We start from the raw sequence: 54,717 nt of genomic DNA, 5'->3' as shown, positions 1-54,717 counted from the left end.
TTTTAGTGTATTTTATAGAATAATGTAAAAAAGTAGTAAATATTATATAAGTTAAATCTCAAATTTTAATTACCTAAGTAACTAAAATATGGTTGTAATTTATCTATAATTGGCTAAGAGGTCATCACCTAAAGAAAAGAAACAATGAATGCTACAGTGACCAGAACCAACCAACAATGCTTAACGCGTATAAGCGTAAACCATGTGCAAAATCAATTTATATACGGATAGGTGATAACCCAACCGAACCGATAATAATAAAATCATCATGGCCAATCAAATAATTAAGGTAGTACCTAATAACGTTAAGCCAATAATTCAATTTGAGAAATAATTATACTAAAGTATAATAATACCCCTAATAAGGAATTAAATGGAGGAGGAAAAACCGAAAAAGAGAGAAAAATGTCAGGGGTGAGAAGCAGCTTTATCTGCTTTTTTTTTGTTTTTCGTTTTTTTAGTTAAAATTTTGTTGGGTGGTTCTTGTATGGAGTTTGATAATAATGATTCTGCATAGGGAGTGGCAGCATAGAGAGTGTGTTCCTCGGTGTGTGTCTCTGTGATTTCGTCTTTCTCTCGCTCTCAATCTCTAACACGCAAATAAGAATGGAGGGGTTTTGAGTCTTAAATGCTTATGCTTGGTTCCTCTTTCTATGTGTATGTAAGATCTTTGTTCCCATCAGAAGTGGTGCAGAAAGTTGTGTGTCTCAGATCCCTATATTATACTAACACACACACCTCACCGAAAAACGATACCACCAACTCTCTCTCTTTCTCTTTCTCTCTGAGACACAGACACACACAGACACAGACTAAGACTACTTTCCTATATATCCATCCAGCCATCTCTGCCAAACTTCTCTCTCTTTCTCTTTCTCTTTCTCTTTCTCTCTCTCTCTCTCTCTCTTTCTCTTTCATACATATGATGATACGATACACATAGATATATAGCAGCAGCATATACATAGAGTGGTCCTCAACCTCAGAACACAATTACACAGCTTTTTTCCTTTCATATTTCTGAATCTCTTTTTCTTTCTCTTCAAACACCTTTTGCCTTTATTATCTTCAAAGAGTAATGATGCAAGAACCAAGCTTGGGTATGATGGGTGGAGGAGGAGGGTTGGGAGGAGAGATGTCTTCAGCAACAGGGTCCGGCGAGCAGCAACAGCGGCAGCTGAAGGCGGAGATAGCAACACACCCGCTGTACGAGCAGGTTCTGGCAGCACACGTGGCGTGCCTGAGAGTTGCAACGCCAATAGACCAGCTTCCACTTATAGACGCACAGCTATCACAATCACACCATGTTCTTCGCTCATATGTCTCTCAACACTCTCTCTCTCTCTCTCCTCACGACCGTCAAGACCTTGATAATTTCCTCGTAATTAATTAATATTCCCTTCTACTTCTTCTGCCTAATTAATTCTTCTTCTTGTTTAGTAATAATATTAACATCGCAGGCTCAGTACTTGATAGTGTTGTGTACTTTCAAAGAGCAGCTTCAGCAACATGTCAGAGTCCATGCCGTCGAGGCTGTCATGGCCTGCCGTGATATTGAAAATACCTTGCAAGCTCTCACCGGTACGCTCCCTCTATTCTTTCTAATTCACCCCATTTTTATAGGACAAGAGAAGCGGGTTTTAGTAACATAAAAAAACATATATTTATCAAATTTCTTACATAAGGACTACCTTGCTTTAATTAAGTTGGTTATTTAATTTATAAAATATATATATACATACGCACGCAAGTGATGAAGCACACACATAGATATAGCTAGTAATGAGACAAAGAAGAAGATAGAAGATGACAATCAATGATTAAAGGCTGATAGAAAACAGTAACGACTTAGAGTGGAACAGTGTGGGATGGGAATGGAACTACAACTACTGTTGATGAAGAGATAATCCCAAAAATGTAAAGGTATCATGTCAATAACAAATCATCAGCCTTTCTTTCTGATTTTTGTGTATGCATGTACCATGAATAGAATATTCCTATCTATCTTTCTATCTATCCACTGCAACCCTTTCCCATCCATATTCGGATTAAATCATATTAGTGCTACTTATTATCCAAATAATCCCATTTCCAAGTTTACAAAGGTAAGTAACCAGCGGGCTCTATAATGTACCTCCAAAGCAAAGCAGTCAAAGGCTTTTCAATCAAGAAAACTGCTATATATATAAAACTTTTGAAGAGCTTTCATGCTGTTAGGATCAATCTATCAGTTAGTTTCTTAGTTGGCTCTTTTAGTTAGCAATAGTTATAAGTTGTTTAAGTGGTTAGTTATTGTTGAGAAATGACAGCACCTAAACAAGTCTGTTACTTAACACATACAGTTGGAGCTATCACACATGCACATTGAACCATGTATATATAATCAACAAGGATGTTGTTTTACTCATTTTTTTTTTTTAATTTTAATAGCATTAGCTGTTAATTATATCTTAGTCATAAACGGGTATGTACTCGAAACTCACAAAAATCAGAAGGGTAAACCAAGGGGGGAAAGTTTTTACTCTTGACTTCCCGTGACTTGTCAGCAATACTTTATTATGTGGCCTTCTGGTTCCTTTTTATCCCCTTCATTCCCACTAGAAGAGCCTCTTCAAATTGATAAAACTTTACTTATCCACTAAAACGTGCATGTTAAATAGTATTAGTACCTTTAGTTCTAATGAATTTGTGATAGGGCCTGTATGTCTAGCTGAAAATGTCTATCTATAATGTCATTTATACCTAACGCCCATATCAACTTTTAGATTCTACACGTCTCAATTATCTTTTTAAATAAATCACATATTTTGCTTCAAATAATTTCTTAATTATTTTACTAGCCACATTATTAGGTATTGAGAAATATTTAGGATTATTGTTGTGTATTAGGTATCAGAGAATACATTTTAAATAATGCTTGGTTGTTTGATTGATTGAGCTAATAATTGTTTCTAAATTAGTTGGTATGTATTAAATTTGACATATTTAAGGATGTGTTTTGCTTGTGTTTTTCTTTTTATTTTTTATTTTTATAATTTTGTGAAAAAATAAAAAACAAAATTTATTTTTTTATAAATTTTTTAGAATAAAAAATACTAAAAATAAAAATAAAAACACAAACTAAATGTAACTAAAAAAAAAGAAATAGAAGCTATGAAACTATATATGCAGCTCATAATTATGGATGCAATATAATTACTATCTAATTAGCTAGGCATGAAGATGACGTTCAACTGTACTTTTAGGCGTGCAACCCACTTTAGGTGAAAATAAATGTTGTAGTTGGCTTAGTCAATGCCTAATGTGACCTAGAGTATGCTATTTATTATATGTAATTATGTATGATTGAGATGTGCAGACAAAAATTGTAAGGATGATAAAGTGCTTCAAAATATACTTTTATAAGCAGAAATTAGAGCAAAGTAATAAAGTGTATAAATAAAATTGATTTGGTGGAGCAATGATTTATCAGGAGTGAGCCTGGGAGAAGGAAGTGGGGCAACAATGTCAGATGATGAAGATGAATTTCAGATGGATTTCTGTTTGGATCAGTCGAGTGGTGGTGGTGGTGATGACATGATGGGATTTGGTCCCTTACTCCCTACGGAATCAGAAAGGTCACTGATGGAAAGAGTCCGTCAAGAACTCAAGATTGAGCTGAAGCAAGGATTCAAGTCAAGGATTGAAGATGTTAGGGAAGAAATCCTGAGGAAACGTAGAGCTGGCAAATTACCCGGTGACACCACTTCTGTCTTGAAGAACTGGTGGCAGCAGCATGCTAAGTGGCCTTATCCAACTGTATGTATATATGCATGCATCCATGCATCTCATTACATATCTTCATTGTTAATTACTCATTCATTCATTGTGCATGCAGGAAGATGACAAGGCAAAACTCGTGGAGGAGACAGGGTTGCAGCTGAAGCAAATCAACAACTGGTTCATCAACCAAAGGAAACGCAATTGGCACAGCAACTCTCAATCAGTTACCTCCCTCAAGTCCAAGCGCAAAAGGTAGATTTTATAATTAATAACTATATGTATGTGCAATGCATAATTAATAAGTATATGGATTTAACTATGTACTTATTGCTGATTGTTGGTGATATAGAATGTAAGGGATTGAAGACAGATTCAGGAGATGTACGTTTAATCTAAGAGATGCTCGCTCGCTAGCTATTTCTGGACTTTGAAGGATGCCATGCATCAAACCCTTAGCTTTTTGTTGTCTCCATTTCTTTCTTGTTAATTAATTAACTTGCCATTGTAAATTGTTTGCTAAGTTTCTGATGGATGATGAGATTGACCTGCTGATCAACAATTTTATTACTATTATTATGATAATTATACAGACTATCTATGCTTGATATAATCAAAGATAAAAGTGGCCTTTAAGACTTCAATTGGCGAATATTATATTAACAAGTAAATTAAAGCTTGTCATTTCAAGCTGATGAACTGATGAGTGTATGATCAATACCACTGACTTGAACAAATTCACTTATTTAGATTTTACAATTCCAGTTGAGGCTCATGGCCGAAGTAGCTAACATGCATATACATCAAGCGACTCCCACCAGCAATTTTTTTTTTCTTTGTTTCAAGATAGTGGACGGTTGAATCAAATAGTTTTGCTATTGTAATATAATACATTATTAGACATCTGAATTTTGACACGATTAATTTAATTATAAAGATCAATTATATCTATAATTAATCGTTAAAATGTTTATACATCAGAGAGTTAATTTAAATAATGCATCAACCTTACATACATAAGTCTTCTTAAATGAAAATCTTGCCGGAAAAAAAAAATCAACTATTCTCTCAAAACACCAACTATGCAAAAGATGGAGTTTGGGGTAGATGGAAGACATGGGTTATGGAGTGTGTGACCACAACATTTATGTCAATCTTACATTGGTAAATGGTTTGTCATCTAAGTCGTTCAAGGTAGAAAGGAGTTTGAGATAAGGTGACCCGCTTTCTCCTTTTTTGTTTATCCTAGTTGTGGATGTTCTGCATAGAATGGTTGGTGAAGACAGTCACAAACGGACGTATTTCACCGTTGGTAGTTGGGAGAGATAGTATAGAGTTGTCACATCTTCAATTTACGGATGACACTATCCTATTTTGCCCACCAGAAGAGGAGACTATTAAGAGCTTGTTTTGGTGAACTTTTAAAAAAAGATCTTTTTTCGAGTTATCTTTTTTTAAAAGATCTTATGGAAAAGTAAAAGTAATTTGATGTTTGGGTATCTCATGCAAAAAATATTTTTTTTATCTATTAATTATATTTGGGTATAACGATATAAAAGTACTTTTTTGTTTATTTATTACATAAAAAATATCTTTTTTTAAGGAAAAAAGATCTTTTAAAAAAAGATGTAAATTACAGCTTTTCAAAAAAAATATATTTTTATTTTTCTAGTGCTTTTACTTTTACTACTAGAAATTTGCCTTTGGGCTTGTTTGGGTGAGCTTCTAAGAAAAGATCTTTTTTGAGTTATCTTTTTTTAAAAGATCTTATGAAAAAGTAAAAGTAATTTTATATTTGGGTATCTCATGCAAAAAGATCTTTTTATCTATCAATTATGTTTGGATATAACAATATAAAAGTACTTTTTTGTTTATTTATTATATGAAAAACATCTTTTTTTAAGGAAAAAAGATCTTTTAAAAAAATATGTAAATTACAGCTTCTAAAAAAAAGATGTTTTTCTGATTTTTCTAGTGCTTTTACTTTTACTACTCGAAATTTGTCAAACACACTGAAAAATAAAAAAGATCTTTTTTAATTGAAAAAAGATCTTTTTTAATTGAAAAAAGATCTTTTTTTTATCAAAATAATGGCGCCCAAACAAGCACAAACACGTTAAAAAAAATGGCGCCCAAACAAGCACTAAGAACTACAAGCGGCTTCCGCGATGCTTTGAGTTAATGTCAGGGCTAAGTATTAATTTTGATAAGTCGAGTTTGATTCTAATCAATTGTGACGAGCAGTGGGTACATCGTATATGTAGCTTGTTGGGTTGTAAGGAAGATACCCTTCCAGTCAAATACCTTGAAATCCCCTTAGGAGCAAATTCGAGGTTGGTGAAGACTTAAAAGCCTATTATAGACAAAGTGGAGGAGAAACTGAGTCTTTGAAAAGCTAAGGTGCTAAACAAAGTTGAAAAGTTGGTGCTGATCAAATCAGTTTTAAATAGTTTACCTGTGTATTATTTGAACTTATATAAGATATCGAAGGCTGGTGCTGAGAAGTTGATTTCCTTGTAGAGAAGATTCATGTAGAGCAAGAAGGATGGTAGGAATGGTATGGCACTAGTGAAGTGGAAAGTGGTGCAGGTTCCGAAGAAGCTAGGTGGGTTGAGAGTTGGAGATGCTATGGTTCATAATATAGCACTATTGTTTAAGTGGTGGTGGCTGTTTGCAAAGGAAGAGTGCCCATTATGGAAGAAGGTGGTGTGCTCCTGTAATAATTTGAATCCGAATGAGCTACTGTCCACTCAAATACTACCTACAAGAGGAGGATCATGGAAGGATATATGCCAAATACAATTCAAAGAGCAACATATAAGGGATAAGATGGTTACTAGCTTGTCTATGGAGGTTGGAGATGGGCGAAGGATCCAGTTTTGGGAGGATGTATGGTTACTTTGTGGCTCTTTAAAAGATTGATTCCCCATGCTCTTCTCTGTTTCAAACCAATGTGGATTAATAATAGGGGATTGTGGGTTTTGGGATGAGTTAGAGTGGATTTGGAACTTCCATTGGAGGCGAGAGATGTTCCAATGGGAGTTAGATCTCCTGAGTCAATTACACGAGGTTTTGAGACCTGTGAGGCTAGTGAATAATAGAGAGGATAGAGTTGTGTGGAAATATGACAGACAGGGTATTTTTTCGACTAACTCATTTGAGCAGGTATTGTAGGAAGAAATGCTTCCAGAGGATATTATCAGTTACAGCTTCACCAAGACTGTCTAAAAAGGTTTAGTACCACCAAGAGTGGAGCTGTTTACTTGGTTTGTATTGATAGGCAAGGTGAATACGAAGGAAAGACTAAGTCGATTTAGGATTATTTGTCAGGAAGATAATTCATGTGTTTTATGTAACAAGGATGTTGAACAGGTCCACCACTTGTTTCTTGGCTGTGAATTTGCTTGGCAGGTGTGGAATACTTGGATGTCTGTGTTCGGCCGTCAGTGGTCTTTTCTAGGTTTAATGAAGGAACATTTCTTGAGCTGGACAGAAGAGTCGAGGAGAAAAGAGGTTCGAAAGCAGTGGTTGTTATGCTTTTGTGCAATCATTTAAAACATTTAGCTAGAAAGGAATCAAAAGATTTTTCAGAATAACAGCAATTGTGTAGAAGAAATTATCAACATGACCTTCCTTATCTACAACGAGTGAAGAGGTATGGATCCCCTTTGTTGTTGATAGATTGACCGGAGATGACATGGAGATATTTTCTTGTGTTGTTGTGTTTGTGCTTCATTATCTGTTTGCCGTGTTTGACTGATTCTGTATGCTCCACTCTAGTGTGTTGAGCTCTTTGTTTAAAAAAAAAACACCAAATACACATCCAAGTATTTTTGTGTCTAAGTCCAATCAAGAAGGCTCAATACTAAAAATATCCACTCTCATTAATGAGAGCGTGTTACACGCACCGGAAACTCCAAACGTTACCCGTTCAATTCGCGCTAAAATATGAAAAAACGTTCGTTCTTCAACTCAAAACTGCAACAAAAGAATTTCAAATCTCTCTCAAAATCTCTAAAAAATTGTTCAAATTCGATGCGGAAACTACTGCAAAATCTGATGGAGCATTTGAATTCATCAACAAAAAAATACACAAAAACAAGAACAAAGATTCCGCAAGGTAATGAGAAAACTATTGTTATTATGTTCAGTTAATTTCTCGCAAATCTCGCATTTCTTATAGTGAATCAAGTTCGTTCATTAAGTAGATCGAGTTTCTCTGATTCTATTTTTTCTTATTTTTCTCTGTAACTAGAGCATCGAATAAAACTGTGTTGTTAGTTTATTGGTTCTAATAAATAATATGGTTCATCTCTTAGTTTAATTGAGTTCATTTGCATACAAAAATGAACTAAAATGTACTTTCCTTACTGATTGAATGTTTATGATGTTTTGTTCAAAAATAAAACTATGCTATTTCAATGGATAAATACAAGAAAAGTCAATAAAATCCACCCAATTAGAGCAAATAAATACCATAAAATGTGGATTTATAATCATTTCTTAGTTTAATTGAGGTTCATTTGAATCCAAAAATGAATTTGATGTATTTTTGTTGATGATTAAGTCTTTATGACTGCTTGTTCAAATCTGAACTAATTTCGGTTTATTTTTTAGATTAATTGAGGTTCATTGAATTCAAAAATGAATTTGATGTGTTTTTATTGATGATTAAGTCTTCATGACTGCTTGTTCATGTGTGAACTAGTTTCAGTTTATTTCTTAGATTAATTGAGGTTCATTTGAGTCCAATTTACTATCCTATTCTAATCAATGTGCATCTTTCACTTAGTGCAAATTTTTAATTTACTTTCCTATTCTAATCATTCAACATTAACTCCTTTTTTGTTTACCTTCATCAGAGTTCCTATTGCAATTGCTCTTCCAAGTTCCCTTATGGAAGAGGTAAAATAACAAAAAATCTTTACTTCTGTCCCTTCAGAAACTCAAACAGAAGAAGATTCTTTTAATAAGTAAGTTCTACTTAAAATCTTTTTTATTAGTTTTGATGTTATATAATAATAATTTTGGTTCATTATTGAACACTTTTCTATTTAATCCAACTGCCCTCCGAAACCCCAACAGCAAACCTGTGAAGAAACTTCGGCAAGGCAATCGGAGCAAGAAGCTCCTCTTAATGTGTAAGTTTTACTTAAAAATCTTTTCATTAGTTTTGATAGTATATAATAATAATAATTTTGATTCATTATTGAACACTTTTCTGTTTAATTCAGCTGCCCTCCGGAACCCGAACACCAAACCTGCGAAGAAACTTTGGCAAGGCAATCTGAGCAAGAAACTCCATTGAATGTGTAAGTTTTATTTAAAATTCTTTTTATTAATTTTGATGTTATATCATAATGCTTTTGATTATTACTTAAAACTTTCCTCTGTCATCTTGCAGTTCTCTCCGTTCTCAGCATTGGAAAGATGTTGCACCTTCGTTTAGCCTTGGCATAAGTCCCGACCTCTCAACCAACAGTAATACAACTTGAAATATTGGTAGAGGCGGTAATGGATGCTGGGTGACATCAGCATTGCAATATACTGAGGAAACCAGTGCAATGTCGAATTTGAGCACCCCTGAATGGTACAAGACTCCAGTGAAAGAAAAAGAAATAACAGAGGAGCTGAGAGAGAAATATTATCAGTGGATGACACAATAAGTTTGAAACTATATTCATGTTGGACTACAAGTCTCATTTAGAGGGGTGTAGATGCCACTTTCTGTCTCTAACACCCGTATAAGACGTAGAAAATATGGTAAAATCTTCGGCTATTACATTAACATCAATGATTTTTCTAAAAAATTTTATTCCCATATATCTAATAAATTTTTGTCCTATAAGTGGTCTCTACAATGTGTATGGTTCTCAATAACAGAAAATATCGCAGATTTGATGAAGAAATATACTGCGTGCCGACAGATATTGTGGTAAGCCAAATTTATTATCCCTTAAGTAATTTCGGTTTATTTTTTAGTTTAATTGAGATTTATTTGGATCTATAAATAAATTGTATGTGATTTTGTTGATGATTGAGTATTTATGACTGCTTGTTGAAATGTGAAGTAATTTCGGTTCATTTTTTAGTTTAATTGAGATTCATTTGAATCCGAAAATGAATTCGATGAGTTCTTGTTGATGATTGAGTATTTATTACTGCTTGTTCAAATCTAAAGTAATTTCGGTTCATTTGAATCCAGAAATGAATTTGATTTATTTTTGTTGATGATTGAGTCTTTATGACTGCTTGTTCAAATCTGAACTAATTTCGGTTCATTTCTTAGATTAATTGAGGTTCATTTGAATCCAGAAATAAATTTGATGTGTTTTTGTTAATGATTGAGTCTTTATGATTGTTTGTTCAAGTCTGAACTAATTTCGGTTCATTTCTTAGATTAATTGAGGTTCATTTTAATCCAAAAATGAATTTGATGTATTTTTGTTTATGATTGAGTCTTAATGACTGCTTGTTCAAATTTAAACTAATTTTGGTTCATTTCTTAGTTTATTTGAGGTTCATTTGACACTACTGATAAGTATTGACTAAATTTGTTATTCCTTAAGTAATTTGGTTCGTTTATTAGTTTATTTCGGTTGTTCATTTTGCAGAATTTAATGTTGGGGAAGCACAAACATAAATACATTGATCCAAACACTAAAAAGGCCTACTGGATCAGTGAATTTGAGGACAACCTATCTTGTCTGAACAAAAAATGGCATCGCATCCATTTGTAAGTTGTGATTTCTAAAAATTTTTAATAATTTTGTCTTTTGCTATCATTTAGATTGAAATATTCTATCTTTTTTCTAAATTTCAGCTGTTTGCACCAATTTGCCATGGAGGCCATTGGTGGTTGTGGATTGGTAATGTTAAAAAGAAAGCCTTCCATATTCTTGACCCCGTAAAAAAAAATACCTAAAGAAAGAATAGCTATGAACAAATTTGTTGTAAGTTATTTACATAATACATATTTTTGTTGTAACTTATCTCTTATTTCTAGCCATTATCAATCACTCCTTGTGCCTGATTGAGCATTGTTTGTGGGCATAGTTTCGTTCAATTATTACTGAACATGGCTTAATAGTATCTCAAATGAGGGTTTATACTGGGGCAAAACTTTTGGTGGACAACGAAGAGGGCGTTGAAGCACCATATATTACGATATGCAGTCAATGAATATCGTAAACATCTTTTTTTGCTATAGTACTATTATTAATATGTTTTACTGTGTTTTTCTGTATCTCTCCTATTAATCATATTTTATTTTCTTATTTTTTTCTTAGTTATGATTGTGGGATATATGTGATGAAATGACTGAAAACAATTGATCTTGAAACGGTCAAAAAATGAGAAATATAAATGTAAAAACTAGAAATAGATAAGTAATTTCTAAATTAATAAATTTCGGTTCATTTCTTATTTCATTTGGGTTCAAATTAAGTACTTTCTTTCAATTGAATTGTAGGAAGAAATAGATGCTTTCAGGCGAGAATATGGTCCAACCATTCTCTTGGACAAGGTAAATAAATTAAGAGACAAAGTCATTGAAGCATCTGAAGCAATAAGAATCCCAAAGCCATCCGCTGTCTTCTCAAGTCCTTTTTGTATATTCTCATCTCGGATATACAAAAAGTAAATAGGTTCAATCTTTGACTCATTGTAAGAAATTGTAATTAACACTAATTTTTAAGGAATTGTATATATTTGACTCGTTGTATATATATATATATATATATATATATTTGAAAATCTTTTCAATGAATTCCTTTTGATTTATTTATTAGAAATGTCTGGACTGTATTGTGAGATCACATTAATTTCAATGAATCTAGGTTCACATTGAATAGGTATATATATATATTTGAAAATCTTTTCAATGAATTCCTTTTGATTTATTTATTAAAAATGTCTGGACTGTATTATGAGACCACATTAATTTCAATGAATCTAGGTTTACATTGAATAGGTTGAATGTATTTATCAAACCTCAAGGTTGGCAAAAACACAAATGAATCGAAAATGTTACACGAAATGAACCAAAAAATGAACCTCATTATATGACTATTCAATTTTAGAAACACCTAAACTGTTTTTCATAACACAATTGCAAAAGCTAATTTGAAAAAATAAAAAAGTGACTATTCAATAAAACATAACATCAATAAGAAATTAACTCTCATTATATGACTAGAACTCAAATGAACTGAAATTTAGTCATACATGAATCGAAATGTATTCTAATAAACACCTAATCCAAAAAGTGATAAATCAGAAATTGACCCTCGTATATGACTAGAACTTAAATGAACCAAAATTTAGTCATACATGAATCAAAATTTATATTAATAAAAATTGAAACTTCTATAATCCTCTTCAGGATAATTCATATCTTGTGCATGATGAAGGCTGAGACTTGACTGAATTATTGATCCACCATCTAAAAAGTTCAACTGCAAAAATAAAATAAATCATATATTAGCAAATTGAATAAACGCATTTTTCCCTAATCAAAAGCAAATCAATGTTACCTTGCTTAGAGCTGGCTTTTATTTTTTTTTTTTTGGTTGTATTTGCGATTTTTTTTCCAATATTTGATCCCAGTCTGTTCTTAGGACGTCCTCTTGTTCTAACACGTGGGGAGCTTTGAAGGTCGTTAACATAATTTAACGTAGCGTCTTCATGAGATAACGAATATTTATGTTTACTTTTTTGCTTGATATTTTTGCATCTCAGCCATGACATTATCAAAAGTTCGGTGCATAATTTTAGTCAACTCCTCAGATTCTGACGCAAATTCGCAGATATTATGTGACCGAAACCCCAAATCGTCAAACCTCTTGCTTCTTGGCTCAATAGAGGCTCGTCTTGGCTGCTCTTGATATGTGTGTGTCTCCTCGTTACGTTCTTATTCTAGCTTTTCAATATATATTTTGGTGCCACTTTATCGAATCGCTCAAAGCTTAAGGCACTCAGAGAATAACGACATAGTATACCCCTTGACTCAAACAACAAGCACTGGCACTTTACTTTGCGTGATATCACATCGTATGTAACAACAAACTTGTTGAATGTGGAGTTAAAAACTTGCTCTACAACTTCATATGCCGTAAAACCTAAAGTGAAATGTATTGATCTTGTTATGCAATTCACCTTTCCTCTGAATTGTACTTGAACTTTCCTGAACTTCTCGTGAGTATACACGTGTTGAAATTGAGCCTCTATTAATGATTTTGTTACACAAGGTATCACGGTATGAAAATCTGCAGCATCAATTTCTCTCTCTCTTTGCTTTCTGCTTCCTAGACAATTATCATATTGCTTCACAAATTGAATCAAGGAGCTATTGCATGTGATAAACTTGTCAAAAAATCATGCATACTCTCGCTCCTTTGTGTGCTTTTCATCCCGGCCCAAAAGTGGTGATCGAGATAAACTAGAATCTATAAATGACGATCTTCAAATAGCTCTGCAAATGAATCAAAATCAGACACACAAATGAACCGAAAGTTATACTCATTTTCACCGAAAAAATAATAACTTAATTTGAATTAAATCTCGGTTACCTGAAAGCCACTTATTGCCTCCAGCACCATACTTCGTGAGAAAATTATTCCATTTTCTGTCAAATTCATCTTTTGTAAACGAGTTCCAAATAACATGACTCATCTCTTGTTCAATTTCTTCGTGTCGCTTGTAGCCATTTAATTTGCTTGGGGATCTTCTTCATGATATGCCAAATGCACTACCGTTGAATTGTTATTGGCATACAAGTCTTAATAGCCCTTTGTATCGTCGCGCATTAATCGGTAAGATTCCCTTTTGGTGCCTTTCCTCCTATACAACGAAGACAACATTCGAATAACCATTTGAATGACTGAATGTCCTCATTTTTCATCAAAGCACATCCGAGAAGTGTCGACTGACCATGGTGATTCACACCCACAAAAGAACCAAAAACCAGATTATACCTGCAAAATAGAGACCAACAGTTATGAACCGAAATTTGTTAGTCATATGAACCGAATACTAAATCACAGTGAACCGAAAACCTATTTATGTTGTAAGTGGTATCAAATGAAATAGCATCTCCAAAATACTCATATGCAGCCCTACTCTTGCATCGGCCCAAAATGCATTTTTGATAGAGTGATCAGCTTCAAGGTTAAGCTTAAAAAAGAAATTTTGATTCTTCTCTTTCATTCTTAATAAGTACTTGCCAAATTTTTTGGCATTATATTGTTCAAAAACGTTCCGTACTTCCCTTGTAATGTAATTTCTCACATCTTTTTCACTAAAGCTTAGTTCGTGATGACCGCCCGCTGCTGCTACAAATGACTAATATATTTTACTCGGTATGATTTCGTTGTATTCAATGGTACGACGCACAAACATGCTTAGCTCCTGTGTTGTTTAAGCATCTCTGTTCGGTCTGGACAGCAAGGGCGTAATGATTCAGAACAACTTTAGAAATGATCTAAAGACCAATGTCCTTCAATATATGTACATAAATCCTGGCTGGACAGTTTATTATAGCTAAGGAGTTTGTCTTCAGAGTTGGAGATATCTTGGATTTCCACTTCCTCTCTCTACTATATGTAATTAGTTTATTCTTAATTTCATCTCCCTTCCGAATGGTGTTCCTTATTTTCGTAGAAAAACCAGCAAATTTGGAATAATTTTTGTAGAACTTTCCAGCTTCTTCAGGTGTCTTGAAAATCATCCCAACCTTTGGGACAAATTATTCATCAACAACACACTTGGACTGTAAAATGAATCAAAAATATTTTCATAACAAGACCATTGTGTAATAACCAATGAACTGAAACATGTGCATTCTGTAAATTCAGAAATTCCTGCATTCTATCCAAACTCTATTAAATTGCATTCCATTCCATTCTATTAAATTCAAAATTGTTGAAGAATGAATCGAAATACTATCATAATGAACAAAAAATTGTTCATTATATAAATTCGAATTCATAAACACATGCGTTCTAGAATGAACCGAAAATATTTCAAAACAAAACTATTATATAATACCAAATGAACCAAAAATTGTGTTTATCAACAACACTGGATTTAGCAATTGCATTCTATTTCATTCAATTCAAAATTAAATAATCCAAACCTCGTCTACTTGATTCAATTCAGAAGATAATCCAAATCGTTCTCATTCAACTGATTTGAACTTGAATCATTTATTATTTTGATACACTATTCAAATCCAACAGATCAAAATGTGAAAACAACAAAAACGAAGAAAACAACGAGATTTTACGTTGAAGAAAACAAAAAAGAAAATGAAAAAGAAAATGAAGAAGAAAATCAAAGAAATCAGAGAAGAAGAGAAGCTTTACGTTGAAGAAGAATGAAGAAAGAAGCTTTATGTTGAAGAGAAAGCTTTAGTTGAAGAGGTTTACGTTAAAAGCAGGTTATGAAAGCATGAAAGGTGGCGCGCGCGCGTAAAGAAAAATAACTTGGTTGGACTTAGTTAGTAAAATTACATGAATGCGAAGCATTATTGCTGTAAAAAATATAAAGTTTTGACCCCAAAAAGAAAACTTTAAGATGAATGATTCAGTGTTCCCATCATCTTTTTTTATCAATTGGTGATACGCCACGCAGATCTCATTTACTTATCGAAAAAAATGATTTTCTTGCACAATTTATGTAAATTTTAAGATGATCGAATATAATTGATAATTTTTTAATAAAAAATTCTAATTTTAATCATAATTTTTATCCTATACAAAATTGTTAATTGCAACTTGAGATTTGTTATAACATAACTAAATCAGTCACCATAATCATTCAATATGCAACTCTATTTTTCGAGTTAACTCTCAAAGTAGTCCCTAAAGTTACACTCGAATCTCAAAGTGGTCCCTAAAATTAATAATTACCCAATTTTATCCCCAAACTTGCACTTTAAAACTCATATATAATAGCCCCTAAACTACTTTCCGTTCATATGTTATAATTGAAAAGTTGAAGTGGACTAATTCTGTCGCGTTGGTGCTTCCAAAATGACGTTGTATATGATTAACACCTCTTGCATGGAATGATGTTGTATGATGTATTTGATGATATAAACTTCTCTCCATAACATTAAAACTTCAACTTTTGTCCCTCTTCTTCTCATACTCTTCAATGGCGCTGATATGCTTAGTTTTTTTTTTTCAATTCCTTAACAACATCTTTTTCTAGCAATTAAATTTGGCCAATATGATCTTTGACATTAACATCTCTCCCGTGCTACCAATCACAACAACAAATGATTGGTCATACTCAATTTCCATTTCCATCAAATTTCATTTACCATACAAATTCTAAAACCATCATCATTGATTTCTGTTATATAGCTCCAAGAACAAAAAAGCATAAGCTCCTACAATTCAAGAGTAAACACTGATACAATCAACGCTTTTCAAGAAATGTAGGACATAGCAATGAATCGAAAAAAAAAAAAAGCTTCAAGAGCTCGAGGTAGAGCTTAGAAAAATGTAAAAAGAATAAAAAATAAAAAAAAAATCAACAAACTGATGAAAAAAAAACCTCAATGATGTACTGAGTTATCACAATACAGTTGTTGAGAACCGCTTCGACAACCTCGATTTCGAACAACATAGGTATGTGGCTTGAAGAGTTGAATGAAAGAGATGAGGGGCATGGAGATCGATAATTTGAAATTGGATTGGGATGATTGACTTTGGAATTGTAGAATTTGTAGGAGAATATGAAAAAAAAAATTATTATTAATTTTTAAGGTTTTTCTAAGAATGTTAAGAGAGAAATGAAGAAAGAGAAAATGAGAGAGGGTTCAGGTGTTGGGCATCATTTTGGGAGTGCCATGTGTCCACCTTAGTTTTTCTATTGCAACACATGGACCAAAAGTAGATTATGGACTACTATGAGTTCCAAAGTGTAAATTTGAGAACAAAATTAGATAATTATTCATTTCAGGGATCACTTTGAGAATCGAGTATAACTTCAGAGACTACTTTAAAACTTAACTCATATTTTTCTCTATCAATTAGAGCAAGATCTCCATCTTTATTGAAAATAATCAATTAACTAGTTAATGTATCTCTGCAATATACAAGAAATATTTATTTCTTTATATTTATGTTTGAAATATGTTTTTAACGAAAATTATTTATAAATATATTTATTTTGTTTAACATATTTTCTATTTACACGATTATATATACTTGATGAATTATTTTGTAAAATTCTCATAAAATATAAATCTCAACTTAGGTCTATACCTATAACACATTAAAACAAATCTAAAAACAACTTTTTACATCAAATTTAAAAATATTTTTAAATTATTTTAATTTGTTACACTCATCAAGTTCAAGCACAATAAAAATACCACACTATTAAATTATTATAGATTTTTAAATTTTCTTTCCCAATTAGAAGTTCTATTATATTTGTAAATTAAAAATACAAAATTTTATTTCTAAAAAATCATCAAGATATATTTAAACTAACTAATTTATATATGAACGGTATAACTCTTTTCTCTTTAGAGTTTTTTTTTTTTTTGTTCCAAGCAAAAAATGATTTGCCATAATTTGAGAGTTTTCAAGTGATTACAAAATGATATTCATGATTAATTAGTATGAACCAATCTTATTTAATTTTGATCATATCATAAATTCTTTTTTAAGATATTTTTTTTCAAATAGAGATATATTTGAATTTTTAATCAGTGTTATCAGAACAGGACCGATCTGGCTGATCAGACCAGAAACCCGATGAACCGGTAATAAAGCCAGTTTGAGTGAACTAGCTGACCAGACAAGGAAGAGAGCCGAAAAGATCTGGTTTGAACAGGCCAGATTTGACAAAAACCGATGAACCGACGGGACGGGTTTGAAAAACTGGTCAAACTCAGACCGGTTTGGACTAATTTTTTTTCTTCAAGTGAAACAGCATCGTTTTGATTATTTAAAAAAAAATGAAAGGCTGAAAGCCTGAAACCCTAGCTCGATTCCCACTTCCTAGTTCCCACACCCAAAGTCCCAAACAGCTGAGACTGAGAGAGACCCATTTAGGTTCAGGCGTTCAGCCCTTCTCGTACCACCCGACGGTCCCGACCACAGCCAGCGCCACCTCCACCAAACGGTGTGACGTCGTCGGCTACTACTATTTAGAGTCGTCGTCTCGGTGGCCCCTGTGTAGCTCGGCTCATTACCTCCTGTCCTGGGCCGCTGTGTGTCCATCGTCGTCCTCCTTTTTTCCGGTCCGGTCGTCCAATCGTCCCTGTCGTCATTGTCAGTGCCGTGCTTCTTCTCTGGTCTCCCTCTTCTCTGCGGGCATTGCATCAGCCATAAGGTATGTATTTTTATTTTTTTTTAAGTTATTCAGTATTTCAAATTTTCAATAATTTAGTACTTCAGTTAGAATTAACTGATTAAGGATGTTGATTATCTATGTTGACTATATTTAGTTGATTATAAGTTTATAACTTGTTGATTTCTGTTAGATTGTTCGATTTTTTGTTTTATGTTGTTGTTGTAATATATTGTTGATTATAGTATAATATATTCTTGTTATATGTAATATATTGTTGTTATATTTGATTGTTGTTGTATATTATTCTTAGTAGTTATTATTGTATATTATTCTGGTAGATTAGTCATTTAGTCTTGGTTGATTAGAAATTTAGGATGGCTTCATCAAATATACCATCAGAAACACCAACTTTCTAAAAACAAGGATCAACTCCTGATGCAACCATTGGAACCCAAAAAAATAGCAATAGAGGAAAAACTGATCCTGCATGGGACCATTGTAAACAAGTTGTGGATAAAGAAAAAACTGTTCTGTTATGTATTTATTGCGAGAAGTTTATTAGGGATAGAGGAATTAACTGGGTTAAGCATCATTTGGTTGGAAAAGGTTGAGATATTGAGGCATGTCGAAAGGTGCCAGCTGTAGTGAGACACCAATTAAATCAAAACATTGAAGATCTTCGAACTAAGAAAAGAAAAACTCAAGAAGAATATACAGAAAGTTATAATGCTTGTGATGAAGTTGAAAAAGAATTTGATGAGATTGAACGTAATGAGATGCGACAACAACAAAAATCAAGGCTTCCAGCACCTAGCTCTAGAAAAGAAAAACAACTTAACGGATTACAATATTTTTTTCCATCGGCAACAACACCTAGAGCTCAACCAACTATCAAAAATGTTCTCCAAAGCAAAGAAATTATGGAGAAGTGTGATATTGCTCTTGCGAGATGGATGACGGATGCCTCTATGCCATTTGATACGGTTAATTCAGCTTATTATCTGCCAATGATCGATGCTATTGCAAACATGGGTGCAGGTTATAAAGGGCCAAATTATGGAAGAGTTCGTGGACATTTGTTGAGTAAATTGGTTGAAGATGTAAAGAAAATGAGTGAATATTATCATGAGATTTGGAAACAAACTGGATGTACTATCATGGCCGATGGATGGACTCATCATTGTAGGCATACTTTAATTAATTTCTTGGTTTATTGCCCTAAAGAAACTATTTTTCTAAAGTCAGTTGATGCTTCTCATGTCTCGAAAACTGCTAATGCTTTGTTTAAGTTGTTTAGGGATGTTGTATTATTTGTTGGTCCTGAGAATGTTGTATATGTAGTGACGGATAATGCTGCAAATTATGTTGCTGCTAGAAGGTTGTTGGAATCGGAGTTTCCTAGATTGTATTAGTCTCCTTGTGCAGCACATTGTGTTAATTTGATGTTTAAAGATGTTAGAAAGTTAGAGGAAGTGAGTGAAACTATGTCACAAGCTTCAATGATAACGAAGTATATCAATAATCATTGCCATACTTTATACTTGATGAAAAAGTTCACAGGTAAACGAGAAATACTTCGTCCAGCTCCAACTCGGTTTGCTACTAATTTCATTGCTTTGCAAAGTATTTTAGCTCAAAAGGATGTACTCAGAGCTATGGTGACATCTAGAAAATGGACAAGCTCAGCTTATTCTAAAGAATCCAAAACTAAAAATTTTGTGGATCAAGTCTTAGATTCTAAATTTTGGAATCAATGTATTGATATTGTTAAGCTTACTGAGCCACTTGTTCGTGTATTGGGTATTATAGATAGTAAAGATAGAGCTGCAATGAGTTTCCTTTATCAAGCTATTTATAAGGCTAGGGAAGAGATGGTGAAAAGGTTTCAAAAAAGAAAGAGGATTGTTGATCCTTATTTGAAGATTTTAGATACACGTTGGGATTCACAACTTCGAAAAAACCTTCATGCTGCTGGTTATTAGTTAAATCCAGCTTTTCGATTTAATGCTGGAAAATTTGAAAAGCACAAGCAAACAACTTCTGGCCTACTAGATGTCATTGAGAGATATGCTTACGGTGATGCAGATTTAAATTCTAAATTGACAAGTGAGATGAGAATCTTTAAGAATGTTGAACAAGACCTTGGAAGGCAGTTTGCAATACGTGAGCAAAGCACAGTGATGCCTGGTAAATTTCTTATTAAAAATAGTCTTCTATGATTGTGAGATATTATTTTCTTTTTATGTTAAGATCAATGGTGGGAATCTTATGGATGTGGAGCACCAAACTTGCAAAAGTTAGCGATTTGTGTTTTGAGTCAAACTTGTAGTTCTTTAGGTTGTGAGTGTATCTGGAGCATTTTTGAACACATTCACTCAAAGAAAAGGAATCTGTTAGAGTATAAAAAACTTAATGACCTTGTTTATGTTGATTATAACTTAAGGCTACAACAAAGGTAGAATCAAATATCGTTTGTACATTCACTTCTGGGATATAAATATAGGAGTATATTTGATGTAATTCGAAAACTTTTGGGACAAAATTGAAACAAAATAAAACTTAGGAATATTTTTGAAACTTTTAATAAACTTCAAGGACAAAAAATATACTTTATCCTAAAAATATTATAACTTATACCTTAAAAGGATAAACTTTGATGAAAAAAGAAGGATACATTCTTATTCTATGAAGCACTCAAAGAAGAATAATAAATTAAGAAATTAAACAAAATACGTCGACTCTAAAACTTAGACTCATGTGAACGATAAAAAAAATACTATATATAACATTTAGTCACATGAAATTAATTATGGGAATGTTCAATAATATATGTGTTATTAATAAACACGTGCATAACAAAGTTATAAATTTAAATATCATATAAATATTAATTATATATAATTGACAATAAAAATGTTGACAACGAGTATAATTAGAATTAGAATGATTTATAATTGAAATGATTGACCATTAGTATAATTATTCATTAAATACTAATTTTTATATAATTACAAAGAAGAGATACTTTTCTAAATAAGTCGAGAAGAGAGAATTATGCATACTGACAACAAAATATGTCATGTTAGCATTTTTATAATGATTAAACTCGAATCTGTGTTAATTTTGTTAAATAAAATTTGAATCTTCTTCATTATAGGTGTGTTCAACAAATAATCAAGTGTGATTTTTTATCACCTAAATGAAATTCATTTAATTATTTTGTCAAATGCGATCTTTTATCATTTAATATATATATATATATATATATATATATATATATATATATATATATATTAATCTCATTAAAAAAGTATATAATTAAAAAGATTATACTTAATAAAATAATTAAAAATTGTTGAGAAAATCCGTTCCAATTCATTAAAATTTTCTAACGCTATTGATGAGAAAATCCATCCTTGGAGGTGCCGTCATCGTCAAAGTAGTGGGCTACTAAGTGGGTGGAGGTGGTGGAGGAGTCTACTCTGCTGAAGCAATTGAAAGTGCAAAACTGTTGGTAGGAAATTTTCTTCTCGATTAGAGGAAATAACTTCGTTGCAAGTATAGTTTCAAACCGACAAGTAATACTCAATCAAAGTTTAATTTTTGGTTGTCACAAGTCCAACCCAATAAAAATAACCGAGAGTATTAGGCTTTCTATCATAGTCATTAATAATCATACAATGATTAACAAGAGCTAATCCTATTTAGTCATCTCCAACATTGAAAGAAGGTATAATGTTATCTTTACATGAGAGAAAGTCAAATAAGACTAGTTAATCTCAATCCAAAAGTCCTAATCAACTTACTAATTGAATTAGCAAGGGATTAGAGTCAATAGAAATAATATTAACTAACAACTCTAGATCACCAACATAAGTTGGGTATTAATGACTCAAGAGCATCTAATTCCTTTTTCCAAGCCTAGAATGCTCAAAAACTACTCTAATATCTAACCAAGCATTTTGTCAAACACTTGAAAGGCATAAAAGGAAAACATTATAAAATTACAAGAATAATAAAATCTACAACTACCCAATGCAAGGAATCAACAATAAACAAAGCAATTAACCATAAGAACATAAAATAAACATAAAACATCAATTTGCATTAAAGAAAAATCAAAGTAACAAGAGTTCATCAACATAAAAGAAATAAAATAAAGAAAATGACAAGTAAAACTAGAAAAGCTAGGATGAAAGAACAATAAATTGCAAGAAAAAGTAAATGAAAGCAAGAATTAAACCCTAGATCTAAGATGCAATTAACCTAAAACCCTAATTCTAGAGAGAAGAGTGAGCTTCTCTCTCTAGAAAACTAACTTACATGGTCTTAAGCTAATCTAATTGCTCCCCCTTGACCCATCTTGAATTCTGCATGAAATAGTCTCAGAAATGAGTTGGATTTGGGCCTAGAAAGCTCAGAAATCGCCCCCAACGAATTCACTTTACTGAGGTCACATGATCAATGTCACGCGTGCGCGTGGCCTTGAATTCTCCAAATGCTCATTTCTTCATAAATTCTCCACTTTGCATGTTTTTCTCTTCACTTGTTCCATCCAATACTTGTCTTATGAATTTGAAATCACTCAACAAACATATCAAGGCGTCGAATGGAATTAAAGTGAATTAAATTTAGCTATTTTAAGGACTAAAAAACATGTTTTCACTCTTAAGCACGAATTTAGGGAGAATTGCAAAACCATGCTATTTCATTGAATAAATATGAGATAAGTTGATAAAATTCCCTAAATTAAGCATAAGATAAACCACAAAATTGGGGTTTATCAGCAGCCGGATAACTTTCTGGTAGCGGGGGTGGCGCAGCAGAAGGAGCTACATAGTTGGGGTCAAGGACCATGATGAACGGCTGATCTTGTAGCACCCATTGCCTGTGAAGTTCCAGGAGTAGTCGGAGTAGAGAGCGACGACTGAGAAGTCCCATGGGTATCAGTAGACACCCTCCCTTTACTACAGTCACGAGGCCAATTCGTGACACCTTTGTTTGTCATCATGTTTGCAAAGAGAATACCAGCAAACATACACATAGGTCACAAAAACAATATAAAGACAAACAAAGGATATTCGCAAGTTAAAACAAAAAAAAATATGAATGCTATATAACTTAGTAAGAGAAACACATTAATTGAAATCAAGTACATAGCAATCATGATTCAATATAACTTGAAAAGTTTTTAAAAAGATGTTAATAGGCGAGCTCACAATCCAACTTTACAATTTCAACACAATATGCCAAATGAATAAGTGCATAAAGATGTTAAAGGCAAGTTCAAACAATTTAGGTTCTAGTATGACCACAAGGCTAAAGTGCACAAACTTGATAATTAAAGCAATAATCAATATGAACAAGCATCACCAAGTAACAAAATGCATCATGCTTAATCAATTGTCTAAATATATATATAATTAATTCAAACCATATGATAAAAATAAAAAAGGGTAAAGTATATTTTTTATCCTTGAAGTTTGATAAAAGTTTCAAAAATACGCCTAAGTTTTATTTTGTTTCAATTTTGTCCCAAAAGTTTTCGATTTGCATCAAATATATCCTTGACGGGTAATTTTTCAAAAAATTTAAGATCAATTCAATAACAATCTCATAAGAACAACTCTCAACATAAGCAAATCAAATATCATTTTCATGCATTATTGTTAGATTGGTCTTAAATTTTTGAAAATTTAGCCGTCGGGGGTATATTTGATGCAAATCGAAAACTTCTAGGACAAAATTAAAACAAAATAAAACTTAAGGATATTTTTGAAACTTTTGCCAAATTTTAGGAACAAAAAGTATACTTTACCCAAATAAAAAATGCTTATAAAGGCAATTTCACAAACACTTAGTGTGCATGAATATCAAATATGCAAGATCAAACCAACCAAATAGTAATTTACAACTCAGTAAATTCAACACCATTCAACCCATTTTACAACAAATTTTCAGCAAAACAGGCATTAGTAAGGGAAGTCATTAACACAATCAAGCATTTAACTAAATAGTTCCAGTAACATATTCATTAAAAATAAGAAAATTCCAAACACTTCCAGCAGTCTCAAAACCTAGTAACTTATTCTAATCATATCTTAACCACTTAAATCTATTAAAATATAAAATAACTCTAACTAAGCTAACTAACTAAAAATCAAACTAATGAAACTAAAATTAACCAAAATAGAATTAATAAAGAGATTTGATTAAGAACCTGGATTGAAAAAACAAAAAGAAAATGAAGAAAGGAAAAGGAGTTGCAGTGACACTATGTTGTTGCCAAAACTAGAGATGGCGGACATCGATCGTCGAAGTTGCGTCAAAGCTCGCTTGAAAGAGAGACGGACAACGAGAGAGGGCTATTGGAGGAGGGGGTTGTCGGAGATGGGAGAGACGAAAAGGTTAGGGAAAGAGTGAGAGACGAAAGGGTGAGAAGAGAGAGTGTAATTTGAAATGAGGGGGGAGGGGCTGCCGGAGATGGAAGAGACAAGAGGGTTAGAGAGAGAGTGAGAGGCGAGAAGGTGAGGAGAGAGACAGAGAAAGTGTGTGTAATTTGAAATGAAGGGGGAAAGGGTTTTCAGTTCTAATTTAGGGCAAAATTACTGGTGGATATATCTAACGTTAATGAATCAGCGACTGACCAAAACGTAGCGTTACACTAATTCGATTTACCATAAAAAAATTCGATCCTAAATCTGACGGTAATTATCGTGTCAATTTTTCATTTTCCCTCTAATTTTTACCGACAAATTTTTTGTCAGAAAACCGAATCCTGCCAGTCATTATATTTTTACATAGGAATGATATGCCACTAAATGGACACAACAAATTAAAACTTTAATTTTCTTAATCAATTAAATTTAATACATATCATTATTCAATTAAATTAAAAAATAACGGCTAAATACAATGAACATGTATATTAAAATTGCGATAATAACGATTTCAGTTACAAATATTCAAAATATATATTAGTTGATCTATTTAAATTATTCAATAATATTTTTTTAATTACTTTATCTCATAATCTCTCAAATGAATTATCTAAAATATCTCCAAACACGCTCAAATTTGGCACAACAACATCCTGTCACGGAAAATTTTAGAAGGTTAGATTTAACAGTGTTTGAATAGTTTTCTGGAGTGTTTGAGAATACTCTAGATGGTTCCGGAACGTTCTAGAATGTCCTAGAAGGTCCCGGAATACCCTAGAAGGTTCTAGAAGACTCTGGAAGGTCATAGAGTATTCTAGAAGAGTGTAAATGTATATAGAAGTATAAAGAGTGATATGGAATAATCTAGAAACATTTAGAGAGTTGTGGTAGGATAGATATTTGTAAAGAAGGTTCTGGATGATTAATCTGGACCGTTGATTAGATTTAATCCTAACCATCCATTGAGGAGGTGGATGGCTATAAATAGGGATGAGAGTTAGAGTTTGGGTGTGTGAATCATTTGTAACCACACTTGAGCAATAAAGTGTTCTTCCACCAAAGCTTCCTTTCTCTTGTGTTCTCTTGTATTCTTAGCTTTCTTGCTAAGTATTGAGGGTTAGGCTGACTTGGTCTTAGCTCAAGAGGTTGAGTAAGTCCGAGTGCCATCACGGTAGCGTTGGAGTGTGTCCAAGGCCGTGACAATTTGGTATCCGAGCAAGGTTCGAGAGGGAGCACAAGTCGCTTGTGGGAATGGCTTCTAGTATCACCATGGAGCATGTTGAGTCTCAAAGGGGAAGGGATACTATTCTTTCTCAATGGGGAGGCAAGAAGGTCCGTTCTTCAAGTGAGCCTAGAGGTAAAGACTCTAACTTCTTAGAAGAAAGAGTTTCTATGTTGGAAAATGTTCTATCCTCTATGGATGAGCGCTTCCAAAGGATAGAACATGACAAGGAGACCCTCGAGGCTCACGTATTAGGAGAACTAGATGCTTTCAAAGAAAGCATGCTCCAAATTGAAGAGAAGCTTGAGAATTCCTTAAAGCTATTTGAGGAAGTTCGAGTTTGGTTCGAGGAGGCGAAATCTCGACCAACCATTATAAGGGAGACGACAAAGATTGATCTCCCCAAGCCAAAGGAGTTCAAGGGCGTAAGGGACGCTCGCGAGGTGGAGAACTTCCTATGGCAAATGGAGAGGTACTTCGAAGGCCAAGGGGTGGTCGAAGAAGCAATAAAGGTACGCACTGCAGCTCTCTACCTTTCTGATAATGCTACTTTGTGGTGGAGGAGAAAGTGCGTAGATATGGAAAAGGGCACTTGCAACATAGCCACATGGGAAGATTTCAAAAGGGAATTGAAAAGACAATTCTTCCCTGAGAATGTGGTTTATGAAGCAAGGAAGAAGTTGAGGGAGTTGAAGCACAAGAGTACGATTAGCGACTACGTAAAGGAGTTTACTACTCTCACGCTTCAAATCCCCAACTTAGCATCAGAGGATGCATTGTTCTTCTTCATTGATGGACTCCAACCTTGGGCAAAGCAAGAACTACAAAGAAGGAATGTTAAGGATGTTGATGAGGCCATCGTGGTGGCCGAATCACTCACTGAGTATCATAGGGGAGACTCTAAACCTAAGTCTTCCTCCAAGCCTAGTTCTGCTAAAGGTGGGGGAGACAAGGGGAAGAGCTTCTCAACCAAGAAAGAAGGAAAATACTCTTCAAAGAAAGAGTACGAAGAAAAAAAGAAGGCTTTCGTGCCCAAAGGAGGATGCTTCGTGTGCAAGGGACCGCACCAAATGAAGGATTGTCCCAAGCTAGGGACTTTGGCATCTATTGCTGAGGAACGAGAAGCTCAAACTCAAGTAACTGAGTGTGTTGGATCTATCCAACACATAAATGCTGTGAAGACCAAAGAGGCAAGTACTGCAGAAAAGAAAGGCTTGATGTATGTCAAAGCCTTTGTCAATGAAAAACCTGTCATGGCTATGATCGACACTGGTGCTACACACAACTTCATCACGCCTGATGAAGCAAAGAGGCTTGGGTTGAAGATCACCGAAAAGAATGGCTGGTTCAAACCCGTGAATACCAAGGGTGAACCCCTTAAGGGAGTAGCAAAAAGGGTTGAGATGACTCTTGGTTCTTGGAAGGGCCTTGTGGATTTCTCAGTAGCACCCATGGACGATTTTAAAATAGTCATCGGGCTCGATTTGCAAAGGAAGGCAAATATAATACCTATGCCATACTACAATATAGTATGCGTCATGGAGAAAGGGTCTCCATGCATGGTCCCTACAGTCTCAAAGGCTGGAGGAATTCCGATGCTCTCGACCATGCAACTCAAGAAAGGTTTCAAGAAGGGAGAGACTACATATTTGGCTCTATTACAAGAGGAGTCAATATCCAAAAGAGAAGACGTTCCTCCCAAAATCAAGGAAGTCATTGAAGAAAATAAGGATGTGATGCCTCCCGAGTTGCCAAAGCAGTCACCACCTAGAAGAAAGATGGATGACAACATTGAATTGGAGTTAGGAACGAAACCGCCTATCTCAAAACCATACAGGATGTCGGCCATTTCTATGGTTGAAGGAGATATTATGCATACCATCAAGGAAGGGTTGCATCACGACCCACTAGCCAAGAAATTGGTGGAGTTGGCTAGAGAAGGTAAGACCAAAAGATTTTGGTTAGAAAACGACCTTCTCTACACAAAAGGGAGAAGACTATACGTTCCTAAATGGGACAATCTGAGAAGGAAGTTGGTAAGAGAATGCCACGACACCAAGTGGGCTGGTCACCAAGGTCAGCGAAGGACCTTAGCACTCATTGAATCTTCTTATTATTGGCCTCAAATGAGAGCTGAAGTGGAGAGCTATGTGAAGACTTGTCTTGTGTGCCAACAAGATAAGATTGAAAACAAGACACCAAGTGGGTTGTTGGAACCTCTGCCTCCATCAGAGCGACCGTGGGAAAGTGTCTCTCTAGATTTCATCTCTGCCTTACCGAAGTCCGAGGGGTTTGGATCTATTCTCGTGGTAGTGGATCGATTTTCGAAGTATGCTACCTTTATACCTTCCCCTACTGACTGCATTGCAGAGGAAGCAGCACGACTATTCTTCAAGAATGTGGTGAAGTACTGGGGATTGCCTAAGAGCATCATTAGTGATCGAGATCCACGCTTCACAGGACGACTATGGACAGAGTTGTTCAAACTCCTTGGGTTGGAGCTTCATTTCTCAACAAGCTTCCATCCTCAAACCGATGGGCAGACTGAGAGAGTGAATGCCTTACTCGAGTGTTACTTAAGGCATTTTGTGAGCGCTAATCAGAAGGATTGGACAAAACTCCTCGACATTGCTCAGTTCTCATACAATTTGCAAAGGAGTGAGTCTACAGGGAAGAGTCCGTTCGAGATTGTGACTGGACAACAGCCGCTTACGCCTCACTCTCTTTCTTCCTCTTACTCAGGGAAGAGCCCTGGAGCTTATCATATGATTAAGTCATGGGAAGAACAAGCAGATGTCACTCGTTCTTACCTCGACAAAGCTGCCAAGAGGATGAAGAAATGGGCAGATAAGAAGAGGAGGCATGCAAGCTATCAAGTGGGAGACAAGGTAATGATCAAACTTCTTCCACAACAATTCAAAGCCTTTCGCAAGGTTCATAAGGGTTTAATCCGCAAATACGAAGGACCATTTGAGATCATTGGACGTGTTGGGGAGGTTGCTTATAAAGTACAACTCCCTCCCTCTATGAAGATCCACCCAGTCTTCCATGTGAGTATGCTTAAACCATATCATGCGGACCAAGACGAACCGAGTAGAGGTAACTCGAGTCGTGCTCCGCCTGTGGTGATTAGATCTTTTGACAAAGAAATCGAAGAGATCCTAGCTAATCGCGTCGTGTGACAAAGAGGAGTACCACCAAGTATCCAATACTTGATCAAGTGGAAAGGGCTCCCGATAACTGAAGCTAGCTGGGAAACTCGCGAAAATCTGTGGCAATTTCAAGAACACCTAGAGCGCTATCATGAACAGAACGCGACGAGGACGTCTGCGCATTAGGTGTGGGAGAATGTCATGGAAAATTTTAGAAGGTTAGATTTAACAGTGTTTGAATAGTTTTCTGGAGTGTTTGAGAATACTCTAGATGGTTCCGGAACGTTCTAGAATGTCCTAGAAGGTCCCGGAATACCCTAGAAGGTTCTAGAAGACTCTGGAAGGTCATAGAGTATTCTAGAAGAGTGTAAATGTATATAGAAGTATAAAGAGTGATATGGAATAATCTAGAAACATTTAGAGAGTTGTGGTAGGATAGATATTTGTAAAGAAGGTTCTGGATGATTAATCTGGACCGTTGATTAGATTTAATCCTAACCATCCATTGAGGAGGTGGATGGCTATAAATAGGGATGAGAGTTAGAGTTTGGGTGTGTGAATCATTTGTAACCACACTTGAGCAATAAAGTGTTCTTCCACCAAAGCTTCCTTTCTCTTGTGTTCTCTTGTATTCTTAGCTTTCTTGCTAAGTATTGAGGGTTAGGCTGACTTGGTCTTAGCTCAAGAGGTTGAGTAAGTCCGAGTGCCATCACGGTAGCGTTGGAGTGTGTCCAAGGCCGTGACAATCCGCTTACTAAATATACATTTTAATATATTATAATTAATAAAGTTCATTTATAATTTTATACTAGAATAGCTTTTTTGTGTTTTCTTTCTCAATTATTTTTTCCTTAAAGAAGACTTTAAAATTACATTATAGAATACTATCTTCTAAGCAAACAAATAAAGAATATATTTTCACGTAATTCGTTTATAGAAAATATTCACATCAATAAATAAATATAAACTTATCTGCTTAGAATTGATTATATCAAATGATAAAGTATACAAAAATATTTATGTTATATAAAAATACTAGAAAACATGCACAAGCTAATATTAAAAAAAATGTCAATTTTACAAAATGTTGTCGTTGTATATTTATCTTTATATTTTTTGTTGAATAATTTATGTGCAAATTGTTAAATGAATATTTTGAAAACAAATATTTAATTTTAATATTAATTTATATATTATCTGATTAATCCTTAAATAATATAGCACTTTTAAATTTATGTTATATATAATATATTTAATTTAGGTCCTTGAACATCGTTCTTATTCTAGTTAAAATAATTAAGCATTTCATCAAGAATTGATGTTACACTTTTTCGAGAAACTTGAGCCAATGAGTAATAGCTCAAATGGCATAAACTCCTCATACTCAATTAAGAGGTTGCGAGTTTGAGTCTCCTATCTTTTTAAATTTTAGCCAATGAGTTATAACTCAAATGGCATAGACTCCTCATACTCAATTAAGAGGTCGCGGATTCGAAATTTTAGCCAATGAGTAATAGTTCAAATGGCATAGTCTCCTCATACTCATATAAGAGATTGCGAGTTCGAGTCTCATATCTTTGGTTAAAAAAAAAAAAAAATGAAACTTGAACAGATTTGAAACTAGCCGTTTTTATCAAGGGCTCGAGGAATTTACAATTAAGAGAAATGTAATAAAGGATGTTAAATTTTATAAAGAGAAATATTAGAGATCCATGTTTTGTTTATAGAAAATACTATTTGTATAATAAAATTTAGTCTTTGATCAATTTTTAATATTATTTAATTATTTTTAATTAAAATATATTCTTATTTTTTAGATATACATTTATAATTAAAATTAATTTAAATTTTAAAACTAAAATTTCTCTAACTTCGTACCACTTCATAGTTAGTTATTGTTTTCTTCTTTTACGTTTCTTTTTTCTGTAACACGATTTTCTTTTTTTTTTTCTATTCTTCTATCTTGTTCTCCATTTCTTTCTTATAGTGGCCATAATTTCTTTTTCAATTGTAATATGTCTAAAATTATTAACTCATATAGAAAATATTTTTGAAACACATCCAAAATAATAAATCTAAAATTTAAATTTAAACATTAAAAATTAATTATAACACATCTAAAATTGTGAAGTAATACACAAAATATTTCTAAAACACATTCAAAATCATAAATAAAAAATTTAAACTCTTGTCGTGACCGTAATTGCAGATATAACAGTGTTGGCAGCAATTTGAGGATTGTGATTCTTTATGTTGTTCTTCTACCTAAACCATTCTCCAATGCAAATTAGGATGTTGTATATGGCATGCAAAATCTATGTGATTGAATAACTAAACAGATACATACGGTTAACTACGAATCATTTTCTCTTAAACACATCTAAAAATACCTGAGGTCCACTTCCGACGACAAAGAAGGATTAGCGACGCTGATGAGGACTAATGCGACGAGGAGTAGGATGAAGCGAGGCTGCGGACTGAGCGGCGAGGAGGAAGGCAATGCCAAGGACGAGCGAGGCGGACGACGGCGTTGCAGAGGAACGGCGAAGCGGAAGAATGGCGCTGGAGATGACGCGGCAGCATCGAGAAGGACGGCGGTGCGGACGAATAATCACACGGACGAATTAAAATCTTCAATTTTATTGAATTTATATTTTTTGAAGTGTATTTAAATGATAATTTGCTAATAATTAAAAATAATAAAACTGAAATAGAAAATTTAAATTTTAAATTTTAAATTTTAAATTTTAGTTTTATTTAGTTTGTATTTTAGATGTGTATTTAATTTTAAAAAGACACTAAATCTATTTAAATGTGTTTGTTTTATTTTTTTTAAATTATTATAATAAAATGTTGAATATTGTACAATTTTTAAAGGATACTTAGTTGAATTATTTTTTTTTATCAATATTAACTAATAGGATTAAGTATGATTTTAGTCACTAACGTAGAGGCCGAAAATTTTTTTTGTCTCTGGCCTTTTTTTGCTACAAAATGGTCTCCAAGATTTCGGTTTGTTTTAAAACCATTCTTCAGACCAAAATTTCCCTTCTCTTTCTTCTCCAAAATCATGCAGAAGCACCAGCAGAAGCACAAGCAAAAATAGAACCAGAAGCAACAACAACAATTAATCAAACAGAAGCAGCAACAGGACCACAACAACAACAATGAATCACTAATGAATCAACAATGGAATCAAATAGAAACAGAAGAAGCAGGAGCAGAAACAGAAACAGAACAACAACAACAACAATAACAATGAAACAATATAATCAATCAGAAGCATAATCAACCAGAAACAACAATAATAAAAAATCAACAATATAATAGAAGCAGCGCCACAAACCTTTTCTTCTTCTCTCTTCGCGTTACCCTAACGCCACCGTCACAGCGCGACCTCTTCTCCCTCAGCTCACCACCGAAGCCTTTCCCCTGTTCTTGCCTCGAACCAGAATCCACCGCTATCGAGCACCTCCGCCGAGCCCAGAGGAGCAGCGGCGAGATCCAACCACCGAACGACGACGAGCAACGACGGCCCTGACATTTGAAGGCGGAACTGCGACTGATTCTGGTGCTGTTGAACGGCGGCGGCAACAAAGAGCAGCGGCGGCAAAGAACGGCGACAGCGGCGGCGACGAGGATCCTTCCCTCTCTTCTTCCCGAACCCCCTCCCTCCCCCTTTCTCCCTTCACATAACCCCTTCCCCCTTTCCCCTTTACTTTATGCGTTTTCTTTTTTTTTTTTCTTAGTTTTTTTTAATTTTTTATTAAAGATAATTTGGTAATAAAAATAAAAATTTTGAAAAAGATGACGATTTTAAAACAAACTGAAATATTGGTGACCATTTTATAGCAAAAAAAAAAGGTTAAGAACAAAATAAGTTTTCGACCTCTACGTTAGGGACCAAAATCGTACTTAACCCTTAACTAATACTTTTAGACCAACATTTTAATTTTATATTATTAAAATTTAAATTTTAAAATTTAAAATTTAAGTATTTTGTACAAACAAAACTTTAATTTTGATATTAATTTATATATTATTTAATTAATCTCTAAATAATATAATATTTTTAAATTTATATTATATAATATAATTAATTTAGATTTCTGAGCATCGCTCTTATTCTAGTTAGAATAATTAACCTTTTCAAGAACTGATGTTATACCTTCTCCAGAAACTTCAACACAGATTTAAGATTAGCCATTTTTATCAATGACTCAAGGAATTTAAAATTAAGAGAAATGTAAAAAAAGGATATTATATGTTATAAAGAGAAATATTAGGATCAATATTTTTTTATCAATATTAATTAATATTTTAGGTTAATATTTTAATTTAATATTATTATAATTTATAATTTAATTTTAATATTTAAAATTTAAAAAAAATCATAAATTTTGTCGGTAATGCGACGTTTCCCTTTTATAAATATGATAAAGTGAGTTGTTTCATATTTGTGAAAAAACCCTTTTATAAATATGATAAAGTGAGTTGTTTCATATTTGTGAAAAAATTCCGTTAGGAAGCGAATGAAATATTTTTACAATGTGTACAATGAATTATTTATTTGGCTTAATATGAGTTAAAAAAATAAATATTTAGGATAAAATACTACTAATTTCTCAAACACAATATACTCATATTATCTAGAATAACCATCTGAGTACCAGAGATAATAAACATCTGATATCCTACTGAATGGAACATCCTTATATTTCCATTATACACATTATATAGATACTTCATTGACTCCTTATACTTCATTTTTTGTGAAAATAAAATATTTCACAATGATTAAATAATAAAAAAAATAAGGCGTGAGATCAGACTTGTTCTCATTCGTCTAGAAATTAAACGAACAAATAACGTTGAAATCCGTTGTAATGAAAGACTAGACTTTTTCTCAATCATGTTGGTTTCTCCTCCCGTTCCGATCCCAATTCGCATTTTCATTTGGTGTTTCCACTTGCCTCTAGTTGACTTTCTTTTACTCGATGATCAAAGTCAAACACTCATATATATATGCATCGATCTTGCATTGCAATATCTGTATCCTCTTCATTCTTCGTTCTTTCGAATTCCAGCCATTTTAGCAACTCCAAATCATGGCTCATTTGGTGTACGGTGAAACTCCATCCTTTGGAGGCTCACATCACGGACAACCCCACCAATTTCTTCCATTTCCAACTTCTTCAAGCTCTTTACCCATTTTCCTCTTACATGGCAACTTGGAAATATGGATCCACGAGGCCAAGAACCTTCCCAACATGGACACCTTCAGCAACAAGCTAGGAGGCATGCTTTCCAAGCTCCCTATGAATCTTGGAGGCAAAATAGAAGGCCACGTGTCCCAAAACTTATCCACCAGTGATCCCTATGTCACAGTGTCTGTGTCAGGTGCTGTAATAGCCAGAACCTTTGTCATCAGAAATTCTGAGAACCCTGTTTGGATGCAGCACTTCAATGTCCCTGTTGCTCATCATGCTGCAGAGGTTCACTTCGTTGTCAAGGACAGTGATTTCGTGGGGTCACAGATTATAGGTGCAGTTGGGATCCCAGTGGAAAGGTTAATCGATGGTACAAAAGTTGAAGGCGTTTTCCCTATCCTTAATGCTAGCGGAAAACCTTGTAAGCATGGAGCAGTGTTGAATTTGTCAGTTCAGTACACACATGTTGATAAGGTTGCCCTTTATGGTAATGGTGTAGGTGCTGGTCCTAATTATGAAGGGGTCCCAGACACTTACTTTCCTCTTAGAAAGGGTGGAAGAGTTACACTCTATCAGGATGCTCATGTTCATGAAGGTTTCCTTAACAATTTGGATGCCAATTATAAGCATAAAAGTTGTTGGGATGACATATTTGATGCAATAAGTGAGGCACGTAGATTGGTATATATTGTTGGTTGGTCTGTTTACTACAATGTCAGTTTGATTCGAGGTACTAGAGGTGATGGAAAGGATTGCACTTTAGGTGAACTTCTCAAAGCCAAATCACAGGAAGGTGTGAGAGTTTTGCTCCTTGTGTGGGATGATCCTACTTCCAATAGCTTCCTTGGTCAGAAAACGGTAACAAATTAAACTTCAATTAAGCTTTGTATTGGTGATTCTGTTTGCTGCTGCTTATGCTGTTGTTTAGTTTAAGCTTTTTGTCATGCCTAGCTGTTTTTGACAGTTATTCAATTTATAGTTTAGGCCTTTTGATTAAGATAATGGTAGTAATATAAACCAATATGGTTAGTTTTTTGGATATGGATCAAACAATTATGATCAACAATGTTGCTGTTTCAATTTTAATATATGAAAATATCTAATTTATCTATATATCATTAGAATCTTGTGCAATTTATTAAAATTGGGTGATGTGTTAACTGATTTCATATAGTATTAATTTTAACACTTATTTTTAAGTTCAATTAAGCATGTTACAATATTTAAAGAATAATCTTATTAAAAGTAAATTTAATAAAGGATTTAGTTAATATGTGTCCTAAAGACATATGATAAGCTTACTACTAGTAAAAAATTTTAAACGTTTTTAAATGCATTGAAAATTTAAATTTTTTTATATTTTTAATAAAAACTTTTTATTTTGTAATCTTAATATATGCCCTTATAGCACATGATAGATAAACTTTTTAATAAAATAAGTTACTCAATTCATTGTTAAATTGAATAGAATAAGACATATCAATTCGTTCTTGTTCATAATACATTACATGCCTGATTAAAGTTAAATTTTTTATAGCACTATTACTTGAAAATACAAAATATACAAACTAATCCTACAATTAAAACCACAATTATCAACCCCATAAATATAAAAGTCATTAGCATTTTTATAAATCTAACTTTTGCTTCTAGACTACTCATTCTCCATACAATATTTACTTTCCTCTCATCATGATTGTTCTCAATTTGTGCATTAGTTTCTGTATCTCTATTTCTTCCGTCATATTCATCTTCATCAACCCACTTCAAAAAGTTACAATGACACTTTTTTTGCAAAACTTTAAAAACTATTATGATTGAAAACCCCTACAACTAGTAAGGATATTAAAGAAGAAAGAATTCATAAGAACAACTCACTCGGTATCTTGGACATGTATAGAACAATCTATCAAGATTCTATAAACTCTCAAATTTCTTGATCAATGTCTTCGGCCCACAATGACATATTAGGTCTTCATTCTTCCTCTTTCTTCGCATAAACGAGTTGGACCCATACCTACCAAGTGAGTGAAAAGACACCCCACCACAACGACCTCTGTTTCCACCACTCATCATGCCGGCGACCTCCAATCTTAATCTTTAAACCACTGCAACTTCACTCCAACAACGTAAGGGCAGCTTTGTGCTGTCATAGATCTTAACGGGTCAGATCAGCTTCTGTTAACGGTGTTAGTGAGGGATGACTAACGTAACTAACTTAAAATCTTTTACAAATGAATTTGATTAAAAGAATGTTTAGAGTCTAATTTGAACATTTACTCTGAAAATATTAATAGTATCATAGGAGCATAAGCCATTTTGATTTTTGTGCTGTCTTGAGTTTCATCAATCCCACATTGAAATACACGATTTGAGAGCTTCCATACTAGTTGCAAACATATTTGATAACTTTGTAAGATTTATAAAATAAATTAGTTTATGTTTGGATGTGAATAATGTAATTGATTACCTTGTCCATCAGATGATACCTTGTACTGTAACTAGTTTCTTTAACACTATCTTCAAATTATTCTGATATGTAGGTTGGACTAATGGACACTCATGATGAGGACACTCGCCATTTCTTCAAGCACTCTTCCGTACGAGTGCTTCTCTGCCCAAGAGCTGGTGGAAAAGGACATAGTTTGCTTAAAACACAGGTGAGCCAGAAATGACATATGTTCATCAGTTCATATATATCCAACTACATACTAATATTTATAGTTTTGTATTCCGGATTTATATTTTTTCTTTACATCTTCTTGTGTACAAAGTAATATGACGAATACATTTATGAGAAGTGGTAGCTTTTTGCTTGCCTTATTCTTAATTACTATTTTTTTAGGAAGCTGGGACTATCTATACCCATCACCAAAAGACTGTCATTGTGGATGCTGATGCAGGGCATCACAAAAGAAAGATTGTAGCTTTCATAGGAGGACTTGATTTATGTGTTGGAAGATATGATACACCAGAACATTCTCTCTTTAGGACTTTGCAGACAACTCACAAAGATGACTTTCATAATCCTAACTTTAAGGTATATCATATCATCCCTTTCTATTTTTATTGGTTTTCAATTCCAGTTAATGATATTTAATGTTCATTAGCATTATCCATCTTTCAATTTGTGTACTATATACTAAGCAGGGGCCTGTTACTGGGTGTCCAAGAGAACCATGGCATGATTTGCACTCGAGAATTGATGGTCCAGCAGCATATGACATCCTGACCAATTTTGAGGAGCGTTGGTTAAGGGCAATAAAAATGAGCAAACTCCAGAAGATGAAAAGTTCATATGATGATTCATTACTGAAAGTTGATAGAATTGCAGACATTGTTGGGATTGATCAAGTTACTAGCCTTAATGGTGAAGATAACCGTGAGACTTGGCATGTTCAGGTATTAATAATTGATCGAAAAAGAATTCTTCCATTACATCCTTTGAGAAACATCTCCGTTATCAGTGTACATGCTACTGACTGTAACCACATTCTTCTAACTTAAGGTCTTCCGTTCAATTGATTCGAATTCTGTCAAAGGATTTCCAAAGGAACCTAAAGATGCTATAAGAAGGGTGAGAAATAATATTATTATTTGGCATGTGACTTTCTTTATATGCTGAAAAATTTAGCTTTAACTTGAGGCTGCCTGAGCTGATTATGATTATTATTTCATTGCACAGAACTTGGTGTGTGGAAAGAATGTAATGATAGACATGAGCATACATTCTGCATATGTCAAGGCAATCAGATCTGCCCAAAAATTCATATATATTGAGAACCAGTATTTTCTTGGATCATCATATAATTGGGATTCTCACAAAGACCTTGGTGAGTAATGAGCAAAGATCTGTTCCCTAGAATTATACTATTAGCAGGGGATTTAAAAAAGTCCTTTTAGTTTTTACAAATTACTCACCATATTTCTTTGCAGGTGCAAACAACTTAATTCCAATGGAACTTGCACTAAAGATAGCCAACAAAATCAAACACCATGAGAGATTTTGTGTGTATATTGTGATTCCTATGTGGCCTGAAGGTATACCGACAGGTACAACTACTCAGCGGATTCTGTTTTGGCAGGTAAGCTTCCTTCACGACTTCAAAAAAGTGTCAATTGCAATATGTTAAGGTAATACCCTTACTGCTACTAATTGAGTTTCTTGTTCATATACATGTTGACTTTTGGCAGTTCAAAACAATGCAAATGATGTATGAAACGATTTACAAGGCCTTACAAGAAGCCGGGCTTGACAATGAGTATGAACCACAAGACTATTTGAATTTCTTTTGCCTTGGTAATCGTGAGATCCCTGAAAATGAAAATATTGGAAATCCTAGCGGTGAAAACACTCCTCAGGTACGTTAGTAATTAGTTCTTTTTCCCTACTCCAACTGTCTCATTAGTCATGTCTTGTTGATCAAATGTCATAGCATAACATTGTTATTGTGTAATCCAGGCACTCACCAAAAAGAACAGGAGATTCATGATTTATGTTCATTCAAAAGGAATGATCGTGGATGATGAGTATGTGTTGCTGGGTTCTGCAAACATAAACCAGCGATCAATGGAAGGCACCAGAGACACCGAGATAGCAATGGGAGCATATCAGCCTCATCATACCTGCACAACTAACAGGTCTAAACCCCGAGGCCAGGTCCATGGCTACAGAATGTCATTGTGGAAGGAGCATATTGGAGGAGTGGAAACATGTTTCGAGCATCCGGAGAGCCTTGAATGTGTGAGACGGATTAGGTCGTTGAGTGAGCATAACTGGAGACAGTATGCAGCTGATGAAGTAACCGAATTGAAGAGCCATCTGTTGAAGTACCCTGTTCATGTTGATTCAAAGGGCAATGTGGGATCCCTTCCTGGCTGGGAAACATTCCCTGATCTTGGTGGCAACATTACCGGCACCTTCACACTATTGCAAGAAAATCTCACCATCTGATCTTATCAACCAATGAAAATCAAAAGTGTGAGATTTACAAAAAAAGATAGAGAATGGTAACAATACAAGCAAAGTTTCACCATTATACAGGACAATGATTGTAACTAACGTGGATCCAATTCTTAAAGGTGATCCATTTCTTCCTTGCATTCTATACTATGGAAAAGTTAACTTGAGAACCATGTTACTTTGCTTCCATGTCAGAATACTTGCATTATTACTTGATTCTTCTAATATATTTTTACTCAGAGAGGATAATTTTGGCAGGTATATTTATTATTGGGATAAACCCATTGCCTCTAAATGATAACTTAATGGGTGAAAATTTCAAACCGAACTTTTGGTCTTTTTAGATCTCTACTAAACAGTTAATTTCAGTTAAGAGTTAATATAATACATTATCACTTGGATCTTGATGTCCTGGCTCCTCAGCGCGCTAAATTGTTTTTTCAGACATGAACATGTGAATAATCTATAATCCCTACCTAACATCAGACTGTAATTTATGAGAATATTTATGTACGAAAGCCAAAGCGAAAGAATAACCAAAATGCACGTGGTTTAGATAACTTTTACTTTCTGAAATTGACAAACGGTTTTCCAGGTTTGTTGAGAGTGTTTTTTTTCCCCTGAAATAAAAGAAAGGCAAAAAGTATGATGATACACTTAAAAAAATTATATAGTAAGATTAAAAAAGTCATTAAGTTTTTAAGTAAAAAAAATCATAAATGATCTGATCGTATATAATTTGACCCCGGAACAACATATATAAGCAGAAGGTCAATACGTCAATGTAAATATCGAAAGCCTTTTACTATTTTTCTATTTATTTATTTTATTTGCACATATGACATGTACATTCTTTCGAAGTTGCGATGAGAAATAGAGACCTTTTGAAAATGAACTCGCATTGATATTATTGAACAAGAATAGGCACGGCATATACAGGTTACAGAAACATACCATCTACCATAATAATCTCGCTTGCATGTGAGCATGACTGGTTTCCCTTTCCTTGATTCACCATGAAAGACTTTTGGAGCAGTGACAGGAAATATGAACCATCAAACACCAGCTTCACGTTTCACGGAACGTATTTTCAGAATTTTGAAGTTCGACAGCTAAATTACTGTATAATTATCGCAAGCCAAGAAATACAGAATGGTCTTTATCTATCACTACACTTGATGGAATTAAATTGTTGATGGATTCAGAATGAAGATCAATCGTTTATTTCTATCAAAATAATTTTTTAGTTTCTATAAAATAGTTGTCTATTTGTTTGTTCTCAATGTGGTAGAAACTAAAGAGACAAAATATCACAATGTGTACATGACATTTATGTATTAGTAATCTTTAAAAAATTATGGATAAATTAATTTAATTTTTGAAACATTTAAATATGAGTTAACTTCATACTAATGCGATCAGTGTTATGTACTAGCAATGAGATCCAAATTACCTTTTTTTTTTCCTTTTAAAATTAGGAGTGAGATTTAAACTCAAGACTTCTAAATGAGAAGAAGAGATTATATCATTTAAGACCATGTTCTTTCACTTAATTTTTCTCCAAACTACCTTATTATGTATGTTAGTATAATAAGTACCAACTTGATTCATATTTATATTTTTAAATGATTAAAGATGTTAACTTTTTTTTAGAGACTAAATTACATGCTTCTCTTTTTGAGGAGTGCTAGGGCCAATAGATCTTGTGATTTGTAACTATCAATTAGTCATCAATAGTATTTTTAATAGTGTGAGATTACTCATTTTTCTTTTACTAGTTAAATAAATTTTAATAAAAATGTTTTTTTAAAGGAATATCTCAACACAATAAGTGGAGCAAACGAGACAACAAACAGAAAACCATAGTCAAAGGAAGTAAGCTACTTAAGGAACAGTAATAGATATCTCCTGTTGTCTTTGGCATTACCATCAATAACAAAAGAAATCCACACCTAACCACTCCTTACAGATGGATAACATCATCAACCCATTTTCCTGTATTCTGAAAGATCCTTCTATTCCTTTTTAGCCAAATATTCCAAATAATTGCATAGAAATATACCATCCACCGCTTGCGCTCCTGCTTACTAATTGATAGCTCAGTCCAACTTTGAAAATGTTCCTTTAGCGACCCTGGGCACGACCATTGCCTTCCAACAAAAAACAGCCAAGAACACCAAACCTGCCAAGAAACATTAGTCTCTCCTTCGTATTGACCCTTCCAATCAAAACAAACCAAACAAACAATTTAACTCTTGGTAGGATTAGGCCTTTTCAAACTGTCTTAGTAAGGCTGTAACTTGTTATATCTTCCGAAAGCATTTCCACCTGCAGTGCATGCACAAAGAAGTTAGTAGAAAATACACATTGTTTATCAAATTTCCACACAACTTTATCCTCTCTATTATATGCAAGATTAACCACTCTTAAAGTTTCATGCATCTGGTTCACTAAGTCCAACTTCCGTTGGAATAGCTCTTGCCTCCATTGGAAGTTCCATCTCCACTCTAACCCGTCCCAAAATCCACAATCCCCTATAATGGATCCTGTTTGATTTGAAACTGAGAAGAGCCTTGGAAAATGATTTTCAGGGGCCCTCCACGCAATCATACATCTTCCCAGAAACGAGTTCCTCTTCCATCACCAATCTCCATAGACAACACATTGATCATCTTCTATCTTACTTGTTGATCCTTGAACTGTATTTGACAGATATCCTTCCATAGACCCCTTAAATAGGTAACACCTGAGTTGACAGCATCATATTAGGATTCAGATTGTTACAAGAGCATACCACCTTTTTTCATAAGAGACAATCCTTCTTCAAAAATGTCACCACCACTTAAAAAAAAGGCTGTATTACGCACCATAGCATCCCTGACGCTTAATCCACCAAACTGTTTAGGAGCTTGCACAACCTCCCACCTGATCATTGCTATATCATTCCTACCATTTTTCTTACTCCAAAAAAATTTCTTCTCTAAAAAAATTAATTTTTCTACAATAATTTTTAATATTTTATACAAATTCAAATAATAAACAAAAAATTGTTCAATACAGATATAATAAAAACCAGTTTCAAGGCTCTATTGAGGCCTTGGCTTTATTAAAAGTGCTGGCCTATTTTGAGCATTGACCCTAACATTTTAACTATAGAATTATTTGTTTTTTCACCTTTACTACACAGAAGAAAAAAAAAAGGCATAAAACTTTAAAAATGAGGATAACTTTTTTATTTTATATTAAATTTAATTTTCATGTAAGTCACCAAATTGTGTACTGCACTAAACGAATTTCCAAACTCTTATAAGATTACTTGAGTTGTATAAAATAAAACTCTTTTTATTGCATTAAAATTAATTTTTTTATATAAAAAAGGAAAATAGTAATGTTTTTTAGTTTTTATAATCACCGTCGCAGCTGTCCTCGACTCCTTGTCCTAGAAAGAAAATAACAGGAATTGTCCACTCCAACTCCAAGTGTCATATAAATATCCACAGAAATAGAGCAAGAGAAGAAGCAGCCAACCACATTAATACATTATTATTCACCCATTCTTTCATTCCGACACAATGGGCTTACCAGCTAACGGCTGCGCCGGTGACAAGCAACTCAAGTTCTTGATCTACGGGCGCACCGGCTGGATTGGTGGCCTCCTGGGCAAGCTCTGTGAAGCCCAAAGCATCCCCTTCGTCTACGGCTCTGGCCGCCTAGAGAACCGTTCCTCCCTCGAGGCGGACATTGCCGCTGTCAACCCCAGCCACGTCTTCAATGCTGCCGGCGTGACCGGCAGGCCCAACGTCGACTGGTGCGAGTCTCACAAGGTGGAGACCATCCGCACGAACGTGGTCGGCACCCTCACCCTGGCTGACGTGTGCCGCGAGAAGGGCCTCATTCTGATCAACTACGCCACCGGCTGCATCTTCGAGTACGACTCCATCCACACCCTCGGATCCGGCGTCGGCTTCAAGGAGGAGGACACTCCCAACTTCATCGGATCCTACTACTCCAAGACCAAAGCCATGGTATACATTTAGATCCCTCCAATCCAAAGTCGCATGGCATGTTGAAATGTGTTGGACTCTGTCTTGTGGTTTCAGTTTTCAATTTCAGATCAGATCGACACGTCAATGTTGGAGATGTGTTTTTCAAAATTAATATATAACAAAATAAAATAATATTCTGAGTTTCCTTTGTGGTGTGCGTGGTAGGTGGAAGATCTGCTGCGGAACTACGAGAATGTGTGCACGTTGAGAGTGAGGATGCCAATCTCATCCGATCTGAGTAACCCACGGAACTTCATAACGAAGATAACACGTTACGAGAAGGTAGTTGACATCCCGAATTCGATGACGATACTTGACGAGCTGCTTCCGATCTCGATAGAGATGGCGAAGAGGAATCTGACTGGGATATGGAACTTCACGAACCCAGGAGTGGTGAGCCACAACGAGATTCTTGAGATGTACAGGGACTATGTGGATCCGAGCTTCACTTGGAAGAACTTCACATTGGAGGAGCAGGCCAAGGTCATTGTTGCCCCAAGGAGCAACAACGAGCTTGATGCCTCCAAGTTGAAAAAAGAGTTCCCTCAACTCTTGTCCATTAAGGACTCACTTGTTAAGTATGTTTTCCAGCCTAACGCAAAGCTTGCTGCACCTTGATTCATCAATTCGGTTTTTGCATTGTGTGCATTAATATGGCTGCTTGTCTTCTTTTTTTGTATTCTGTATTCGCAATGATTCATCATCAATAAATTAGTCGCCAGTTACTTTATACTTGATACAATGGATCAGTTAGCGTGCTCTGTTTCTCTGAAGCGGGGTTTAGTTGATACTTGATACGTTCAATAATAGATCTCTTTTCTTTCTCATCAAGATTCACTAAGAGTCAATTAAATTGTTCCTGCCAAGATTCAAAAAGGAGCCCCAAAGTCTCTTGCGTCACCAGGTGCGTATGGCATCCAGAAGGAAAAGAGGCCCAACAATAGCCCAAAAGATGCTCCAACCAACCTAGGCTCGGATAGCCGGCATAGCCCTAGCAGTAGAGAATCCCACACAAACTCCCCTCGCGACCTGGCCCTCGGATAGGGGTGTCATTCTACTTAACCACCAGCCTTGCAGCCGAGGCTTGGAGCTAGTGGCAGTATCTACTGCCTTACAAGAAGTTGCATCCGGGTTCAAGTCCTATGAAAGGAAAAATGAACCTTTAAATGTATTTATGTAGTGTGTGAGAGTGTGTTGTGTGGGTGTGTAATAATGATACATGAGTAATATCTAGGATTAAGGGCTGTCTAATCTGACCAAAAAAAAAAAAAAACACCAGCCTTAGGTTTAACTATAAATACCCATAGGTGAAGTCTAAAATCAAGTTACACATTTTAGTTATACACCATTACACCTATTGACTTTTGTATTTGAGTCCTTGCATGGCTATTTCCGTACATTGCTCAAGGACTTCAAGTCACTCCCGTTTCAGACCCAATTACCTTCACACTAGCCCAAGATAAAACTTAAAAACAACGACTAAACCATAATTAACGGCAAGTTTAAGCTATATACTATAGAGGAACAATTCTTTTGCTCTTGGAATATAATAGAGTTAAGAATATATATACAAATAGGTCCCTAAAAAATTGTGTCAGACTGTTTTCGTTCCAAAATTTTTTTTATTACATTAAGATCTTTAAAATTTATAAAATTAAGACATATAAGTCATTTTATCACACTTTTGAGGATTTATTTGTGCAAATGAAACCAACATATTTGACTAAAGTAGAAATTTATATGTCTTATTTTTATAAAGTTAAAATAAAGTTCAAGGAATGTCCTATTTCGTATTCATTCGACCGAGAAGTCATACAAAGAAAGGTTCTTTCATGCAATGCATAACGGGCGGGCCTCCTATGGATTCCTCCAACTCAATCTTTCTTATGTAATTTTCCAACCTTCACTTCCTCTGCTTACTTATTTTAAATAAGAGAGATAGGAGCGAGCAAGGAGAGCTAGAGTAAAGAGCCTTGCCGCCCAATCCTTCCCAACTCTGGCCGCCTGTAGCTAATTCCGAATCTCAATGCAATAAAAAATTTTTGTAGGCGAAAACATCCGACCTATTTGAGTATATACTCTAGAATTAGTTATTCACATCGTTACTCGTTTCCGCACCTCTCTTGATGCTGTTCTTTCTCACTGGTTCTTGCTATTCTCTTTGATTTTTGCTCTTGTTTAAGCCCTCTTAATCTGCCACATGATCAGCTCTATCGTTAACATTGCCTCCTTATAAGAACATGCACCAGAGACATTAATCACTGCTGCAAATAGCTTCTTTGGTTCTCACACATTTCCTGCTTTCAATTGAGATGCACAACTGGATTTCGTTTTTTCTTTTTCTTTCTTCCCGTGTTTCAGCTTTCAATATATATCAATGTATTAATCAGTTTATATTCAGGAGTACCTTCATAACTAATTAATTATAGGAATACAATAACGACGAAGAGTTTTGTTAACTTACATATATGTTCATTATTTTGAATTCATAAAAATCAGAATACTCTGTCTCACTAAACTTTAAATAACCAAAGAGAGGGAGGAAAAAAATATGGAAACAGATAGAATTATTAAACTTTATGGTAACTACACATCTAAAACGGATACAACGATTGAACTGACAAGACTCAACGTTTGTCACGACAGGAACCATTTACCTTACAAAAGTAATGCAAACAATGACAATACCCCTTCTTTTGTTCTAACCGATGTTAGCTTTCTCCATTTAGTGCAAAGGCCTTTTTATGTGTTCAATATCAATGACCATTGGCAATGACGCCGTTCGATGCGGGAGCAAAACCATTTTCAATAGCTTTCTTTGCATAGAATCTGCGATACATGGAATCCACTTCAGTGAGATAGAATGTCCCTGGAGATAATAGGCTTGTGTCCTTGCTTGTGACATACTCCTTAGCACCATATCTATGTTCATTTAGCTTCAGAGTTTCCACGAATTTCTCTGGAAGAAACTGCGTAAAAAGAAACAATAAATAAATAACAAACATGTACTCCTTGGTTGTAAATTCAATTGCATAGCATAGCGTGACAAGCAAGAGAAGAAAGTAGAACTGTTTTAACTTCAACCCCACTAAATGTTTCTGGGTCCTTACCTCATGCCTTGACTTCAATTTTCCAGCAACATCCATTACTTCAGCAATGTTTGATAAGCTAAATGGATGCTGAGCATCACGTAATTGCAAAGAAAACATTGTGGCGGTTAGGCCACTCCCATAGGAAAATAATATCACCCTCTTACCAGCCTGAAAATTATGAAGTTTAATTGGTCAGTAAGTTTTGAGCAATGTTAGTATCTATCTCTTTCTCTAAACCATTTTCTTTTATTTATAACCGATCTCCCCATTCATGAAATTCTTTGACTTTTTAAGAAGGTAATGGTGGCTTAGACTACAATCATTCTACTCTTAATTATTTTTATTATTTACAAAACAATTTTTCAGCTTTATTCGCCCTGCGGATCTTCAACTAGTTTATTAGAGAGCATAAGACATTGTAGTAAGGAAGTATATATTTGACTGAGAGAGGTTAGAATATTCGCTCACCAACACGCTATATCTGTTATGAATAAGGGATGCAAATGCTGCATATATAGATGCGGTGTACATGTTGCCAACTTCCTTTGGTATCAAAGTAGTTGGTTGCACCTTGGCATCAAATAGAGGCTTTGCAACTTGCTGGGAAGCCTGCAAGTTAATGATAAATGCTCTCATCAGCGAAAATTTTCGATTCGATAAATGTAATTCACATATTGGCTATCCTATATATTCAAACACAAGGCAAAATCTACCAGGAAAAGTAATTATGAATTGATTGAAACTTAAAATGAGACTACTGTTTCTTAGAAATAGACTCGTACCTTTTCGAGATCCCGGCTTTGGTAGCTCTCATCACCGGATAAATTTGCAAAAGGTTCCAGTTTTTGCTGGGCAGCTTCATCCACAGAACTGCAGTCATATTCAAATTCAAATTCAGAACACTCGTAGATTAAGGGAAAGGAAATGAAATAAGCCTTTTTAGGGGACAGAGAAAGGAAACCTTGGATCCTTTATGAAGTCATCAAACAACAAACGAGCAAAACTTTTCTGTACAAGCTGCAAAAGAGCAAAGTTTTAATAAGGAAAAGTGTCAAGGACAGGTATCAAATAGATTGCGCAGATATACCAATGCAATACAGAAAGAAAGCCAACATAAGAAACAAATGGTTGGATGTCTAAGCTACCTTGTTATAAGGTGAGTGAAATACAAAGTATTCAGCATCGGAAAGAGAAAATGGCTTCCCATTGAGCTTCTCATATCTGAAGATAAATAGAGTTAGGTGATTGCTAGTTACTAATATTTTGATAACAGAATTGCAAATACTGTGCATAGAAAATCAAGAGACCACTAGAAATAGAATTAGTTAGACACTTACTTGTGACTGAGTTGTTTATAGCATGAATCAAGAGCCATAAGGTAGCAAGTTTGAGAAAGTTTTCCATCAACAACCTACAAGAGAAATTATTAAGAGTATTATTGCAATGGATATCCTTAGATGCTCAGTCAAATGACATATCTAGACACTAATGAGTTTTTAAGGATAATCTAATTATCACAATAATAAGAAACAAAGTGAAATTATCTATCAAGTTACATGATCCCAAAGGTAAAATCTTGTGACAGAAAATGAAAAAGAGTACAGTCAAAAAGCTTACTGGATATTCACTAGCAAGATTAGGCTTGTAAAAATCATAAGCATGAGACATGTGGCTTGCCCTCAATTTGCTTTCAAATGCAATGGGAGCATCAGGACCAACAAGCATGGCAATAGCAGCAGCTCCTCCAGTAGGCCGAGCAGGTCCTTCGGCATAGACCTGAAAAACAGAAACAACCATTTCAGATGTCAGAGAAAAACCCCCAACAATATAACATGTATGTTTGACTAGGAAATGATCTTACAGCACTGTCAGTGCAGACAACAAGTCCATAGCGTCCATCCCACGAATTGCTCTCCACCCAGTTGACACAATTGAACAAGGCAGCAGTTCCTCCATAGCATGCGTTACTTGAATCAACCCCTTCTATGTCAGTATTTCCATGTTTCTATTCATTTCAAACAATTAATTGATTATTGCACAGGATGAGAATAAATAAGATATTGATGTGGTTAGAGAGTGAAAGAATACCTCAAAAATCTGCATAAGAAAAGTCTTGATGGATTTGCTCTTGTCTATGACGGTCTCACTGCCAACTTCGAGGCGCCCAATTTGTTTAGGATCAATCCCATACTTGTCAAGAAGAGAAGTAACAACTGTCAAACTGAACGAAGATGCAATAGTTAGAGAGAGTGAGAGTTGTTGAGCATCTAAAATCTGAAATAGTACCTCATGGAGATGACATCTTCAACCTCGGTGCAGAATGCCATGCAATCTTGACCAAGTCCAATGGTGTATTTGCCTTTACTGGCACCATCATGAGCCTCCAACGCTTCCTGTTGAACGCAGGTGGGAGGGAAGTAGATGTCCATGGCGAGAATGCCCACATTCTTAGCCATCTCTGCTCAACGGATCCAAAGAGAGAGAGAGAGAGAGAGAGAGAGAGTGAGAGAGTGATGAGGTGTGAAGAGTGTTGGATGTCACATGTGAGTAAATGCTGCTGACTCATATATTTATAGAGGGAATCAGGAACACAACCAACCACCAACTCACAAACTCAAACTCCAACTCCACCTCCAATTGCTTACTTTTCTGAAAATGAAAAAATAAAAATAAAAAATGCATATTTCGTGTGCTCAACTGTGCGACAAATACAAAGCACGCCCTCTCTTTCCCTTCTCCATTTTTCACCAACACTAGTCACCTCCCTTTTACCCCCCTCCTCTCCTCTTTAACGCAACACAAATCTCTCTCTTTAATTCTTTCTAGTTTTATCAATCCTAACATGTACGTATCTCACATCATCATTATTAATTAAATACAAAAAAATATGACAAACTAACTTTTTTCTAACAAATAATCAGCTATTTTTTTTTTACAATCATGATTAAAGTATTTAATTTTTATTTACTTACTATTTTATTCGTTAATTGTTGATTTCAAAAATGTGTTTTTATTTTTTATGTTGGGTTAACAATGATAATTTTTGAATTATTACCTGATAAGAGTGTTAATTTCAGATGTGGTACTGTTTAGTGTTTAATTTGGCATTAATAATTGTAGACGGAACTGGCGGAAGAAACCCTACAAAAAACAGGCACTTGGCGTGTTAAAGCTTTAACTGCAATAATTTTGGGTCCATTAAATTTGAAAGGATAAGACAAAAAAAATGGATTATTTGATGAAGTGAGAAAATATCAAATTAGTAACAAAAATGAAATTATTTTTATTATTAAAAGAAACATAGTGATTTTTTAACGAAAAAATGATAGTTTATATATCATTCTTAAAAAGGATATCATAATTCGGGAATGGATTATCCCCATTTTTTTTAACATTTAAGAGAATAAAGTGTGATCTCTCACCTTTAATTCTATAATTCTATAAGTGGAACCAAAATTAAATAGGAGAGAGCAATGAAAGGTGAGATCCTACACTAAATACCATCCAATTTTTTTTTCACCGGAGAGAATCCACTCTCTCATAATTCTAATACCATAATAAAACAATAAAAGCATAAAAAAAAATAAAAAAATATATTTTATTTTTTGATATAAAAAATAATACTACCTATTTATACTAATACAAAAATCGGATTTTCAAATTTATATATCTTTCATCATTTTAAAAATTATCAAAAATTATAATATTAAATTATATCACTCATTTTACTTTCATAAAATAAAAATTATTAGCCTTAAAAAAATAACTCCCTAACAAAAACCTCTCATTAATTTGACGTACGAAAATTCCTTCACTTGTTGTATAGGTTAAAATTTGTTTGTTGGTAGCAATTTCTGCCACCAAACCTATTAAATTTTAATAAATGAATGGCTGTATGATGTGATGGAAAATACACATAATCTTTCTGGAATATAGATATTTTAACACTTCCCATAAAGTAAGAAATACAAATTTTCTATTATATTTATCACCGCCCCCTTCCTTATTAATATAGTACCTCGAAAATACGACTCTACCCAAAAGAAAAGAAATGTGATATATGTTGCTGGTTAACGCAATTCACCCAATTATTGATTAATTAGAATCGTAAGATAAATTACATTAAACCTGCGCGGACATATATATGAGGTATATACAGGTAGGCAACACGTGAATTTTTGTAAGCATATAGCACTCATCGGTCTGTGCTAGTATATATATATATATAGTTTAAAACTTTGAATATGAATCTCAATGAATTTAGTAACTTCAAGCTCTGTTGAAAGGCCGTGTATATGGTAATATATAGTAATAGTTATAAGCATAACTAGCTAGGACAGAAAAGAAAGAGAGAAGCGATGGTATGCTTAATTATTCAACTTTATTAACCATGTGCTGTTGCTATGCGGGCCATCATGCATCTTCCACTTTTCATCAATCTCATGTGCCATGCTTCCGAATCACCATATACATATATGGTAACATGACCCACCACTTGATTAATAAGGTTAATTTTTGCCATAACATGCACTCCATTCAATTCCATATTTCCATTCCAAAGGAGAGCGCGTAAGATTTTAATTTCTTGCTTCTTTTTCTTCAAATCAAATTTCGTATATACGAATAAATCAAATATGATGAAGGATTGCATCATCGCTATATGTATGTATGTATGTATATATGTATGTATGTATGCATAATGCATTTGACTGTTTATCTTGTGGCAACGTAGGTTAGGGTCCCGCCATTGACTTTAAATCATCGTCACATACAATGATACAACTATTCTTGCTTTAGTGTATGTGCATGTATCCATGCCATATTTTCTAAGATAATTTGGGTTGGTCTATTAATCAATTTCGGAAATGTTCTGTAACCAAAGAAAATCAGCCAAAAACAATCATAACTTGCTTTATTTAGCATTCATTAATTGTTACGACAATTAATAAATGCTAAATAAGATAAGTTCTGGCTTTTTTTTGTCTTCCTAGCATTATTCAATCAATTTATTGATCTACTTAAATAAATATTAAAAATTTGAATACTGCATGCATACAATTTTATTTTAATCTGTCACACTAAAAAATACCGTGTGATACCCAAAACAATATTAATTTGATAAAAAGAGATACTTACTAATGCTTGAAATTTTTTTTTTTTTACCAAAGATAGGAGACTCGAATCCGCAACCTCTTAATTGAGTATGGGAAAACTATGTCATTTGAGCTATTACTTATTGGCTACTAATGCTTGAAATTGGTACCTTAATATTGGTTTTTTTTTAACTAAATTTATATCAATTACGTAATTGAAATTCACTTATTAACACTTAAATATTTATTTAGAAATTGACATAGAAAAGTTGAGCAACTCGTCCAACCCGGCCGCTGAAGAAGTCGCAGGTATGAATTTCTTCCTAGCCTCGCGATTCACATTCCCAATAATAAAAAGAAAGCATTTGTATAACATAATCTTTGTCACATTATTAATTCGTGCACAAGAAACTATTATTTATTTGCCCTCACCTTCCTCGCTCTACACGAGTGAAACAGCCACTGTATACATAATTTGAAATTGAAGACATTAGAAATAAGAAATGATATTTGTATTTTTTTTTTCCCTACGTCCTCGTTTACTAGTAAATTTCAATGCAAAAAATGTATAAAAATAGTATATATAAAGTTTTACTTTAGATATTAGAAGCCTATTTCATGTACTCTTTTATATTATGATTGTACTTTGAAAATATCGATCTCTTATCTCTTACATTAGCAATGAATAATGATCTTATGTACATTAATAACAAAAGAAAATATCATGCTTGCATATGTAAATTTTATTTATCTTAATTTGGTTGGTAACTTTGTAATTCACTAAACGTGTCTTATACGATCATTTCATGATTTATTTTTACTTTCTCAGAGTCGCTCTCTACCACAACACGCTTCATTCCCATTCTACATGCCATCCTCAGTCCCTGCACCACGCCCCACAACTCCGCGACGAAGGCTGAGCATCTCCCAAAAATTTGGGTGCATATAGAATTTATTGTGGATATATTGCTCATAGAAAAAAAAAAAAATACATCTGTGATCTATGTTCAGTTTGGGTTGGACTGGGCATAGTTAGTAGGATTGGGTCCTTAATTGGATTTTATCTCACAAGTTTCTCAATTCTCAGTTTCTCACCATATGATTTGGCGGTTTCAAATTTCGCTTATTTTTTAATCCAATTTAAACAAATATGAAATCCATTAGTTCATTTATTAACGATAAACACTTAAATAAAATTTAAATTTGTATTAAATAAAATTTAAATTCGTAATAAATTAGTCTTTAATTTATCAAATTAGGAGATACCATAAAAGAAAATTAAATATAAAATAATTCAAATGAAAATCATAACTCATAATTAGGGACAATTATGGCATAATTATTTTATTTAAAGCAAAAGAAAATAAGTATTTTTTTTTATAAATTACTCTTTTTTGTCTAGTAAAATTTAAATATTTCTAGTTTTAGTCTTGTGATTAGTATAGTTCATTAGGTTCAAACATACAGAGACGGATCTAAAAGAAGAAGTATAGGCTTTGACTTTTAAAGGTTTGTTAATGGTCTAGAAAAAGGAGGTTAAATCTATGACCTCCTTTTAAAATTTGTTTATTTTAGCTTTGAACTAGATTTGAAACTTGTTGGCTGCTGAGTCTATCAGGTTGATATTTCAGAAGATAATTTTATTTTGTCTCTTCGCGATAAGATTGGAAATAGAGCAACTCTTTACTTTTGGATTGTTGTGACTTCTGTGAAATAAACAAATCAAGAGACGCTTTTGTTTTGTCTCATATCGACAGAAAATAGAAGAGTAGAGAAGAGAGAATCACACAACCATGTATCCTGATTCAACCACCATGTGTAATGTGACCTACATCTAATCTTCACTACAACAGTGATAAAATTTTCACTATCTTTCACAAAGATTCCAATCACCAATTTTTCTAGGATTCAACTCAATTCTATCTGGGACAACTCCAACTTCTACCCAAGCTAGATTTGACTAGTTCACTCCCTAGACTTTCAACCACTAAGTGCTCATCACCCAACTTAGCAAAGAAATCCCCTCAAGATCATGTGTACAAAACATAAATACAAACAAAAGAGTTTTGACATAATGTTTTTGCTTTTTCTAGATAACTTTCTTTACCTTTTTCTCGCAATGGCTTTTACTGATACCTCAGTTAATACCTTTTTTTATTGAAAAGAAACAAAAAAAGATGAACATTGAAAAACAAAAATTTTGTTGGGAATAAGGAGTATGACCACAATCCAATCAATCATGTGTCAAATAATTTGTTATTGTTATTATATTAAAATGTTAATATAATAAGGTCCTTGATTAAATTTATAGATTTATCATTGTGATAGTGATCATAATATTGAGAGATAAATCTTTTATAATTTAATCTAAATTGTTCTTGATCATAGGATTATTAAAAAGGACATTAATAATCCGGAAAGATCAATATATATATATAATGGCCTTCGTTGGATGAAGATTAATAGATCTCATTTATTAAATTATATATATATATGGTGCATATAGAGATATGACCATTGAACTGACTCACTTTGGAAATTTCTAATGGTTATAATTACCGTATATTTGTCAATAGGATATTCTTAAGATGAACATAGTAATAGAGTTTCCTTTGACCTGCGACTATCATAGTAATTAACAATGTATTTATTATACTTTGATTCCGGACATCTAATACCCTAGGGTGCTAGTTGAATTGATATTGGGTATGATTTAAATACTTGTAGAATTAATGATTAGTTGAATCCGTCAACTCTCGGTAAAGAGTTTGAGCTCTGATTATAATGACTGAGATGAATAAAATATTGGCCAAGGAGATTGAATGAATGAAGAAATGAGTTTCTTAGGTCATTCACAGTTCATTATAATAATGGTAACAAGTTAGAGTTTGACAATTAAATCATACTCTAAAGGTTAACCAAGAGTTGGAAAGATGGAAGGAATTATACTTTGTTCTTCTAAGGTTCTTAGTAAAAATATATTACTTCATACTATCGGGTCGTTGAGGAGTGTTGATAGACGCCAACTTTAATTAGTAAATTTAGTATGACTAATTTACTACCCGCTTAGTATTGAACCTATGGGTCACACACTAACGAGTGTTCTAATTTTTGCTGTAGAATTATTTAATTATTAATTTGATTTGATCAAATAAATAATTATATTAATTCAAATGAAATATTATTATATTTTTTGCTAGCACCAAGAATATAATAATAGTATGATAATTGAGAATATTAAATGAGATTTGAGAATAATTAGTTATTCTATTTCTAAATTTGGATGAGATTCTAACTGATTCTGTTTCAAATTGAGTTATGATATGATTCATAAATTTAAAGGATTCAGATTTAGAATTTTAAGATATGATTTAAATTTGAATTGAGATTCAAATTTAAAATCGGTAACAAATCTCACTATATATAT

General features: G+C 33.8%; 4 protein-coding genes across 5 annotated transcripts; 3 read left to right on the top strand and 1 right to left on the bottom strand.

Moving 5' to 3' along the window:
- The first annotated feature begins 250 nt into the window (after window positions 1-250).
- KNAT7 (homeobox knotted-like protein) lies at window positions 251-4,384 on the top strand. 2 transcript variants are annotated; one of them, XM_016346504.3, is made up of 5 exons: window positions 251-1,381; window positions 1,461-1,581; window positions 3,473-3,798; window positions 3,878-4,014; window positions 4,112-4,384. In XM_016346504.3, exons 1-5 carry the CDS (start codon window positions 1,079-1,081, stop codon window positions 4,116-4,118), a joined length of 894 nt encoding a protein of 297 aa, XP_016201990.1. In that variant the 5' UTR covers window positions 251-1,078; the 3' UTR covers window positions 4,119-4,384. The 2 variants fall into 2 exon arrangements, with proteins under 2 accessions (XP_016201990.1, XP_088344083.1); XM_088487957.1 differs by lacking the exon at window positions 4,112-4,384 and having other exon boundaries at window positions 419-1,381; window positions 3,878-4,018.
- Window positions 4,385-33,656: 29,272 nt separating this feature from the next.
- On the top strand, window positions 33,657-39,232 carry LOC107642976 (phospholipase D gamma 1). The gene is made up of 9 exons (XM_016346503.3): window positions 33,657-34,954; window positions 36,640-36,756; window positions 36,942-37,136; window positions 37,247-37,498; window positions 37,605-37,673; window positions 37,782-37,929; window positions 38,033-38,181; window positions 38,291-38,458; window positions 38,559-39,232. The coding sequence occupies exons 1-9, from the start codon at window positions 33,995-33,997 to the stop codon at window positions 39,048-39,050; spliced, it is 2,550 nt and encodes an 849-aa protein (XP_016201989.1). The 5' UTR covers window positions 33,657-33,994; the 3' UTR covers window positions 39,051-39,232.
- A 3,268-nt stretch (window positions 39,233-42,500) lies between these two features.
- On the top strand, window positions 42,501-43,835 carry NRS/ER (nucleotide-rhamnose synthase/epimerase-reductase). The gene is made up of 2 exons (XM_016346502.3): window positions 42,501-43,084; window positions 43,271-43,835. Exons 1-2 carry the CDS (start codon window positions 42,632-42,634, stop codon window positions 43,721-43,723), a joined length of 906 nt encoding a protein of 301 aa, XP_016201988.1. The 5' UTR covers window positions 42,501-42,631; the 3' UTR covers window positions 43,724-43,835.
- Window positions 43,836-45,555: 1,720 nt separating this feature from the next.
- On the bottom strand, window positions 45,556-48,662 carry HMGS (hydroxymethylglutaryl-CoA synthase / HMG-CoA synthase / 3-hydroxy-3-methylglutaryl coenzyme A synthase). The gene is made up of 11 exons (XM_016346501.3): window positions 48,484-48,662; window positions 48,286-48,418; window positions 48,059-48,202; window positions 47,815-47,973; window positions 47,535-47,608; window positions 47,343-47,418; window positions 47,159-47,214; window positions 46,980-47,067; window positions 46,666-46,806; window positions 46,216-46,365; window positions 45,556-46,074 (listed from the first exon to the last, which is right to left on the bottom strand). The coding sequence occupies exons 1-11, from the start codon at window positions 48,651-48,653 to the stop codon at window positions 45,862-45,864; spliced, it is 1,404 nt and encodes a 467-aa protein (XP_016201987.1). The 5' UTR covers window positions 48,654-48,662; the 3' UTR covers window positions 45,556-45,861.
- Between the last annotated feature and the right edge of the window lie 6,055 nt (window positions 48,663-54,717).

Source organism: Arachis ipaensis, chromosome B5 (genome assembly GCF_059453495.1).
Source record: "Arachis ipaensis isolate K30076 ecotype BB chromosome B5, ASM5945349v1, whole genome shotgun sequence".
NCBI classification, from domain to species: domain Eukaryota; kingdom Viridiplantae; phylum Streptophyta; class Magnoliopsida; order Fabales; family Fabaceae; genus Arachis; species Arachis ipaensis.
The sequence above is the reverse complement of the archived record's forward strand: the minus strand, read 5'-3'. Positions and strand labels throughout refer to the sequence as shown.

What these genes read in the sequence shown, in the direction of transcription:
- HMGS (XM_016346501.3), bottom strand. Translation starts at nt 48,653, where the DNA reads ATGGCTAAGAATGTGGGCATTCTCGCCATGGACATCTACTTCCCTCCC. An exon ending in GAAGATGTCATCTCCATGAG is followed by an intron (nt 48,419 to 48,483) that starts GTACTATTTCAG and finishes ATCTTCGTTCAG; the next exon opens with TTTGACAGTTGTTACTTCTC. An exon ending in TTCACTCACCTTATAACAAG is followed by an intron (nt 47,215 to 47,342) that starts GTAGCTTAGACA and finishes GCTCTTTTGCAG; the next exon opens with CTTGTACAGAAAAGTTTTGC.
- KNAT7 (XM_016346504.3), top strand. Translation starts at nt 1,079, where the DNA reads ATGATGCAAGAACCAAGCTTGGGTATGATGGGTGGAGGAGGAGGGTTG. An exon ending in AAGACCTTGATAATTTCCTC is followed by an intron (nt 1,382 to 1,460) that starts GTAATTAATTAA and finishes TTAACATCGCAG; the next exon opens with GCTCAGTACTTGATAGTGTT. An exon ending in TACCTTGCAAGCTCTCACCG is followed by an intron (nt 1,582 to 3,472) that starts GTACGCTCCCTC and finishes ATGATTTATCAG; the next exon opens with GAGTGAGCCTGGGAGAAGGA.
- LOC107642976 (XM_016346503.3), top strand. Translation starts at nt 33,995, where the DNA reads ATGGCTCATTTGGTGTACGGTGAAACTCCATCCTTTGGAGGCTCACAT. An exon ending in CTAAAGATGCTATAAGAAGG is followed by an intron (nt 37,674 to 37,781) that starts GTGAGAAATAAT and finishes TTCATTGCACAG; the next exon opens with AACTTGGTGTGTGGAAAGAA. An exon ending in AGCGGATTCTGTTTTGGCAG is followed by an intron (nt 38,182 to 38,290) that starts GTAAGCTTCCTT and finishes GACTTTTGGCAG; the next exon opens with TTCAAAACAATGCAAATGAT.
- NRS/ER (XM_016346502.3), top strand. Translation starts at nt 42,632, where the DNA reads ATGGGCTTACCAGCTAACGGCTGCGCCGGTGACAAGCAACTCAAGTTC. An exon ending in ACTCCAAGACCAAAGCCATG is followed by an intron (nt 43,085 to 43,270) that starts GTATACATTTAG and finishes TGTGCGTGGTAG; the next exon opens with GTGGAAGATCTGCTGCGGAA.